Below are 72,089 nucleotides of genomic sequence, written 5' to 3'. Positions count from 1 at the left end.
AAGGGAAGGGAAGGGAAGGGAAGGGAAGGGAAGGGAAGGGAAGGGAAGGAAAAAGTAAGTATTCAATGTAAATGACATTTAGAGATACTTGCTTAAAAATACTGCCAGAACAGAGGAAAGGGAGGTTGAGAGACTTGATGAAAGAGGTAAATGGATTAAGAAGTACATATTGGTGGTTACAAAATAATCATGAGGAATTAAAATACAACATAGGGTACATAGGCAATAATCTATACCAGTGGTTGGCAAACTCATTAGTCAACAGAGCCAAATATCAACAGTACAACGATTGAAATTTCTTTTGAGAGCCAAATTTTTTAAACTTAAACTATATAGGTGGGTACATTGTTATTAACTTAATTAGGGTACTCCTAAGCTTGCCTTTGCTAAAAACGTCCTCAATCTGATTGAGGTACATTCGCTGAGGTCGACCCCTTCCAACTCTCCCATCCACACTCATCTTGTATATTTATTTCAGATAGATGAGTGTGGATGGGAGAGTTGGAAGGGGTGAACCTCAGCGAACGTACCTCAAAACAATGTACCTCCCCCACGTTGCATATCCAGTGGCCCGCCTGCACTGTGTCTCCCGTTGCCCGACCGACACCCCCCACTTCTTCTAACACCAATTCTTCAAAATAGATTCACCCAGGCCGAAAACCAACTTCTGCGCATGGACCATAAAGTTTCAATCGCACTGTACGTGAGCCCCCGCATGTGGTATTTTGTGGAAGAGCCACACTCAAGGGGCCAAAGAGCCGCATGTGGCTCACGATCTGCAGTTTGCCGACCACTGATCTATTCTAATAAAAGGTAATATGCTAATTAGACTGGGTAGACCAGATGTCTTCCGGACATCCTTCCAGACAAGCCACGGTGGCGGGGCTGAGGCAGTTAGGGGCAATAAGGCAGGCAGGCAGAGGCGATTAGGGGTGATCAGGCAGGCAGGCAGAGGTGGTTAAGGGCAATCAGGCAGGCAGGCTGAGGCAGTTAGGGGTGATCAGGCAAACAGGCAGGCAGAGTGGTTAGGGGCGATCAGCTCAGCAGGGAAGAGCACTTAGGGCAGGGGTGGGCAAACTTTTTGACTCAAGGGCCACAATGGGTTCTTAAACTGGACCGGAGGGCCGGAACAAAAGCATGGATGGAGTGTTTGTGTGAACTAATATAAATTCAAAGTAAACACCATTACATAAAAGGGTACGGTCTTTTTTTTTTTAGTTTTATTCATTTCAAACGGGCCGGATCTGGCCTGCGGGCCGTAGTTTGCACACGGCTGACTTAGGGACAATCAAGCCAGCAGACAGGTGAGCAGTTAGGAGCCAATAGACCTGGGTTGTGAGAGAGATGTCCAACTGACAGTTTAGGCCCGATCCTAAACCGCAGTCAGACATCCCCCAAGGGGTCCCGGATTGGAGAGGGTGCAGACCAGGCTAAGGGACCACCCCGCCCCATGTACAAATTTCATGCTCCAGGCCTCTAGTATTACAATAACTATGTATGGTGCCAGGTGGGTAATTGAAATATCAAGAAAACACTTTGTAAAGGGTATGATTGTCTAACCACTATGCTGTACACTTGAAACCAATGCAAAATAATATTGAAAGTAGCTATAATCTTATATAATAAAAGCCTAATATGTAAATTGATCAAATGGCAGAATGACCGATAGCTATGACACACACTGACCACCATGGCAGACACTCAACACAGGAGCTGTCCCCTAGCGGTCAGTGCACTCCCACAGGAGGAGCACCACTCAGCCAGAAGCCAGGCTCATGGCTGGCGAGTGCAGCAGCAGTGGCAGGAGCCTCTCCTGCCTCAGAGGCAGTGCTAAGGAGCAGCGAGCCCAACAGTAAGGAGCAGCGTGCAGACAGGTGATAAGGAGCAAGGGCTCCCAGGCTGTGAGAGGGATTTAAAACTGCCAGCTTAGGCCTGCTCTCTGTGGAGCAGGGCTAAGACAGTAGGCGGACATCCTCCAAGGGGTCTCGGACTGTGAGAAGGCTCAGGCCGGGCTGAGGGACCCCTCTGAGTGCACAAATTTTGTGCACTGGGCCTCTAGTAAAAAAATATTACCAGAAAATTTATAGTAGCTCCACATAGTCATCAGTAGGAGAGAAACATAAAATTCCACTTCTCTGCTTATGACTACTTCAAATTTGGAGTAATACATTTAGTTTAATACTAACACATAACATTGTGGATACAAGTTAATTTATGAATATAAAATTATTTTTACTTTCCAAATATCAAGAAGTTTGGCTTTCAAATCAGACTAAAGTTTTAAATTGAGAACTTGGATGAAATTCACTTTTATATTATCAACAAATTTCCCTGGGACCCTGTATTTCACACTGTGTGCACACATAATGATTCAAACATTTCATATCCTACTTCCAGAGGTAGTAATATCATGCACCCAACAGTGTGCATTTGATTTAAACTGCAATTGAGCATATTTTAGAAACAATCTATTTTAAAATCATATGCACAATTTCAGTGTTGAAAACTTTTATTCTTATGAAAATATATACTTCAGAGTAACAGCTTCAAATATAAAAGGAAATTCAAGAAACTAGATGAAAGTGTTGGTAAGTAGATGATGTGCCACTTCTTTGAAATTATTTATATTACTAAAAGTGATATAAGACAAGGCAGGAGATAATGTTCTGTAGCATTTAAATTCAAACAAAATCCATTTGCAGTGGCCATACAATTCAAGTAATATTTTTACTTTTAATCTTGAAAGGTTTTAATTATGTCATGTCTAAAATGTATTTCTAATATGAAAATGTATTTCTAATATGATTTTTTGAAAGATTATGAAAAATTGGTTTTATTCTGTCTCTGTGCTTTGAGGTAGTAATGAACATTAAAAAATCCACATATCCATTTATTTATATACCAACATATAGTTAGAACACACGTTATAGAGTCAGACTCAGTAAAATGATGATTCAGTCAACAATGGACCACATGCATATAAAGTAGTGACTCTGTATGATTATTATGAAGCTGAATTCCCATTAAAAATTGAACTACATGTGGTTCAGAAAGAATTCGTTTTTCTCTGTTGAGAACAGTATATGTGGGGAGTAGCAATAGATTCCCTCTCACTGACAGCAGCTCAATTTTGAGTGCACCAATTATATCCCAGTGAGTGAGCCCCTGGCCTGTTTCAGCACAAAGGAGCCTGTATGTCCAGCGCTTCATATTGAGAGGGCACTACAGCCTTCCCAGATCTAGTGTGATGGTCTTCAGAGGACATTGCTTTAACTTTTTTGTTGAGGACCTAAGATCTGGTACCAGGGCCCACGTAACAGGATCTACTTTAACAAATACTAAATGCTTTGCCACTTTAGTAAAAGCTTTCTGTGCCAGTGTGAAGCTAACCTGTCCTTGTACTTTGAAATATTTTTAGCTTGTAATGAAGCACAGATCAGTTTTATTTCTTCTATTAATTCAATGATAGATAGGGTCTATGGAACCAAAAACAAATTTTCAAGGTCAAAATTTTGAGTACTCAATTCTACACCCCCTCCATATTAAACGTCATAAATATATGAGAGGCCCGTTGCAGGAGGATTCCTGCAAGAATAGGGCTTAGCTCCCATCTCAGCGGCTCCTACCCCACCCTTCTCAGCGGCTCCTACATCCCCCCCAACCCCCGTCTCTGCAGATCCTACCCTGCCCATCTCTGTGGATCCTACCCTGCCCTTCTCTGCGGATCTTACCCTGCCCATCTCTGGGGCTTCTACCCCACCCATCTCTGCTACCTCAGCTCTGTTGCTTGGCTTCCTTCTACTGTGTCTTCAGTCTTCGCTCCCAGACGGTATATGCAAATTAGCTGCCATCTTTGTTGGCGGCTAATTTGCATATCATGTTGATTAGCCAATGGGAGGCATAGTGAAGGTACGGGCAATTACCATGTATGTCTATTATTAGATAGGATATATATACTAGAGGCCAGGTGCATGAAATTCGTGCACTGGGGAGTGGGGTTCCCTCAGCCCAGCCTACCCCTCTCACAGTCCGGGATCCCCTCAGTGGATGTCCTACTGACTGCCACAGTCTGGCAGCAGAGGCTCGGAGCAGGTGTCATGTGTGTGTGTGTGTGTGTGTGTGTGTGTGTGTGTGTATGCTGGGGCCTGCCCCCAGCCACACCACGTAGGCTCAGAGCAGTTGTCATGTGGGTGTGTGTCCCCACTGGGGGCCTGCCCCTAGCTGCATTGGAGGCTCAGAGCAGGCACTGTGTGTGTGTGTGTGTGTGTGTGTGTGTGTGTCAGCTGGGGGCCTTCCCCCAGCCACATTGTGGAGGCTTGGAGCAGGCGCCCCTCTGTGTTGATCTCTCAGACTCCTGGCCTCCTCTGCATGTTGTACTCTCCTTTGAGCTGTGGCCAGGGTGGGATGCTGCCTGCTGGCTGCCCTTTCCTTCTCACAGATTGCCGGCTCGCCGCAGAGACCTGGGGGCAGGCCCTCCTGGGTGCTGCCTGCAGCCGCACTTTCCTGCTCTGGAATCACCACAGTGACCCAGGAGCAGGCCCACCTGGGGGCTGTTTGCAGGCTGCACTTTCTGCTCTGGGACTTCCATGGCAACCCAGGAGCAGGCCCACCTGGGGGCTGACTGCCTTTGCACTTTCCTGCTCTGGGATAGCCATGGCGACCCAGGAGCAGGCCCACCTGGAGGCTGCCTGCCCTCTGCACATAGGGGTCCTGGCTGGGGGCGGGGCTTAGGTGGCACATGGGGGGCCTGGGTGGGGGCGGGGCTGCACACATGATGGCAGCTCATGCTGTCCTGCCCTGCCTGCACTATGCAAATTAGCCGCCATCTTTGTTGGCAGTTAATTTGCATATCACGCTGATTAGCCAATGGGAGGCGTAGCGAAGGTATGGTCAATTATCATCTTTTTCTATTATTAGATAGGATATATATATATATAGTGAAGATCCTTAATCTGATCACTGTTCCAATTTTCCAACATGCAGTAGCCCAAACCACATTGCCATGACAATCCCCTAAATTCCTTATCTCTGTATCTTGATTTTTAATTCCTACTGATCCTCTGGCCACCTTTCACTCCCTCCTTATAGTCACTATCATGATGATCTACACCTGACCCAGAGAGCTCCTCTTCGATATTTCTAATCAATTCAACCCACATCTCATGTTCATGGAGCAGCATTAACAGCTTTGATATTGTATTTCTGACCCTGCCAGTTGGAAGCAGGTTGTGGGTTTGTGGGAAAGTTACAAAATCTACTGCAGCGTACAGTAATGCTCTAGCCTTCACATTCGTTCACTGTGCATCACTGACTTACTCAAAGCAACTTCCAGTCCTGCAAGCCCCTTTCATGGTAAGTGTCCTATACAGGAGCACCATTTTTATAATTTATATCATATTTTTACTGTACATTTCCAACATTTAGATATGTTTAGATACACAAATACTTATGTCCATTGTGTTACAATTGTCTTCAGTATTCAGTACAATATGCTGTACAGGTTTGTCACACAGGAACGGGAGGCTATCTTGTACAGCCTAGGTGTGAAGTAGGCTATGCAACCTATGGGTGGGTAAGTGCACTTGATGTTCCCATAATATTGCAGTTGCCTAACAACCATTCATCAGAACAGATCCCTGTCTTTAAGCAACACATGACTAAATATTCATTTGGTTATTATTAGGCTAAATAGCTCAATTGACCATATGCATTTCCAATAAATATAGCAGAGTAAGGGAGGATATAATTCTAAACAAATGTTATACAAGGGGAAAATGTAGCTTAAAAGAAAACGCATGAAATGCTGTGGGATTTCATAGAAAGAAAAAAAAAATTGTGTTTGAGGAGCCAAGGAAAACTTCATGAAGAAATTTCTATTTGAACCAGGAAATAGAGAAATTCTTTGAATCGTGGAAAAATGGGAAGTTAAATTTATTCAAGTCTTAAGGAAAACAATTGGAAAATATATGGCAGCTCAGCTGATGTGACACAGTGGCTGAAAATCAATCATGAACCAGGAACTCAGTTCTATTCCATGTCAGGGCACATCCCCAGATTGTGGGCTGGATCCCCAGTAGAGGCCATGCAGGAGGCAGCTGAACAATGATTCTCATCATTGGTGTTTCTATCTCTCTCTCCCTCTCTTCCTCTCTGAAATAAATAAAAATATATTTTTGTAAAAAGAAATATACAGCAACAAAAAATATTTGGACTAGAAAAAATTATAGATTCCATATTTTTAATACTAGAACATATATCCTTTCTTCCAGGAATTATTTTGAACTCAGAACAAACATATTTTGCACTTTATATTCTACAATCATGTATTTTTAATTAAATAACATTTTAAAATTGATTTTATAGTGGTAAAAGAAACAAAGTTTGGTAATTGAGAATATGAGTTCCTAGCATGGGTTTTGCACACTACTTCAATATGCTTTCACAAATTATCAAAGCATGTGTGACCACAAAGAGATAGTATACATTTTAAATTATTAAAAAATATGGCAATATTTCTTTGTGGGCCAAATATTTTCTAGTTGGGATATGTAACTATAAAGAGGAAGAGAGAGAGAGAGAGAGAGAGAGAGAGAGAGAGAGAGAGAGAGAGAGAGAGGGAGGGAGAGAGAGAGAGAGAGAGAAATAGAGAGATAGATTAAAGAAAATATTTTAACAATGATTTCACATACTTTCACATGAAAGAGCAATAACTATATTTTTATTAGATGTTAAGGTTTCATAAAATGAACACTAGATTTTTGTATTCAATTTTTATATTCTGAATTGAAAATTTATAGGTAAATATATCAAATGAATTATTTTTTGTCATATGGTTATGCATGTTCATGTTCCTGTGTATGCATAATTCTTTATCATTTGAGTCAATTCTTGAAAGTAAAATGAATTGATTATTATATTTGATACATGTTAATTACTGTACATTTCTTAAGAGGTAACTCCATAAGAGCTCAAATTTACAACAAAGTGTAGAATTCAGTTTTAAATACTGCAGTCATGTAAAAAATCTTCGATTAAATTTAAAAAAGCAGAGTTGTTGTTTTGTTCTATTAGCATCATGAAAAATGTTTTCTAAGTATAGGTATTTACTAAACAGTAATTCTAAAAATAATTGCAATAAACTTGATCCCAGGAAGAATTCATTAGATTTAATTTAACACTATTTTTGTTTTTGAAACAAGTTTTTTCATGATGGTTTATAATAAGTTAGCAAAATAGAAATAATAAACTAATGCAAAATCACGTTCAAAATTAAAGGTTGAAATAATAGTTTAAATGGTAAACAATCTTTTATAATCACCTTGAAAGCACGTTTGTAAATTTTAAAACATGCATTCAATCTGAAAATATATAAATTTGTCTTCTTGGGAAGGTGTATATATTGCTCTAAAATAACATTTTAAAAGAGCATGAGTTCTATTAGAGGCTATGAACAACAAAATGACTGGGATTTTATATTAAATGTTCAATAAGAATTACAGATACTACTTTATTTTTTCCTAAATCAATTTTTTAAAATGAGACGGATTTTTAGCTAAATTTTTTACTTTAAATTTTTTTGCTATATTTATTAGGGTGACATTTGTTAATAACATTATGTAGATTTCAAGTGTACAATTCTATGATACATCATCTACATATAGCATTGTGTGCCCATACCCACAGTCAAATCTTCTGTTACCATATATTTGGCCTCCTTTACTCTTTACTACCCCCAACTCACTCCCATCTGGTAATCACCATAGAGTTGTCTGTTTTCTATAAGTGTTTGTTTTCCTTTGTTCATTTGTTGCTTTCAGTTTCATATCCCACTTATGAGTGAAATCATATGGTTCTTGATTTTTTCTGTCGGACTTATTTTGTTTAGCATGCTATTCTCAAGATCCATTCATGTTACAAATGGCAGTGTTTCTTTTTTCATGGCTGAGTAGTATTGCATTGTATATATGCACCACATTTTCTTTATCCATGATGTATGCACGCTGTGTCCATTGCATCATTAAATCAAATTATTTTTAATTTCGTCAAGTCTGTAGTCTTGATCTATTAGAGCATTTTTGATTGTCCAGAGGGTCCAAATAACAAACATATCTCACATCCTTTCTTTGGAGTCAAGAGATTTTACCTATTTCTTTCTTATCCTCTGTTTTAAAAATTTCTTTCTACCTTATCCTCTAGTCTTTCCATCTTAATGTCTTTCTTATTTTGATCTAATTGGGTTTAGATTGAAAACCACTGCTTAAGATGTATTATTGACTTAGCACCCACCTAGGAAAATATTCTAGAGACCTATACTATACAAGAGCTTAAAAGATGTCACATCGAAGGAACCAAGATGGCGGCATAGGTAAACACCTGAACTTGCTGCCGCACACAAGCACATTAAAACTACAACTAAAAGACAAAACGAATATCATGCAGAACCATGGGAAGGTTGACTGAGTGAAAATTCTACAACTAGAAGGAAGGATAAAAGAGCATTGAGTCCGGTAGGAGGCGCACACAAAAGGGACTGGCAGCTGGGTATGCTGTTGTCTTTTTCAATCAGGAGGGAGATACAAGCTCGAGATGGCTCTGAATCTCAGTTCTTGGCAAGAATCTGGGGACCCAGACTCATATGGAGAGAAACTGGACTGTCTGGACTGTCTGGCATCAGGCTGGAACACGAGGGTGGTTTTCTCTCAGAGGTGCTTGCAGCGGTCATTGTTCCTGCATGGGCTGCCGGACACAGAGACCCGGGGACCTATTTGGGGGAGGGCTGAAGGGCAGCCATTGCTGTTTGCTCCACCCTGGTGATTCCCTGAGACCTCGCCCCACCCAATTTACAACCCCACCCAAGCTGTGTGCAGAGGTTTTTGCATACCAATTGCCTAGCCTTTCTCCACCTAAAAACCTGTTAAACTGCAGGTCAGAGAACCACAGAGCTTCCAAAAGAAGGCCTATTGCTCATCAGCAGCCTGCATTGCTTCATAGGTGCACCTCATCTGGGCACCTCCAAACTCCAAACAAAGAAGAGGAATCTTCAGAGCTCCTTGTAGCTCCTGCTGGGTGGACTCAGGCAGTGGCTAACTTTGCACCACCTTGGAGATCCAAGAGCCAGTGTACCTAGTTGTCAGAGTGAGACCATGCAGACTATAACTCCTCACATCCATAAGAGGCACACTCAGGGGGAAAACTCAGTGAGTGCCAAAACCCCATTAAAGCAAGTCCTGCCCCATAAGGGTGTCTCCAGCACAGAAGTTCTCCCATTGTAGACATACTGTCCTCACAGCCAATTGGCCTGGAGGTCAATTCCTCCCAGTGATACCAACAACAAACAAGGCTTAACTACAACAAGACTGTGCACAAAGCCCACAAAGGGGTGCACCAAGAGTGTCAACTTCAGGTAATTAGGGAGGCTGAGCCACTGGGCCCTATAGGACAACTAGCACACAAAGCCACTCTATGAACTCAGTGAAGCAGCCAAAATGTGAAGACAAAGAAACAGATCACAAATGAAAGAAGTGGAGGGAAGCAAACTACTGGATATAGAGTTCAAAAGCACGGTTATAAGGTTACCCAAGAATCTTCTAGAAACCTCTGAGTAATATAGTGAGACCCTCAAGGATATGAAAAAGGACCAATTAGAAATTAAACATACACTGACTAAAATAAATAATAATATTTAGAGATCCAACAGCAGACTAGAGGATCCCAAGAATCAAGTCAAAGATTTGAAAAACGAAGAAGCAAAAAAAAAAAAATAATAATAATACAAAAATATGAAGCTAGTGCAAGGAGCCTCTGGGACAACATCTAGCATGCCAACATCCAAATTATAGGGGTGCCAGAAGAATAGAGAGAGCAAGATATTGAAAACCTATTTGAAGAAATAATAACAGAAAACTTCCCCTACCTGGTGAAAGAAATAGACTTACAGTCCAGGAAGCACAGAGAACCCCAAACAAAAGGAATCCAAAGAGGACCACACCAAGACACATCATAATTAAAATGCCAAGAGCAAAAGACAAAAAGAGAATATTAAAAGCAGCAAGAGAAAAACAGTTAGTTACCTACAAGGGAGTACCCAGCTGATTTCTTAACAGAAACTATGCAGGCCAGAAGAGAGTGGCAAGAAATATTCAAAGTGATGAATACCAAGAACCTACAACCAAGATTACTCTACCCAGCAAAGCTATCATTCAGAATTGAAGGTCAGATAAAGAGCTTCACAGATAAGAAAAAGCTAAAGGAGTTCGTCACTGCCAAACCAGTATTATATGAAATGCTGAAGGTTAGTCTTTAAGAAGAGGGGGGAGAAGAAAAAGGTAAAGATAAAAATTATGAACAACAAAGTGACAACAAATACGTATCTATCAACAAGTGAATCTAAAAATCAAGTGAATAAAAAATCTGATGAACAGAATAAACTGGTGAATAGAATAGAATCAGGGGCATAGAAAGGGAGTAGATTGACAATTCTTAGGGGGAAGGGGGTGTAGGGGGTGCGGGAAGAGACTGGACAAAATACTTATACCTATGGATGAGGACAGTGGGGTGGAGAGTAAGGGCAGAGGGTGGGGTGAGAATGGGTGGAGGAGAGCTATGGGGGAAAATGAGGAACAACTGTAATAATCTGAACAAGAAAGATTTATTTTAAAAAAATGAGATAGAGAGAGATGTCACATCAAGCTCATTGGAGGTTTTAAACATAATTTGCCACTCTCAAAAGAACACCAATAGATGTCCCACTCACATGAACACCTCTACTGCCATCATTCTTTTATTGGGAAATACATCACACTTTTATAAAGATCATCATGAATTTTATATCGTTTGTTATGCATATATGAATTAGATAACTTTAAGAGGTTTCAGATTGAGGGAAGAAAAAAGAATTCCAGATAAATGAAGTAAAGAAGTCATATTACAAAAAAAGTAACATGCCACCAGAAATCACCTTGATAAGCTTTAGGTACAATCAGTCTTCTTGTCTGCAATTCTTCTTAGGTTCAACATTGATTTCCATAGCCTTTCCTACTAGACAATGAATTTTAAATGTGTGCCAATAACAGTTGGCACAGAGTTTTATGAAGTGGATGAATGCTTTCACATTTTTGACTTAAACTTTCATTGTCTCTTTCTCAAAGTTATATTTTTCTTCCTTGGTTAGAAAATCAAAGAATTTATTTTTCAGGTTTTATCTTTGTACTTCTCTTCTCTTGAGGATATGGTGGTAGAGAGTTTGGTCACCTTGTAAGTACTGAGGAAATCACAATTAAATGATCTTTTAAGGCATGTTTCAGGATGTGCCCATGTTCCTCGAAGAATGCAGGTCTTAGGTAAGGATTTGAATTTAAGACTGTTAATGTTCTATAACATAGAATATTAAAAACTATGAGAGATCATAAAGTTAATTCTATACTGATAACCTTGTTTTCTGAAAAAAAAAGCTTCAAAGTGACAGAATCTAGCCCAAAGTCACAATGTCTGTTAGCAAGTGAAGATAGACAGAAACTTAGGCCTCCTGATCTAATATAATCTTCTGCAGTTAACTGGATATGGAATTTTTCATACATCAAAGTAGTGATGATATAACAATGAATCATCCACCTTGACTAATGGCCTTAATGTAAGACTTGCTTACCATAACAAAAGTAAATGCAGCAAGCAGGTTTCTTGAATTTAAAATGCTATAATGTCTTTCTATGGTCTGCAATGTAATGCAACCCTGGTCTTTCTAATCTGCTTATGTTGTAGTTACCAGATCTATGATAACTGGTAGGAGGATATTAACTTATATTTTAGATAAATATTTTAATTTATATGTTATGGGAAATTTAATATCTAAGAAAAAAAAACCTACCAATACCCAAATCCCAATATATAAAAACCCAAGATCCGTAACGACTGACTGAAGGCTCGACCGAACACCGGAAGTCAGTCCTGCAGTCAGGGCTGGGTTGAACATTTTTCAGTACTCTCAATGAACATGGGTAGTGGTGTGCAATTAATAGAGTGCATTTGGTAAGACTTAATGGTGTAACTTTCTTTTTATGGAAAGTTTCTTTGAAAAAAAGAAATAGAATTAAAAAACCAATTATGAAAAATGTCAATAAATGTAGGAAACAGAAAATCATACCATGTAAGTTACATATGATGTGTTTTTATAAATAATTTGGTATTAAAAGGGAGTGAAGCTGTTAATTTGACATGTTATAATCACAGATCAAGGATCTAAACAACCCAGTTGAGGGAACCACTTCACCAGTTTGACTCTGCTGTTTCATCAGTAATAAGGATAAAATAAAACCACCCTTAACTATTTCCCACAGCTACTCTGGGGGCAGGTTAAAATGGTGATTATAAAGTGTCTTGAAAATACAATTTCAAATAAAAAACTAGATGCCATGATAATTAGTTCTAAATGTTAATGAGCTCTCATAAATGTCTAAAATTAATATTGTTTTTATTTTAAAAAGCCAAGTATTTCTTTTCCTTTTCAGTTCTCCTTTACATTTTATTCTTTCAATATTTTCTACTGAACATATGGGGATAATTTTCTTTTATTACATATATGAAACACACACACATAAACAACACAGACACATTTTTCTATGTCATATTGGTGACATTTTCTCTGTAACTACACACTTCCCCAATATAATTATTCATCCTTGATTTTTTTTTTTTCCTTGCGAGTGCCAGACGGGACCACAGTGCATGGAAGAAAAGAATTTTCAGAGAAGCTTGCCCTGATGACAACAACTGGCACCCCACCTAGGTCTGGTGCCCCTGCTCACCTGCTCTACCAATCCTGCCACAGCAGATGCCAGCCATGTTCCACGTGCACCCTCGGTTGTCAGCACACGTCATAGCAACCAGTTGTTTGGTTGTCCGCCATTCGGTCTATTTGCATATTAGTCTTTTATTATATAGGATAATACTGTCATATTTGTAAATTGCTAAGAGATGTCTTAAAAGTTTTCATCCAAAGAAAAACAATTATATATAGTGATGTATGGTCATTTTGCAATATATGCAACTATGAAATAATTATGTTATACAACTGATACAATTATGATATTATGTATCAATTACAACTGAATAAAAAAGATTGTAGGAAAAGTGTGACTTGCTTATGTCAAAAAACACCATGTTGCCCTGGCCAGTGTGATTTGGTGGTTAGAGCAGGGGTCCTCAAACTTTTTAAACAGGGGGCCAGTTCACTGTCCCTCAGACCGTTGGAGGGCCAGACTATAGTTTAAAAAACTATGAACAAATTCCTATGCACACTGCACACATCTTATTTTGAATTAAAAAAACAAAATGGGAACAAATACAATATTTATATTTGCATGTAGCCCGTGGGCCGTAGTTTGAGGACCCCTGGGTTAGAGCATAAGCTCTCCCACCAAAGAGTCTTGTGTTTGTTTCCTGGTCAAGGGCACATGCCTGAGTTGCAGGTTCAATCCCTGTCCCAATAGGGGCACTTGAGGGAGGAAAACAATCAATGTCTCTCTCTCACCTCAATGTTCCTCTCTCTCTCTCTCTCTCTCTCTCTCTCTCTCTCTCTCTCTCCCTTCCACACTCTCTGAAAATCAATGGAAAAAATATTCTCAGGTAAGGATTAACAAAAAAGAACCACCAAGTAATTCTCCACACTTCACCACAACTAAATACTTTGATATGAAAAAAATGGATGTAGAATGTCCACATATATCTTTGACATTAAAAAAAATCAACACACAGCCGAAACCGGTTTGGCTCAGCGGATGGGGCGTCCGCCTGTGGACTGACAGGTCCCAGGTTCGATTCCGGTTGGGGGGCATGTGCCTTGGTTGCGGGCGCGTCTCCAGGAGGTATGCAGGAGGCAGCTGATCGATGTTTCTGACTCTCTGTCTCTCTCCCTTCCTCTCTGTAAAAAATCAATAAAATATATTAAAAAAAAATCAACACACAAATCAACTTAAAGAATGACTCAAACCAAGGGAATATGGAAATCAATGTTTGAAGCACCTGATAATAAACACTGAAACTATTAAACCTAAAATTTGTTTTTAAAAATTTACTATAAATTTAAATATGTGTAATTTATTGTTTAAGATATTGTACAGTGGGGCCTTGACTTATGAGTGTTCCGACTAACGAGTTTTTTGAGATACGAGCCATCTCTCAGCCAATTTTTTGCTTTGAGTTGCGAGCTAAAATTCGGGTTATGAGCCAGCTTCAGATACCCCACTTCTAGTTGGCGCAGTGAACGTCACATTGAATGCCACAACATCAGCCCAACATCATGTGTCTCACTCGTTCACTGTTTGATTTGACATATGAGTAATTTGAGTTATGAGCTCAGTCATGGAACAAATTAAACTCGTAAGTCAAGGCCCCACTGTACTTAGTTTTTTTACCCATTTTGAATTAATTTTTGTACATAGATACAAACCGTAGGTTACTTTCATTCTCTTGCATGCGGCTTTTCAATTTTCTCAACACCACTTATTGAAAAGGCTTTCTTTACTCCATTGTATGTTTTTTATTTACTTGTCAAAAATTATTTGCCCATACACATGTGGTTTTATTTCTGGGCTCTCAATTATATTTCATTGATCTGTAGGTCTGTTTTTCTTCCAATACCTCACTTTTTAAAAAATTAAGTTTAATAAGGTGACATCTAATCTAATAAAAGAGAAACATGCAAATTGACCATACCTTCGCTACACCCACAAGCCAATCAAGAGCAAATATGCAGATTAGCCTAACTAAGATGGTGGTGACCAAGGAGCTGGAGCGTTGCCCCTGGCAATGGAGAAAGCCAAGCTTCCTCCCTGCCCTGCCGGCTCTGAGCTCCACTCAAGTCTACAAAGTTTCAATTATAGAAGTTAAATAAATCCCAGATACCTGCTTCCAGCACAGTGGCCTCCGCTCAAGGAGGGGGTGAGCCTCGGTTGCCAGGAGCAACCCAAGCTTCCAGGACCTGGGCTCCGCTTAAGGCTACAAAGTTTCAATTATAGAAGTTAAATAAATCCCAGATACCTGCTTCCAGCCCGAGGCCATGGCCAGCCTGAAAACGGCCATCAGCCCCTCACCCAGGCTGGCCAGGCACCCAGCGGGACCCCCACCCCGATCCAGGACACTCTTCAGGGCAAACCAAATGGCCCCCACCTGTGCACCAGGACTCTATCCTATATAATAAAAGGGTAATATGCAAATTGACCCTAACAGCAGAAAGACTGGGAATGACTGGTCACTATGACACACACTGACCACCAGGGGGCAAATGCTCAATGCAGGAGCTGCCCCCTGGTGGTCAGTGTACTCCCACAGGGAGAGCTCTGGTCAGTCACAAGCCAGGCTGAAGGCTGCCAGCACAGCAGTGGTGGTGGGAGCTTCTCCCGCCTCCTCAGCAGCACTAAGGATGTCAGACTGCAGCTTAGGCCTGCTCCCCACTGGCAAGTGGACATCCCCCAAGGGATCCTGAGATGCCAGAGGGATGTCTGACTGCCAGCTGAGGCCTGATCCCCCAGGGAGTGGGCCTAAGCTGGAAGGTGGACATCCCCCGAGGGGTCCTAGACTGTGAGAGAGCACAGGCCGGGCTGAGGGACAGTGTTGAGGGACAAATTTTTTTGCACTGGGCCTCTAGTATATTAATAAGATTATATAGGTTTCAAGTGTACATTTCCCATGCTGTTTTATATATATATATATATATATATATATATATATATATATTATTGATTTTTTTACAGAGAGGAAGGGAGAGGGATAGAGAGTTAGAAACATCGACGAGAGAGAAACATCGATCAGCTGCCTCCTCCACACTCCCCACTAGGGATTTGCCCACAACCAAGGTACATGCCCTTGACCAGAATCAAACCCAGGGCCCTTAGGTCTGCAGGCCGATGCTCCATGCACTGAGCCAAACTGGTCAGGGCCCCACGCTGTTTTTTTATTTAATTTTTTATTGTTGAAAGTATTACATATGTCTCTTTTTCCCCCCATTGACCTCTCCTTGACCATTCCCACCCCCCAAACGTGCCCTCATCCCCCTACTGTCTGTGTCCATTGGTCATGCTTGTATGCATGCATACAAGTCCTTTGGTTGATCTCTTACTCCTCCCCTATCCCACCCTCCCCTGTCTTCCCTCTGAGGTTTGACAGCCTGTGTGATGTTTCTATGTTGTTTGATTATCATTGCTCTATAGTATAATTTGAAGTCAAGTAGTGTCTTAACTCGGGCTTTCTTCTTTTTTTTTTAAAACAAGATTTCTTTGGCTATTTGGGGTCTTTTGTGATTCCTTATAAGTCTGATGATTTTTTGTTCTATTACTTCACAAAATGCCATTGGAATTTTTGACAGAGGTACTATAATTTTGGATCTTGGTTTTAGGAAAGATCTTATGAATTTGACTCTAAAGGCAAGGGAAGTAAAGACAAAAGTAAATGAATGGGACTATTCCAAACTAAAAAGCTTCTGCACAGCAGAAGAAACCTCCAATAAAACAAAAAGTTAACCCACTGAATGGGGGAAGACATTTGCAAAAAACAGCTCCAACAAGGGGTTAATATCCAAAATATATTAGGAACTCATACAACTCAACACCAAGCAAAAAATCAATCTAAGTAAAAATGGTCAGAGGACCTTAATGCACTTCTCCCAAGAATACATACAAATGGCCAAAAGAAATATAAAATGATGCTCAACTTTACTAGCTATTAGGGATATGTGAACCATAATGATACCCCATAACTAGAATGGGATATCACCTCACAACTGTTACAATATCTATTATCAACAACATCTTATCTAATAAAGGGGTAATATGCAAATTAACTGTCAATCTCTCACAAAAATGGTGGCGCCCATAGCCACAAGATGGCGGCACCCAGTCCCTTCAGCCCTGCTGGAGTCTCTCAGTCCTGAGGAGGCGGCCTCTGAGAGCAGGCAGCATGAGCAGCCTGGCAGAATGCTTGCTTTGCTTCCCTGGCTGTGGAGAGCCTCTGGGCAGTAGGTGCAGAGCGGCCAGGCCCCACAGAGAACAGAGAACCACAAGGAGTGGGTCTAAGCCATCAGGGCTCCCAGATTGGCGAGGGTGCAGGTCGGGCTAAGGGATTCACCCCCCATACACAAATTTCATGCACCAGGACTCTAGTCTATATATATATAAAAAGCCAGCAACAGGAACACTGTAGCAACTAGAATGACCAGTTGCTATGATGCCCACTGTGACCAGCAAACCAGCCGGATCTGGAGGTGGGGCCAACCAACCCCCCCTACCCCTTTTCCCTGCCAGCCCTGCCACTGATCACCCCCCCCCCACCGAGCCCCAATAGGGGGTGGGGCTGGATGGGCAACCTCCTCCAGCCCATCCCCCTGTCCTGCCTCCCCACCCTGATCAGGGGTGGGGCTGGCTGGCCAACTGCCTGCAGCCCCACTCCCTGGCAGGCCCCACCCCCAATGGGCCCCCACCACCCTGATTGGCCCATGGCCCCTCCCTGAACCACCCACAGTCCCTCCCCCAGGCCTCCGGCCCCTGATCAGCCTCCCTACCCCATTCGGAGGTGGAACCAGCCAGCCCATCTCCCATAGCTCCTCCCCACAGCTGGCCTCACTCCCAGTCAGCCCCCACCAACCAATTGGCCCAAAGCCCCTTCCCCCAGCCAACTCTGCCTTTGATCACCCCCCACCTCAATCTGGGATGGGGCCTGCTGGCCAACCTCCACCATCTCCTCCTCCCTACAGGCCCAGCCCCAATCCACCCTAATTGGGGCTGGGCTAGCTTCACCCCACCCATGCACAAATTCATGCACTGGGCCTCTAGTAGGTAATAAGTGTTGGAGAGGTTGTGGAGGAAAAGGACTCCTATTTCACTGTTGGTGGGAATATGAACTGGTACAGCCATTATGGGAAACAGTATGGAAATTCCTCAAAAAATTAAGAATAAAATTACCATATGACCTAGCAACCCCTCTTCTTGGTATCTACCTGAAAAATTTAGAAACATTTATTCACAGAGATACATGCATCCCTATGTTTATTGCAGCATTATTTGTGGTGGCCAAGACATGGAAACAACCAAAGTGTCCTTTAATAGATGACTTTATAAAGAAGATGTGGTACATATATACAATGAAACACTACTCAGCCACAAGAAAAGATGATATACTGCCATTTGCAACAACATAGATGGAACTTGAGAATATCATGCTTATTGAGTGGGATATTTGCATAAGGTGAGTTTAGAAACGTAAGCAATTAGAAATAAGTCAGTCAGAAAAAACTCAGAACCATATGATTTCACTCATATGTGGAATATAAAAGTGAAACTAATAGTCTCAGGCAACAGTATGGTGGTTACCAGAAGGAAGAGGGGTGGGGGAATAATAGTAAAGGAGACCAAATATATAGTGACAAAAGATGATTTGACACACACAGTGAAATATACAGATAATGTGTCATAGAAATGTGCACTTGAAATCTATATGATCTTATTAATAAATGTCACCAATAATGTTAATAAAGAAGGAAAACTATATAAATCCTATCTAATAAAAGAGAAACAACCCCCTGATCAGCCCTGCTCTGTGCATGACAGGGGGGAGCTCTCCAACCCCCTGATTGGCCCTGCTCTGTGCATGACAGGGGATGGCGCCGCAACCTCCCCATCGACCCTGCGTTGAGTGTGACAGGGGGAGGTGCCCCCAACCCCCTAATTGGCCCTACCCTGAGTGTGACTGAGGGTGGCATCGCAACCTCCCAATCCGCCCTGTTCTGTGCATGACAGGGGGCGGCACCCCAACTCCCCAATTGGCCCTGCTCTGAGCCCGACCAGGGGCTGCACCTAGGGATTGGGCCTGCCCTCTGCCACCTGGGAGCAGGACTAAGCCAGCAGGTAGTTATCTCCCGAGGGGTCACAGACTGCGAGAGGGCACAGGCCGGGCTGAGGGACCCCTCTCCCCCCCCCCCCAAGTGCACAAATTTTTGTGCACTGGGCCTCTAGTGTATATATAAAAGAGGCTGCAACTGTAGTGAATAAATTTGAAAGAAAAGAGACATTAAGTAATATAATTATAAATAAACAACTTGGGCTTGAAAGCTATAGAGCTCTAACCAACACACACTGAACATTAGAAAAATACATTTTTAGAGAATCTGATAATTAAAAAAAATATTTTAAGTTGATTTAAAAAGTAATTAAATTAACAATGAATGTATTTGACGTATTTTTATGTTAATCAAACACTTAGGGAGAAAAAAGTATAGGCCTCTACAGATCTTAGTCCAATAGGACACAGATTTGAAATTTACACTGTAATGTAGTTAAAATTGACATTAATTGTAATAAGGATAATAATGATATATTTAATAATTACTTTCTATATGCTAGAACACGACCTCAGTGCTTTACATACTTTAAATCTCTAAACTTCACAGTAAATATATTATGAAATGATACAGAATAATGGTGTTGAGTCCACTCTCTACCTGTATTCCCATTAATTTCACCTTTCAATTATGTCCTCTTATATTAAATCCATTATAAAGTACAACTGGTTCTGCCTCCAACCTATATTTCAAATCTGTTCATTTCATTTTTCATGGCCTCAATTCTACCACAAGTCAACATCTTCTCTCGCTTGGAATACTGAATTTGCCACCTTAATGATTAATTTTCATAGACTGTGTCAGAGTTATTTTATTGAATATAAATTTGATCTTGCCTTTCCTCTGCTTAAATCCTCCAACATCTTCCCACTGAACTTTCAATAAAATTTAAACTCTATATTGAATTCTAAATCTTATAGAATGGAGTCCTTGCTTACATTTCTAAACTCACCTTATGCAAATATCCCACTCAATTCAGTCACTCTGGCCTTTTTCCTGTTCTTCACTATAATAATAACTTTTCCCATTATTTTCATTTGTTGGTTCTTACGTGAAAGCTATTCCCAAGGTATTTTAATTGACTGACACCTTCCCATTTTGCAAGTATCTGTCAAATGCAATTTCCAAAGAAAAGTTTTCCCTAAGTATTCCATCTAAACTAAGTAATGATCCATTACCATCTATCATTTACTTCTATTTTTTTCAAAACATATTAAAAAGTTGAAATGATTTTTATTTGTTTTATAAGTTTATTTATTTATTTAATTATTTCCAAAAGGACTAAGATCCTTCGTGGATCTGACATTGCCTATCTTTCTTTTAATATTTCCTGGGCCTAAAACACTGACTTGTGTATAGAAAACAATAAACATGTAAAATAATATTTTGTATTGAAATTATATAAATGGTGGAGTTGCATCTTTCACAGGGTAGGATTCTAATGTCAAACAGGAAAGTAAAATTACATATAATGAAAATGGTAACCTCAAATATTCTTTCATTATTAATAATTACAAGGCACACATTTTGTGTGTAGCTAACACTCTCTGTAGACAACCTTAGTGGCTCTAATGTTTTATTGGTCATGTTTTCCCCATGGCAGTCGAATAAATATTTGAGAAATATTTTTATGATCTTTTTCATGATTTTCTTCAACTAGCTTTGACAATTAAGGTTTACTTATAAGCGATTTTCCAGTGTTGTTTCCCCCCCTCTCCTTTCTCCTTCTCCATTCTCCTTCTCCTTTCTCCTTCTCCTTCTCCTTCTCCTTCTCCTTCTCCTTCTCCTTCTCCTTCTCCTTCTCCTTCTCCTTCTCCTTCTCCTTCTCCTTCTCCTTCTCCTTCTCCTTCTCCTTCTCCTTCTCCTTCTCCTTCTCCTCCTCCTCCTCCTCCTCCTCCTCCTCCTCCTCCTCCTCCTCCTCCTCCTCCTCCTCCTCCTCTTCTTCTTCTTCTTCTTCTTCTTCTTCTTCTTCTTCTTCTTCTTCTTCTTCTTCTTCTTCTTCTTCTTTTCTACCTTTTTTTAATTATGAGGGAGGGAAAGTGATTATTTTTAAGTGACTCTAAGTATTTCACAAATTATCACCTTATTCATGGTATATAAATTTAAAGAAACATTAATAATTTCTCACCCTCCTAAATCATACCTTTTCATTTACTGATGATGCAACAATACAAAACATATACATAAAATAAGATTAAAAAATCGATAATAAGGTATTTAACATTTCTGAATAACTTGAGTCACAAAGGAATGATTTTGATGGAGCACCTAAATGAGTGATGGTCTCACAGATATGGAGGTAGAGCAAGTAATGGGTGAGAAAACAAAAGGATTTCACTTTTAGAGAGGTTAGATGTGAGATTATTTAAAGAACCCAAGTAGAATATTGCAAGTATTATATGCAAGTATAAAGTTTAGGAGAGAAATTGGAAAGCGATTAAAATGTTGTAGTCACCGCTTTAGACGGAGTATATAAAATGTGAACGTGGTGAGATAACTAAAGGGTTGAGAACAGAGAAAAATGAGAATTGACACTGCACTTTGCAAAAATCATAATAGAATATTTTGTGGGTGGCAAAACAGGAAAAGCTGGTAAAGAGAATGAGCAATAGGAGGAGGAACACCAGGAGAGTGTGAAATGTCCATGAAGTTTCTAGTTAAATGCTATACTTCTGGAGCTTTCTTTGATGTACATAATGCAAATGAACAACTTTTTATTTCTCTCTCTCTCTCCATATGTATCTGTTCTGTGAGTGCATGTGCTAAATAACAATGTAAATGTTAATGTGTCACAGCCAAATGTTTTATAACCACTTTACAGTGCTTATTTCCTAAAGTTCAATATTTCTCTTTTAGCATGAAAATTTTTATAACAGTTTCTAATGAACTAAATGTATTATTTTTTATTACTTTATGCTCAGTTTTTCTCTTATTTGATACTGGAGTAAGTGAACTTTAGTGCATAATTTGATACAATATATCTCTTTTATTTACTTTTAAAAAATAGGCATAAACTTAATGAAAGGGCTATTTTTATTGTTTCCTCTCCAATTGTTTATGCCCCAAGTCAATGTCCTTCAAAGTACATGTTTGCTTTTCATTTTGTGTACCACGGAGTAAATGTCAAGTGCCATGTATTCTTGCCACGTCTGTGTCTAAGTTGATTATCCTATATAATAAAAGCCTAATATGCAAACTGTCCCCTCAACCAGGAGTTCAACTAGGGGATGGAGCCAGTGGGCCAACTGCCTGCAGACCCTCCCCCTGGCTGGCCCCACCCTGGCCAGCAGTGGCAGTAGGCAGCCAGGGGAAAGGAGGCCCCGGCCCGCAGCCAGCAGTTAGGGCAGGGGTGGGCAAACTTTTTGACTCGAGGGCCACAATGGGTTCTTAAACTGGACCGGAGGGCAGGAACAAAAGCATGGATAGAGTGTTTGTGTGAACTAATATAAATTCAAAGTAACCATCATTACATAAAAGGGTACGATCTTTTTTTTTTTTTTAGTTTTATTCATTTCATTTGGGCCGGATCCGGCCCATGGGCCGTAGTTTGCCCACGGCTGCGTTAGGGACCTCCTCATGCACAAATTTCATCCATTGGGCCTCTAGTATTTTTAGAAAAGACAATTTAGGTATAAAATTAGTTTTAATATTTTCTTATATATAATACATGTTTTTGTGTGTCTGAGAGCAAGATATTTTATTCATATTTTATGTACTTACACATCACAGACTATTCTCCAAGATTAATCATTTGGGCATAGTTTATAATAGAAAAATGCTCAAGATCTTCTAAGAATAATACACAAGCCTTCACACATTATGCCACTGATCCACATGCCAGCTAGTACTCTCTAATAAGCAGTATTTTCCAAAAGGAAATCATAAAATTATTTTTAGGTAAAGTCAACCACAGAAAATGTATGACTCAAGGGAAAAATTATTTAGTGATAGTTCCTTTTCAATAGTTTAGAGATCTTGCTCCCAAAAAAACCTATGACTTACATACATAATCTTTTACTAGTTGTACATGAGTAATCGAAGAGTATATTAGTAATAATTAAAATTAAATTATTTTTATGTAGAAATGTTATGCATAATTTTATTTTTCATGGTGATTTTAATAACTATGTTATCCCCTTTATACATTTAATATTATAATATTTATATAGATGTATGGTTAGTACTCAATTGAAATATGAAGCTAAACTGTCACTAAAATCAGCAATAATCAGTTCTTATTTATTTTATGGTCATAAATGCTTTTATCTATTTCCCTACATATATACATTCATATTATTTCATATTAGGGTTCCAGTGCACAAATTTGTGCACCTTGAAAGGAACTGTGGGTCCACAAGGCTGCAGTGGGCATAGGGGCGGGTCTTGGTCCATCCTCTGCGCCCCGGCCTGGTCTCTCCTGCAATGGCCCCTGGTCCTCTGTCTGCTGGCAGCCCCACTCCCACCACCACTGCTCCCATGTGCTGACTGCGCCGGCCCCGCTTGCACCAACTGATGGTGTGGAGTGATTGGGACCGGCGCTGGCAGCAGGTGCAAGCAGGGCTGGTGCCGACATTGGGTTCTGTTGTTTAATGGTCACCAACTGGTGGTCCGCAGACCACTGCTGGTCCATGAGGTCCAAAAGGTTGGCAACCCCTGGAATATGTAGGGAGAACTATTAAAATTTGATTTTAGCTCAGCAAGCATGGCTCAGTGGTTGAGCATCAATCTATGAACCAGGAGGTCAAGGTTCGATTCCTGGTTCAGGCACATGCCCAAGGTTGTGGGCTTGATCTCCAGTAGGGGATGTACAGGAGGCAGCCAACCAATGATTCTCTCTCATCATTGATGTTTCTGTCTCTTTCTCCCTCTCCCTTCCTCTCTAAAATTAATAAAAATATATATATTTTTAAAAAACATCTTAAAATTCTTCTTCATGGATCTGTTTGTTCTGATATCTAAAACTTGATTTTAATGGGAATTTATGTTTATTGTATATCAGTTAAATCTAAAAAGTTTATAAAACATTAAAATAGTGAACTTGCTTCTTTTTTCTACACTAAACTGTCCGTAATTTTTGTCTTTCTTTCTAAGGGTTTGCATTGCAATGATTCTATAAATCTTTCTTAACTCTTGCAAGCATGGTTGATCTTTAGAATGCCATTGAAAATGAACTGGTGGTACAGGTAATTTCTATGTGGCAAACCTATTTGCACACTGCCATCAGCATGCAATGACAAGATATAAAAATTGTCAGAGCAATTCATGTGAAGAACGTCACACCAAATAACATCATCGAGGACCTGTATCACCAATCACAACACATGTTTCTGATCTCTGTAATGCTGTGCATGTAATAAATTATTCACCTGATTGTATAGTACTTTGTTCAAACCATGTTGTGTGTTACTATAATCAACAAACATACAAACACACTACACACAGAGAGTTTCCAGTGCATTAAATTCCAGTGAGAGGAAATCTGAGACCCGGGCAGAACTAGAGACTGCCAGATAGAAGCAAACCTTTATTAACCTGTGGCACCACTGTAGTACTTCTAGCCAGCAATTCCACAGACACTTAAATCTAAATTACTTAATGGTCCTTGTCAGCAGCCTGCAGTTCTAGGGATGCTGTGAAGTATTTCTTTCTTCCAGTCACAGAGAGCCTTGACTAGAGTGAAGAATATTGAGGAAGTAGGGCATGTGCTATAAATGAAATATATTGGATCTCTAATGTACATCTCCTAGAAACCATTATTATTCCCAAGTTTCTCAGGCTGAAAGTAGTAGCTGCCAAAAAGAAATAGTGGTAGTGGCAGTTAGAGCAACCAAGGCTTAAAAAGTAAATGTCTTCCGGGCATGGATAACTGATAGCATGAGATCAAATGAAAACTTCCACTTTTGAATGCAAACCTATTTTAAAACAAATCTAAATTTTAAAAAATGCAATGACTTTATTCCATGGCACCATCTGGTTACACGTGTCTATTCACAAGAAAGTATTATTATGTTGTGTGATCTTTTTTTAAAATTTTTTTATTGATTAAGTTATTACATATGTGTCCTTATCCCTTCATTACCCCCTATCTCCCCCACTCATGCCCTCACCCCCCTGTTGTCCATGTCCATTGTTTAGCCCTAATTGCTTGAATATAAGTACTTTGGTTGATCTCTTCCCCTTATCCCCACCCTCCCCTACCTTCTCTCCGAGGCCCAATGGTCCAATCAATGCCCCTCTCCCTCTCTGGATCTGTCTTTGTTCATCAGTTTATGTTGTTCGTTATATTCCACAAATGAGTGAGATCAAAAGGAACCCTTGTGCACTGCTGGGGGGAATGCAGGCTGGTGCAGCCACTGTGGAGAACAGTATGGAGTTTCCTCAAAAAACTAAAAATGGAACTCCCATTTGACCCAGTGATCCCACTTCTAGGAATATATCCCAAGAAATTAGAAACACCAATTAAAAAGGATATATGCACCCCTATATTCATAGCAGCACAATTCACCATAGCTAAGATTTGGAAACAGCCTAAGCGCCCATCAGTAGATGAGTGGATTAAAAAACTGTGGCACAGTTACACAATGGAATACCAAGCTGCAGTAAAAAAGGAGTTCTTACCATTTGCAACAGCATGGATGGAACTTGAGAGCATTATCCTAAGTGAAATAAACCATTCAGAGAAGGATAAATACCACAGGATCTCACTCATTTGTTGTGTAATCTTGACCCCAGTTTCCACTTCTCTCAAAATGAGGGTGACAATGAAAAACCTATAGGATTGCTGTGAGCAAAAGTTTTATAGCCATGAGAACAGTATCTGGCACATAGTAGGCATGATATAAGTGTATGGGAAATAAACTAGAGAGAGAGTTTAGAAAACTAATCACAGAAAATTTAACTCAAATGACTGCTTAACTCACAGCATCCGTCAGATTCCAGCCTTGCCTTTTACAAGCTCAACATTCTTGGACCAATTGCTTAACCTTACTAAATTTCACCTGTAGAAAAGGAAATACCACTTGTTTCATAGTGATAACTCAGAAAATTAAAGGATCAGGTGCCTGTAATGCAGTAGATTGAATAAAATAAATGTTCAGCACGGAAGAGGTAATATTGTCCAGTTTCTCTTGTCACTAGTTAGTACTGGGCTTATGTTTCGGTTATTTTCAGCATGTGACCTATGCTGAACCTGATTCAAGTTTTCATCAACACTTTGATCGCAAAAGCCTTTCAAGACAGTGCTTATAGAGTGCAGGCCTATTACAAATGAAAATGTTAACAACAAAAAACCTCAGGATGCCATAGTCAGAGGCATGTCCAAAGGTAGCACTTAGTTACCTGGAAGCAATGACTTTTGTAAAGGGTAGAAGACTTGCTCAGGTTGAATTTAACTTATAAGTTATTACTTTTTTCTATCAAAAGCAGATGCCAAAGAAGGTGTACAGAATGAATAAGATGCAGTTCTAGATAGCACAGAGATACATTAATGAGGTTTCTACCTTTGAGCAGTCGCTGAGAGAATGAAGTTAGTATTCAAGCACAAACATGAAAATGACCATTTCACTTAGATTACTTTACAATGAAAAAAGGTCAGTGGATGGCAGAAAATATGAATTAAAATTGAGATATTCTATAGAGGACCAGGTGACATCAGTCTTAACAATAACTAACTGAAGGGTATCAGTTTCTTTATGCAGAGAGCTGCATGCTAACATAATGATCATGCTATATAGTATGTGGAATTGGTTGAGAGAGAATATTTATACTGTACTTATACATATGATTGTGTGCCTTGAACTACAGAAAACTAATATAGAGGGAAGCAAAGATGAAGTAATACATAAATAAAAAAAAATGTCTTTGAAGGTTTATTGAAGTGAAGAAAAAAACCAACAAATTGAAGGTATTATTCCAAAGACATCATGGAAAAAAGACAAATGGAAGAAAAAGTATGGCAACAACTACTGGAAAATTCATTAATTTTCTTATTGCCCCTTTGGTAAAGTACAAGAAGAAGTTTGTAAATAAGGAAAATAAATAGAAGTGAGACCATTGATCTAAAAAACAACAACCATCATATCAACCTTCATCGATTTTATAATCCTGCAGAAGCCCTACTTAAAAAGGGCTCTCTCTCTCTCTCTCTCTCTCTCTCTCTCTCTCTCTCTCTCTCTCTCTCTCTCCCTCTGTCCCTCTCAGGATCTCCCTTCCTCTCTCTCTTTCTAAAAGTCAATTTTTTAAAAAGTAGTCTAAAAATACAAGTAGAAGACATTACTTAAAATTATAAATAGATTAACATGGGTAGAGTGTAAGGATGTATACATTAAAAGGAATCAAAACATGCCAATGTGTAATTTGCAATTGATATTGAAACCTGTAGGAACCACCAATGGAATGCAAGCAAAGGCTGAAAGGGTTTCTGTAGAAAACCACTTGCATGGCACAGTAGATGTGATTGGTACTCATGCCAGAGAGTTTCTTTCTGAACAGATGAACTTATTTCTTCCCCGAACTTTTGCTATTACTATGAGTGTGAGCTACTCATGGATCACAGTTGCTGTTCCTTCAGCCATGATGACCTGCCATACCCAGTATGTTATGTTCCCTCCTTCCTAGTGGGCTCCATGGGCAAAATGACTAACTAATGTGAAAGTGCACAAGGCTGGCCCAAGGGAGCACTAATCCTGTCCAGTGGTTCATGCTCAAGCACACCCCAGGAGATCAGGTTGAAGGTAAACATGAACAAAGACTATATTTTGGTTTAGCATTCTCTCTTGCTCTATCCTGCATCCATTATTTCCCTTCTCTGGAGAACATTCCCTCAGTGAATTGTTTCAACAACATTTCCAAGTAAGAATTGGCTTTGAAAAATTCCAACCTAAATGAGTCATTGGTGTAAAGGATGGGCTTGAATGGGAAACAGAAGATTGAGGAGAAGCATTAATTCCAAAATCAGAGTAATAAAGAATTCTTATTAGAACTAGAAAAGAAGAAATAATGAGGACCAGAAATAAAGGAAAGCACTTAGACCAGAGAAGATGGCATAATTTCCAGGGATATGGAAGGCCAAATTGACAAGACTAAGAGGTATGTGATAAAGCAGAAAGTAGTACCAAAGATGACATCAGGATGTAGTTATTGGCATTAATAATTACTGGGGTAAAAGCATTTAAAATTTATGTAAACATTCAAACACACAGAGAAAATAAAACTGCATATTTAAAAATTTTTCATTCACTTTCAAAGACACCAAATATAATAGGATAGCTGTCTGAATTGGGGACAAGAAATGAAATCAAAGATGGAGAAAAATATAAAATCAAATGAGAAGGAACTGTACTAATGAACAATAACAGTGGGCTATGACTTGAAGAGTGTGATACTCACCTTCCTTTATTCATAACATTAAGTAGGAAAACCTGTAAGAGAAGAAAATAGAGTAAGTGGAGGTAATTTGATGGAGGAAGAGGTTATTTATTAAGCATTAGATATGTCTAATAGAAAGTTGAAAATGATGCACTTGAGAAGAAATTTGACTCCAATATATCCATCTGCAATGAGAAAAGAGTTACCACATATGGTGAGAAATCATTCTATACTACTTGCTAAAACACCGATACACACATAAACATCAATTTTTCCTTGTCATTCTTGGCCACTTGACCTTGTGATTGTATCTGATTGTATATTGAGAAGATGAAAACTCTATTAGTTTGCACAGTTTGCTTTATTCCCTAATATGTGTTTCTGAGCTTGCACTTTGGTACCACTCAGCTTTTCTTTTCATCTGATCCACTTCTAAACTAAGGACTATTGGCCTCAGGCCCTTTGATCATTTCAGCCAATTAACTACAGGTTTGCTGTGTATCTTCTCATTCACCAAGAAACTATTTGTTTTAACTACCAAATCTTATCATTTCCTTGACCAACATATCCCAAGTTAAGCTTCTTTGTGTGGGAGGTGTGGAGTGGGAGAGAAACCTGCCATTCTCCATGCAATTCCCTACCTTTAAGTCACTGGAGTTTTACAACTTGGTTATTTCTGGTTAGTTTGCTAGTTTTAAATCCCTTAATGTAAAGAAGATGAGACCAGGTTTCTGATGAGTTATCAGTATATACAATAGTAAAAAATAAACATTATATTCAGGTGGAAAATAAAGGCAGGTTATTACCATTATATTTTGGTTGCAGTAGCCTCCTGTTTGGTTGTTCCATGTTACGTAAATGTATCTTAGCTACACCTTCTCCTCATAGCGGATGATCCAATTTAAATAGTTGCAGTTGAGGCCACATGGCTTATGGACTGTAAAGAAACAAAGAATTGAATAAAGATATCAACCATGAGATCCAGAAAAAAAAGACTGCACAATTAATCACAAAGTAGCCAAGGCTAACTTCAGAGATCCCGGGAACCCAGAACATGATACCGTGCTGTTTCCTATAATCTAGACCAGATGGCATACAGGACAAACAGTTAAGGACAGAAACTGAAACTAGTATCTGAGACAGAACAGGGAAAGAGGGTGGGATTAAAACGTTGGCTCATAAATCCATCCTTCTGCTTTTTAGAAAAGATGTCATTAATCCATGCCCATTCTCCATTTACACACACACACACACACACACACACACACACACACACATACATACAGCCTTCCAGGAAGGAACTCTATATTAATACAATTTATTATGACTATTACACCTTTAAAAAGGAGAGGGGCTTACTGGTTTGGCTCAGTGGATAGAGCGTTGGCCTGTGCACTCAAGGGTCCCAGGTTCGATTCCGGTCACGGGCACCAAAAATAAATAAACAAAAAGGAGAGGGGCCTAGTGCTAGGGCAGTGGTTTCCAAAGGTTTACATTTATCTCCCTTATTGATTTTTTCCTATTACTGATATTAATAAATGTATTTATATTACACAAGATGAGTGTATACTCACATGCAAATAAATATATAAACTATATATATATATATACATATATATATATATATATACACTCATATATTACTTACCTTATTTCTACTTCATTTTCCCTTCACTTATTTTTTCTTTCTTTTTATCATTTCTTTCTTCATCCTTACCTTTCCTCCTTCCTTTTTCCTCTTTATTTCTCTTTCTCCCTCCCCCCACCCTCTTTCTTATTCTTTCTTTCTTCTCATTTTCTTTCTTCCAATTGAACTATCTATATTACATTCATGACAAATAAAGATGGATCACGCAACAAAACAACAAGAAGACCCACTACATGGGACAACATATTTGCCAATGATATCACCGATAAGGGTTTAATTTCCAACATTTACAGGGATCTCATGAAACTTAACAAAAGGAAGATAAACAATCCAATAAAAAAATGGGCAACGGACCTAGATAGACACTTTTCAAAAGAGGACATACAGAAGGCCGAAAGACATATGAAAACCTGCTCAAAGTCACTAATTATACGAGAGATGCAAATCAAAACGACAATGCATTATCATCTCACACCTGTCAGAATGGCTATCATCAACAAATCAACAAACAACAAGTGTTGGAGAGGATGTGGAGAAAAAGGAACCCTTCTGCACTGCTGGTGGGAATGCAGACTGGTGCAGCCACTGTGGAGAACAGTATGGAGCTACCTCAGAAGACTAAAAACGGAACTCCCATTTGACCCAGTGATCCCACTACTAGGAATATATCCCAAGAAACCAGATACGCCAATCAGAAAGGATATATGCACCCCTATGTTCATAGCAGCACAATTCACCATAGCTAAGATTTGGAAACAGCCTAAGTGCCCATCAGCAGATGAGTGGATTAGAAAACTGTGGTACAGTTACACAATGGAATACTATGCTGCGGTAAAAAAAAAAAAGGAACTCTTGTGTTTTGCAACAGCATGGATGGAACTGGAGAGCATTATGCTAAGTGAAATAAGCCAGTCAGAGAAAGATAAATACCACATGATCTCACTCATTTGTGGATTATAGAGAACAACATAGACTGATGAAAAGGGACAGACCCAAAGACTGAGAAACAGCGATCAGGCTATCAATCCCCAGAAGGAAAGTAGGGGAGGGCGGGGGTAAGGGGAAGAGATCAACCGAAGGACTTGTATACATGCATATAAGCCAGACCAATGGACATGGACAACAGGGGGATGGGAGCATGAGTGTGTGTGTGGGGGGGAGGTTGGGGTTTAATGGGGGGGATGAGGACACATTTGTAATACCTTAACTAATAATAATAATTAAAAAAAAACCAGATGGATCACGAACATAATGTCAAAAAACATTCTTGGGACATAATTAGATATGCATTGACATTTTTACCCAATAACCAGGTAATCAAGAAAACCATGGATTACCTAAAGGATAAAAATGGATTTGGGATAATGACCTAGTACATTTTAATTTCAACCTTAATTAATGTTCTTTCGCATTCTTCCACTACTCAGGCTAAATTATAAATTTTACTAGTGGCCAGGTGCATGAAATCCATGCACGGGGCGGTGTCCCTCAGCCCAGCCTGCACCCTCTCCAATCTGGGACCCCTCGGGGGATGTCCAACTGCCGGTTTAGACATCCCTCTCACAATCTGGGACCACTGGCTCCTAACAGCTCAACTGCCTACCTGCCTGATTACCCCTAACCATTTCTGCCTGCCAGCCTGATCACCCCCTAACCACTCTCCTGCCAGCATGATTGATGCCTAATTACTCTCCTGCTGGCCCAATCACCCACAACTGCCCTCCTCTGCCGGCCTGATTGACCACAACTGCCCTCCCCTGCCGTGACCGGCCTATTCCACTGGGACCCGCCTCCTCCGCGTGGCAGCGGAGATGTCTGGACTGGCCTCCTCTGTGCCATGCAGAGCCAGGGGACCCCTAGGCCTCACCATATGGAGTGGTCGCCAGGCCCTGCCTCTGCTGTGTGCACAGCCATCTTGTGACAAGTCGCACATGAGGGCCACCTAGGTTTTTATTAGTATAGATTACCCCAGGCTAATCCCAAGCTAATAAACATGGAACTGTGAAGTCTTTAACAAGATAATACTCTTGAAAGTATCTTTAAACAAAGACCATGCCTTTGAACTTACTTACTTGTTTCTTTAGAAAATCTAGAAACATACTTAGGGAAATAAGTTACAAATCCTTTCATATCAAGAAGATAATGTGTCTGAGATGCAGGATTAGCTATGGACTAATGAACTTCCTTGAGTGGTAAAGAAGGAAGATATGCCTGTGATTTGGAAAAGGGGAAAACCATAAGAAATCTCTCCTCTAAATGTCTTGGTTTTCAGAGAGAAGATCTCTCTGCACTCAGAAAAACAACCAGTTAAATATTTATGAGTGAATATCCTAAACCAAGAGGATGGATGAAGAAACCTTAATGTTCCTATTAGAGCTGAAGAAAGGTCCTGCCTCCAAGGAGCAGCCAGCAGATCTATCAAGCTCAGGGAGGTCAATTAACAGCGGTCTCAGAAACCAACCATGAATGCCAAAAACTGTGCTGAGAAGTCCACTCATTTCTCAACGGCACTCAACCCAGGATCAGAATGAGGCTTAGATCCCTCTGTCTCCAACATCAAAGGATTATAAAAGCCCTTTTTTCATCTCCTCAGATGCCAGTTTGAAGAAAAGCAGGAAAAATTATTCTCTATGAACTAAAGGTGATACAACACAAAATTTAAATGACTGGAGCTAACAACATTTTATATTTGTCAGGAATAAATTTTACCCTGTACCTAAACAGGAGGCTCATGAATTTCCAGTCATTAATAATCAAGATAAAAGAACAATAATTTCTCTATGCATATGAGTTGTAGTTGATCAATTTTGATACCTTACACATAGCCACAGGATTAACTTCTCTAAATTATATATAATACTTAAGTCCATATACTGAAATAAAGTTAATATTCCAGAAAAAGCATTGCAACCCATTGTCATTTTAAATTTTCTTTTGTTATTAAAACTTAATACCACAGATGTATAAATTCTTTATTAAGCATGTTTTCCTCCCAAATGAAAAGGATTACCTTCAGGACTGCTTGCATGGCTAATCCACTTAAGCTGGGTTTGGGGGCTAATCTTTTGCTTATTTTCTTGCATGTTCTATAAAGAATGCTACTTCATAGAATTATGCCATTGGATAGAATTCTAATAAATCACAGAGTAATTTCCTTTGCCTCAGCTAATACTGAAAATATATTCTAAAACACAGTTATTTATACAAATTATTAAAATATACTGATTATATGTATCAAAGTGCATAATCAACTAAATATTCTAATGACTACACTTATAATCTAAACATAACAATATTTAAAAGGCGAATACTACCTCAATTGTCCCTTTACATCTTCTAATAGTTTTACCAATTTATTAAAGTAATAAGTCGTCTAATTGGTGCTAGGGTTCTAGTACTTTCTTTAAAAAAAATGGTGTTTTTCTAAAAAAATATGAACTGAATACCATGTTTTATTCTTCACATTGAGTCACATAGGATAAATTCATGACTTGTAATGTTCTTCTAAGATAAAAAGATTACAAGTGCATACATGTAAGCATATCCCTGAAAATCCATGCACAGAATGTCAGAAATTCACATCTAAATGAGTTGTGAGATCGGGTTTGCATAATTATTAAATTACTAGAGGCCCATTGCATGAATTCAAGCACAGGTGGGGTCAGGGTGGCCTGCCCTGATCGGGCTGTTGGGGCCAGGGCCAGCTGGAGGAAGGGGCCTTGTGCAGTTGATGGACCTGCACCACCCCTGATTGGAGTGTGGGGTGCCAATCAGGGATGGGGCTGCCAGGGGGCTTGGGGGGCCAATCCCACTCCCTGCTCGAACTTTGTCAAACTCCCGGTCGAGGGGACAATATGCATATTACCCTTTTATTATATAGGATGATTATGAAGCTATAGTTACTAAGATAATATGTTACTCACATGGGTAAAGGAAAACAGAGCACCATAAAATGGAGCTACTTGATTTATGGGTACTTGTTATATAGCAGAGGTGGCACTAGAGAGTAATGGAATGTCTTCTAACAAAGATACAAAAAGCAAATGATTTGAAGATGTACTTCAAAGATAGGAACATTAATAGAAAATAATATTTCAAATATGTTTCATTTAACCCTAACTGGTTTGGCTCAGTGGATAGAGCATCAGCCTGTAGACTGAAGGGTCCCAGGTTCGATTCTGGTTAAGGGCATATACCTTGGTTGCGGGCACATCCCCAGTGGGGAGTGTGCAGGAAGCAGCTGAATTGATGTTTCTCTCTCATCAATGTTTCTAACTCTCTATCCCTCTCCCTTCCTCTCTGTAAAAAATCAATACAATATATTTAAAAAAAATATATGTTTCATTTCATCAGTCAACTAGAAAACATAAATTAAAACTGTAATTTTATACCGCTCATGAACTCACATCTGTTCTCGAATTCTTAAAGAATGAAAACACCAGTGATGTTCAAAGATGTGAAATAACAATGCATTTACACAATTTTGGTGATGTAGTAAATTTTTAAAATTACTCTTATATTTTCTAGTAACATTGACAACAGACATATTCTAATACCTATAAATTCCACTACCTCATAATTCACTAAGCCTTTTGCAAATATGCAGCTAATCATAATAAATATTGCTCATAGGAATATTATTTTTAATTGTAAAAAATTATAAATAGCTCAAATATTCATGACCATTTGATGCATGGATTTATTTATGTGTATTTTTGCAATATAATGCTATAAAATAATAAAAATGAATGAATTATAGATATATTTAAAAATATATATTTCACTAAAAACATGTCACGGATGAATATATTTAGTCTTAATACATATGTTTATAAAGTGTAAAACAATACATTTAAATATATTATTTAAGCATTCAAATATCTGTGGTAAAACTATAAAGAAAAGTAAGTGAATGACAAACTTTTTAACAGTGACTACATCATTTTTGAAATATAATTTTAACATATTTTTTATTTTAATGTAAAATTTATGAGTTTATTTAGTGTATGCAATTGTACAATCATTAACACAAACTGGTTTTAGAACTCTTATATCACTCCATAAAGAATTTTTGTGATCTCCAGAGTGAAACCATGCTCAGAACCACAGTCCAAGGAAACAAATATTTTATTATATATCTACTAGAGGCCCAGTGCATGAAATTCGTGCATGGAGGGGGAGTTCTTTAGCCCAGCCACACCCTCTCCAATTCGGGACCCCTTGGACATCCCTATCACAATCAGAGACAACTGGCTCCTAACCACTCACCTGCCTGACTGCCTGATCGCCCCTAACCCCTCTGCCTTGGCCCAACCTCTATGGCTTTGTCCAGAAGGAAATTGGATGTCTGGAAGATGGCCTGTCAACCCAGTCTAATTAGCATATTATCCTTTTATTAGTATGGATAGATTATATAGGATAGGATTGACTAAATTGGGGGGGGGGGCTTTTTTAGCAGGAGGAGATGCTCTTGGCAGACAAAAACACATAATCCCTATATCTGGATTGATAGCCAGCCATATGCCCTATACTGCCAAACTGGTCATTAAAAAATTGAATCACTTTCTTACACCTTACACCAAACAGCTGTTGCCCTTAAAATCCCTCCTCAGCCCCCACTTTAGGTTCTGCCTTCATAATTCACCCAGATTTGGTTCTGATTAGTCGGTTTCTATGCCAGTCAGTGTCAAAAGCCCAGCCTCCTAGGCAGCCATTGGCTCCTCGCAATTCACCCAGATTTGGTTCTGATCGGTCAGTGTCTATGACAGTCAGCATCTCCGGGCCTATCTATGGGCCTGATCATAGAGGCGGGGCTGATCAGCAGCTGCTCCAGGCTGCTGGTGAGTGGGCTGAACTGCTGACCTCTGGGAGAGAGAGAGAGGCTTGGCTGCTGGCGAGGCCCGGAGAGAGAAGCAGAGTCTGATCACCCTGCTTCTCTCTCCCGGCCTCACCAGCAGCCACTGCTGCTGCTGATCAACCCGCCTCTCTGTCTCTCTCAGAGAGGTCAGCGGTTCAGCCTGCTCACCTGCTGCATGTGCAGCCTGCCATTCGGTTGAGCCTTTGGGATGTTACAACACTGGCTCTTTATATATATAGATAGTATTGTCTTTCCTTGAAATTACATATAAATTACATATAAATTGTGTCATACAATATGTTTGATTTTTTTGCCTAGTTTCTGTCACTTAGAATGATGTTTTTGAGATCCATCCATGCTATTGTGCTTATCAGTGGTCCATTTCTTGTCATGCTGTGTTGTATTCCATTTTAATAGAGGTTGCATTGGCTCTACAGATCAATTTTGAGATAATTACAACTTAACAATATTAAGACTTCAAATTCATGAGTATAATTTATCTCTCTATTTGTTTAGGTCTTTTTTTTTCTCTCAGCAATGTTTGTTGGACTTTATTGTAGAGATCTTGATGCCATTTGTTAAATTTTCTTATATATTTTTGTGATACTATTGTTCAAGTGAATTAATTTTTTATTTTAATTTGATGTTTACTATTATATTTACATACAATAGGTTTTAACATATTTATTTTGTATCATGTGACTTTGCTAGACTCACTTTTTAGTTCTAATATCATTTTTTATAGTTTCTTTAAAATATTTTCTGTACAAGATTGCATTATTTGGGAATAAGACAGATTTTACTTCCAATTTTTATTCTTTTAATTTATTTTTATTGCATTATATGCTAGCTAGATAGTTTAGCATAATGTTGAACAGGAATGGTGAAAGAAAAAACCCTAAATTTCTTTTCCATCTTAGGGGGAAAGTATTCAGTCTTTCACAATTAAGTATGATGTTAGCTTTAGCATTTTTGTAGGTGCCCTGTCTGAGATTAAGTTTTTTGAGAGTTTTTATCTTGAATGGAAATTATATTTTGTCAAATGCTCTAAACTTATTGGTATGATTACATGCTTTATTACTTTATACTCTAAAAATGGCACATTATATTTATGCTTACTTTTGATGCTCTATGCTTTATTATGATTCAATAATTTCTGTGATTGTTTCTATAAAAAGTTTATTATCACTTCCAGAACATGATTGGAATTGATTATCTTTTTATGGAAATCTACTCTTCCCAAATGCATTAAATAATCAAGGAATCAGTGAAGACTACATTTACCAACCCTGATTGTTTTATTTTTATAACAAATTGTACATTTATATGTGTGAGTATAAAATATGTTTATACATAATATTAAATTGTATCTATTGCTTTTCTACAGTAAATATCACAATTTTTTCTTCCAATCCTAACAATAACATGCAAGGGGGAAAATGTGGTTTAATATATAGTATGAATTTCAGTAATATTTTTATCTATTTGCTGGCACTTTTAATGGGCACAGCAATGTTACTAAATCCCAGAATCTCCTCTTTAATTATAAACTTGTCATAAGGACTTTTTCCTATGTATGTAAACACAAAAACAAAATTTAACAAGATAACAATTGAGGAGGGGGGGGAACAGTTGTATTCTGTATTACAATAAGCATTCCATTAAGGAATATAAGTATTTAAATAAGTATATAAATAAAACATTTGCACTAAAAATAAATTAAAAAATAAAAATGGCACATTATATTAATTGAATTTTTGATATTAACTTTATCTTGTATTCTTGTATTATACTTGGTTAGAGTACATTATTTTTATATATTGTTGACTTTATTTGTGAATCTTTTTGATGAATGTTGGTTTGTAGTTTCCTTTTCTTGTGCACTGAATTTCTGGCTTTGGTGTCAGAGTAATATTGACCTTTGATTGGGCATTAATTTTTTATTTAATTTTTTAAATTAACCATAATAAAAAAAATGAGCCATGGTAAGAAAAGGTACTTTCAAACAAACAGGTTAACTAAATAAGCTTTGATTAATTAAAAAAAAAATGGGATGACTACTCAGAATGGAATATTATTAAAGCAATTAAATGAAAAGAAAACGGACTGGAAAATAACAATATGGACCAATAAATGGAGATACATGGAATTAAAACACTCTAAAGTTTTGCTTCCTAGTTGCCAGCATTTTCTCAGCAGGCCCTTGCAGTGCAGAGTAATGCTCTAGCGTCTGTATGAACAGCCTCTACAGTGTCCTGCCTGCCCAACAGTATTCAGTGGCCATCAGCTTCTGCAGTCACCCTAATTTGGGTGGCTTATTAGTTTCCTAGAGTTGCCATAACAAAATATCACAAATTAGTGAAAGGAATTTCACAGTTCTGGAGGCTAGAAGTCAGCAGCCCATATTCCCTCTGAAATCTACAGGGTCAACTCTTTCCTTGACTTTTCTAGCTTCTCATGTTATCTGGCAATTTATTGCATTCTTTCGCCTTTAATGCATCACTCCAATCTCTGTCTTTGTTGTCACATGGCCATCTTCTTCATGTATGTCTCTGTTCTTCATATGCCATTCTTCTTTTTCTGTCTCTCCCCTGTTCTTATAAGGCCCCCAATCTTATTAAATTAAAGGCCCACCCTTCTCAGTATGGCCTCATTAACTAGTTATATCTGCAATTTATATCTACTATTTCCAGGTAAGTTCATATTCACAGGATTTGGGTGTTAGGTCATCAATATATCCTTTTGGAAAACACAATTTAGTTCATAACAGGTGGTGCTTTCAGTGAAACACTCCCCAAAATGACTTTCTCTGATACCCTCAAGGGCAGAATTCTGACAAATTTCAGAAGATCAATTTGTAGCAAATTTCATCAGTGTGGCACCACACTGACTTATCTGCCTTTTGCTGAGAATCAGGTCCTCTCCAACGGAGTCTAAGTATGGATACAAAGTAGATTCTCTTCTTTTGACTCTTTCTCTTATCCTTAAGTATAGTAGCTAATATATATTAAAATATATTTTATGTGCTATGATTATAGGACATCTGACATGAAAAATTACATTTGCTATTCCTATATTCTTTGAAGTTCTATTTACTTTCTACTAGCCAATCTCTTGTAATTCTAATTTCCTGTTAACCATTGTTTACATTAAGCTCTCCCTGTTCAAATTACAGTTTTCTCTTTTCCTATTGTAAACAAACTTATATAAAACTAAAGTAACATAAATGAAAATATAACTTCTAAATAATAAAAGTGGAAATGGGAATGCAGAAATATCTTGAGCACGTTAAACAAAGGCAGCAGAATGCAAGAAAGGAAACAAATATGCAGTTTTATATACTGAGGTGTTTAAGATGGCAGAAATAAAATCAAGAAAGTCAGTAATGGCAATAGATGTAAATATTAAAATCACCTAAAAAAAAGACAAAAATTATATTAGAATAAAAAATAGACTAATCAAACCAACACAAACCAGGTATTTACTTTCTATAGGATACATCTCAATTAAAAATAATTTCAAAATATAGGATAAGAAAATATAACTCAGGAAAAAGTATCTAAACAAAAGATAGTGTAGTAAATTTAATCATTTTATTACCAAGATAAAATAATAATTACATTATATGTATGAAACAATATAACATCAAGCATATACATTCCAATCCTATAATGAAAAGAAGAAATTGACAAGTCCATAAATACAGTAGCACTCCTCTCCTCTCACCAACTGACACATCAAGTAAAACAGAAGTTGTTAAACATGTATTTTATTAAAATATAATATATACCTGGAAAGCTTTAATTTTCATAAGTGAGCATCTCAATAAATTCTTACAAATTGAACACATTTTTATAAACACTATCTGAACCAAGTTGTTGAATACTATGAACACATCTGAAGAGGATTTCTTGTATGACTAACTGCCCCACAAAGATGACCACTACCTTGATCTTTATGAGCATAGATAATTTTATATAAGAGTATATGTAAGTGAAGGGATTAAGCCAAAAGAACAAACAAAACAACAACAAAAAATAACTCATAGACAGCAGCATGTGATTACCAGAAGGGTTAAGGGGTGTGGGGAAGTAGAAGACGCTATAGGGTGAATAAATTGTGATGAAAGGACACTTGACTTTGCGTGGAGAACATACAATACAACATACAGATAGTATCTATAATAATAAAAGCATAATATGCTAATTATACCAGACATCCTTCTGGATGTCCTTCCTTCCAGACAAAGCCATGGCAGACAGGGACCAAGGCCCTTGCATGAATTTCGTGCATCAGGCTGCTAGTATTATAGAATTGTACACCTGAAACCTATATGATTTTATTAATCAATGTTTCCCTAATAAATTCAATAAGAAATAGACTATATGTAGGCTCACTTCCTCACTATCCTGTCTGGCTGCCCACTTCCCATTACTCCTTGACTGTGACCTCAACCTCAGGCAGTTGCCTTCCCAGGTGTTCACTGTGGTGTAAAGGCAGAAGCTCTCCAGATGTCTTCTAGCAATGACTATATTTTTATCCCAGTGTCACAAAAAATACCAATGGCATCCCTGAGGGACCAACAACAACCTGAAGATGTTTACTAAAGCAGCTGTTAAGTTTTCATAACATCTGCTATGGAGTGAAAGTGAAAAGTGACTTTCTAGTTGGTCAAAAAATAACTGATAAAGAAATACTAATGAATATCAGTGGGATTATGAGACCTGACTTCAATGCCACTCTGGGACCCATAGGTGAAGGCAAATCTTTGTTGTTGGATATCTTAGCTGTAAGAAAAGATCCACAGGGATTACCTGGAGATGTTGAGACAAATGAAGCACCATACCTTGACTTGCCATTTTCAAATGTAATTCAGGTTATGTGGTACAAGAGATGTTGTGATGGGAACTCTAACAGTGAGAGAAAATTTATAGTTCTCAGCAGTTCTTCAGCTTCTAACAACAATGATGAATCATGATGAAAATGAATGTATAAACATAGTCATTCCACACTTTGGTCTGGCCAAAGTGTCAGATCCCATGGTTGGAACTCAGGTTATCCATGGTGTGTGTGGAGGAGAAAGAGAAAGGGTTAGTATTTGAATGGACCTTATTACCAGTCCATCCATCTTGAGCCTGAAGGAACCCCCAACTGGCTTAGACTCAAGCTCATGAAATGCTATCCTTTTGCCTGAGGAGAGGGTACCTAAACAAGGACAAACCATCATCTTTTCCACTTATCCACCTTGCTTTTCTCTCTTCAAGTTGTTTGACAGACTCACTTCATTGGCCACAGGAAAACTAATGTTTCATTGGCCTGCTCAGGAGGCATTGGGGTACTTTGCATCAGCTGGTTGTCATTGTAAGCCCTATGATAACCCTTCTTCCTGGATATCATTCATGGAGACTCTTCTGCTGTGGTATTAAGCAGAGAGGACGAAGATGGTAAAACCAAGAAGAGCCTTCCAAGAAAGGTACACCACTCATAAAAAAATTAGCTGAGTTTTATTTCAACTCTTCCTTCTTCAGAGAAAGAGAGATTGAGTTAGATTAATTCTCAAGGGTTCAAAAAAGATGAGTGTAGTCGTCAAGGAGATCACCTATGCCACTTTCTTCTGTCATCAACTCATGGATTTTCAAGAGTTTGTTAAAAAACATACTGTGTAAGCCCCAGGCCTCTGTAGCTCAGATAATTGTAATAATTTTCCTAGGACTGGTTATAGGTACCGTTTTCTGTCATATAAAAGTGAACTTATGGAATCCAGAATAGAGCTAGGGTACTCTTCTTCCTGACTTGCCAGTGTTTCAGCAATATATCATCTGTGGAGATCCTCATGGTTGAGAAGAAGCTCTTTACACAAGAATATATTAGTAGATACTACAGAGTTTCATCTTATTTCTTTGGAAACTGTTATCTGATTTACTACCCATGAGTATTATATTTACTTGTATAACATATTTCTTGTTAGGATTGAAACCAATGAAGGCCTTCTTTATCATATATATATATATATATATATATATATATATATATATATGTATTTCTAATAGTTTTTTATTGTTGAAAGTATTACATATGTCCCTTTTATTCCCCCACTGACACCCTCTAGCCTGCCCCTGCCCTGCTTCCCATCCCAGACCTTCAGCAGCATATTGTCGGTGCCCATGGGTTATGCATATATGTATACAAAGTCCTTGGTTGATTACCTCCCACCCATCCACCTTCCCTCTAAAATTCCATACTATGTTCCATGCTTCCATGTCTCTGGATCCACTCTGTTCATGGATTTATTTTCTTAATTAAATTCCACATATGAGTGTGATTATGTGATACTTTTCTTCCTCTGACTGACCTATTTTACTTCAGGTCCCTCCATGCTCTCTCAGATGGTAAGAAGTTCTTCTTTTTTACTTCTGCATAGTATTCCATGGTATAAATGTACCACAGTTTTTTTTTATCTACTGATGGGCATTTGGGCTGTTTTCAGATCTTAACTATGGTAGATTGTGCTGCTGTGAACATAGGGGTGCATACATTCTTTCTGATTGGTGCTTTGTGTTTCTTAATATATATTCCTAGAAATGGGATCACTGAGTCAAATGGCAGTTCCATATTTAATCTTTTGAGGAAACTCCATACTGTTTTTCATAATGGTTGCACCAGTCTGCATTCCCACCAGCAGTATACTAGGGTTCCCTTTTATCCACATCCTTGCCAGGACTTGTCATTTGTTGATTTGTTGATAGTAGCCATTCTGACAGGTTTTAGATGGTACCTCATTGTCATTTTGATTTGCATTTCTCCGATGATTAATGACTTTGAGCATTTTTTTCATCTGTCCCTTAACCATCTTTATGTCCTCTTTGGATAAGTGTCTATTTAGGTCCTTTGCCCATTTTTTAATTGGATTATTTGTCTTTCTTTTGTTAAGTTGTATGAGTTCTTTATATATTTTGGATTTTAACCCTTTATCAGATGTATCATTGCCAAATATGTTCTCCCATAGAGTGGGCTATCTTTTTGTTTTGTTGTTGGCTTATTTTGCAGTGCAGAAGCTTTTTTATTTTTGTGTAGTCCCATTGGTTTATTTTCTCCTTAGTTTCCTTTGCCTTAGGAGGTGTATATGTTTATTGATTTCAGAGAGGAAGGGAGAGGGAGAGAGAGGTAGAAACATCAATGATGAGAGAGAATCATTGATAGGCTTTCTCCTGCAAGCCCCACACCTGAGCATATGGCCTGACTGGGAATTGAACTATGACCTCCTGGTCCATAGGTCGACACTCAACCATTGAGTCATGCCAGTCAACCAATCATGTTTACCTTTTTGATGGTGGCTTATACAGGCAGTTCTATGGCACTGGCTATAGAAGCTGGTCAAATGTAGTATTCATAGCAATACTTTGTGTGGTGACCATCTTTTTTGTGTTTATGATAATTTTTTCAGGGCCATTGGTCAATCTCACAACCATTGTTCCTTGGCTGTCATGGCTTTGTACTTCAGCATTCCTGAATATATCTATGTGGCCTTGCAGCATCATACATTTTGGGGACAAAAATTTTGCTCAGGACTCAATATAACAGCAAACAATACCTGTAACTTTGAATATGTACTGGTGAAAACATTTTGATAACCCAGGCCATCGATCTTTCACCTTGAAACTCGTGGAAGAATCATATAACTTTGGCATGCATGACTGTTATCTGCCTTACAATTGCCTACCTAAAGTTGTTAATTTCTTTTTAAAAAATCTTAAATTTCTCTCTGATTTACTTGATTTATCAACATATCAAAAATGAAACACTGTGATTTAAGTAAGACTAAAATGAACATATGTAAAACAAGCAAAACATTTATGCTCACATAAATCATTTATGTATAAATGAATTATGCAGTACATAGTGTTTTATTCTTTTGTGTCTGGCTTCTTTGGCTCAATATTACACTTTGAAACCCACCTATATTTTTGCAAGTACTTGTAGCTCATTTAGTTTTATTACTTTACAATATTACATTGCATAAATGTCATAGTGATTTATCCATTTTAGTCTTAAAAAAATGTGTGTGGTTCCGAGCTGTGTTCTTAAAACTATCATATACATATATGATATATATGTGTTTCTTTAGGAAAACACATGTGGGCATGCTGTTGAATCTATACCTGGTAATTATGTTGCTGGGCCATAAGGTAAGAAGATGCTCAACTTTAGGAGACAATGCCAGAGAGTTCTGAGAGCTCAAATTGACCCAATTCTTTGTCAACATTGGTATTTTTTGGTCTTAATTTAGTAATTAATTTACAGTGGTTTCAAATTGTGCTTTTATTTGCATTCTTGTGATCACTAATGAAGAAGAGCATATATGTATTCTAAATTTGAATGTCCTATTTTTTGAAGTGTCTGTTCAAGTATTTTGCTATTTTTTATTAATATATACAATTTTTTCTTCTTAAATGTATGGGTTCTATATATTCCTCACATACGACATTTTTCTTACTGTTATGCATGAATAGAAGTTGTTAACTTTAATATAATTCACCATATTTTTATTTATATTTAATAATTTTGCTTCCTATTTAAGACAACTGACAAGCCAAAATCACTGATATATTTGTCTTATAAAAGGCTTGTTTATTATTTTACCTTTTCAAACTTAGATCCACAGTTCATATGGAATTTATTTATTTATTTTGTGAATTGGTGGCCAATATACATATTCATATTATTATCAAATTGGTACAGTCCTTTTATTGAAAACAAAATCCATAACTCCTTTTAATGCTAGTATTGTAATTGTCATAAGTCAGCCTTCCTTAAATTTATATAGTCTCTCAATTCCACTAATCAGATTGTATATCCTTTCACCAATGCCACTCCAATGTATATTTATTCCTATAGCTTTATAGTTCATCTAGATGCCTGGTACAGTTGATATTGGCCCTTCATTTGACCCCCACATTAAATAGGCTTGATCAAATATATTCATTCCTACATCCAAACATTGTTATGCACTTTAAATACACAGGAAAAATTATTTTTAAGAGCATCAAGTACAGGTTTAAAGAAAATTTACCAGGAATTCCAATAGACTGTATCGTGTGCCATACAGAACATTTATCTGAATGCAGTTCAATAAAGTTTTAAAGTAGTAACAAAAAGAAAACAAAATTTTATTTTGCAGACTTTTAACCACAAGATTAAATATTTATGATGTAGAACATATTTTAAGAATAGTAAAATGCATGAGGTTGAATAATAAAGGGAATAAATAGCAAAAGGTGTAATTATGCATTAAATCAGTAGTGGTACTTAGAGATATATATACATATCACATGAGTAAAATGTGGAAAAAAAGAGACAGGCAGAGAGAGATGGATTTAACTTAAATGAGAATTAAAATAACTAAGTTCAAGTAATATTAAGGACAAATAAAGTCCAAAGTAGCTATAACATTATAGAAAATCAAGAATCATTAGTGAAGATAAGAACAATCAGAAACAGATTGTTTGGTTCATGGAATCTTCAAAGACTCCAATGCAGTGTTTGCTATTAGCCTCACTTTACAGAATAAAAATCTGACCCTCACAGAGTGTATTAAAAACACTTCATTTAAGTAGCAAATGTAGGATCTGGAGTAAAAACCCAGCTTTACAACAAAAATTCTTATCACTAAGTAGAAATTCTAATAAAAACGAAAAAAGCAAATGAAGTGTACAGTAATACATAGCATAAGCAAATAAATACAAAGTATCAAGCACTGTTTATCTGAAAGATGCAAAGATGATATCATTTTTGAAGTAAATTATATTGTTATCCCAAGCCACAAAAAAAATCAGAAGTCAAAGCAGCTATTTTAATGAAGGAAATTTAAGGTCAAACATAAATGAAGTGTTCAGGAATACATGTGCTAAGGTGAAGTCTAGCCTAATCACTTACCTGCTGTCGCCAATAACTAGATTTCTCTCTTGATCTCTGCTCTGCCTTTTACTTTCCAAAATGTTTGGTCCCTTGGTCTTTTGTTGAAAGGAAAATACCTGTAGCTGATCCAGACCTCAAAGTTTTCGGTTAGAGGGTGAGAGTTGGAGGTGAACCATGTGATAAACTGATAGACTAGAGTTTAGATTGCTGGAGTAAACTTAAGAGCCAAGGGATAAATATTATCAAATATTTAATATCACTGAGCAGTTATTTGGGCTGAATTATCTTTCACCTTTGCTCAAAAGATGAGTCTATCCTTTCATGGCATTATTAGGATTATGTATGCTTGGAAGCACCCAACAAAATCAATTACATATAATATACTTTCTTAATTGAAAAAAAAAAGTTACTAATTTGCTCTAGATAACTGGACAAACTCTGGACATAGAGAAGCTGATTGGATAATCTTTAAGATAAATTATTATTTAAAAATTTGGTGGTTTAATATTTTACTGAAGTATTATTTATTTTTATAACTACTAACAAAGTGGTTTTCTTCAGGACAACAGTAACTAGTAGTGGATTTTAGATTTGTTTCACATTTTGTATGTATGTTTATATATATGTAAAATAGTAAAACCAGCAAATAACTTTAAATTTACATAAAGTAAGGAGCTTTAAAACCATAATAGATTAGCAACAATTAAAATGTAACATTGAAAAATGATGCTATATGTTAGCAATCATAACTTAAACACCAAATTCAATATAATTCATTGTATTAACAGCTTGAATATTTGGCAGTGTAGCAAGGTTTTCATCACACACGAAGTATAGGAAAAACCCTTAGAAACATGCTTATATACAAAGTTTATCACGAGTAAATAAAAACACATTAAGTCTGTATTTGAGTGTGGTTTTTAAAATATAACTGATAATTTTGTTTATATTTTAGAATCATATTTCAATTTTATTTTAAATTACTGAAAAGAATCCCTGGACCCAATTCCAAAGTGTGTATAGAGGCTTCCTCACATCAATAAACATTCTCAAACGTGAAAATTTACCTCAATTCTGAAACTACCCAGAGGTAAAGTCAGATTCCCTAGGAAAAGGGCTCAGTCCCACATGATCACCCTGTACATTCATCATAATTGACCAGTCACTGGCCATTGAAAATTGATTCCAGGGAGAACCAAGATGGCGGCATAGGTTAACGCCGGAGTTTGCTGCTTTGAACAACTACTTCAAAAGTGAAACCAAAAAACGGAAGGGACATCACCCAGAACCACAGGAACGCTGGCTGAGTGGAAGTCCTACAACTAGGAGGAAAGAGAAACGCATACGGACACTCAGAGGAGGCGCAGTGCTGAAGTCAGATTCTGAGGTGCGGAGTGCGCGGAGTGGGCTGGCGGTGGAGGGCGCGGTTGGCGTTTTCAATCGGGAGGGAGTCGCAGACTCTGAGCTCCAGTTCCGGGCGAGTCTTTAGGGACCCAGACTCAAACGGGAGAAGCGGGACTGTCTGGCTTCGGTCAGAGCGAGTGCAGCTTTCTCTCTGAGCTTTGCAGCGGGTGCTGGGACTCAGAGAGGCAGAGCCCCTGGGGACAGGACTGAGAGCCACCATAACTGCTCTCTCCGGCCCACCCTGTTGATCCTGTGCGACCCGCCCCGCCCAAGCCCTGCACTGAGGCATTTGCCGGATAGCCTCAGGCAAACGCCAGATTAGCACCTCCCTAGAGGACAGAAGTTCTCTCACTCCTGACACAGCTGATTCTCATAGCCACTTGGCCTGGAGGTCAAACCCTCCCTGGAATTAGCTACAACAATCAAGATTTAACTATAAGACTGCGAACAAAGACCACTAGGCGGTGCACCAAGGAAGCATAACAAAATGCGGAGACAAAGAAACAGGACAAAATTGTCAATGGAAGATATAGAGTTCAGAACCACACTTTTAAGGTCTCTCAAGAACTGTTTAGAAGCCGCCGATAAACTTAATGAGATCTACAAGAAAACTAATGAGACCCTCGATGTTATATTGGGGAACCAACTAGAAATTAAGCATACACGGACTGAAATAACGAATATTATACAGACTCCCGACAGCAGACCAGAGGAGCGCAAGAATCAAGTCAATGATTTGAAATGCGAGGAAGCAAAAAACACCCAACCGGAAAAGCAAAATGAAAAAAGAATCCAAAAATGCGAGGATAGTGTAAGGAGCCTCTGGGACAGCTTCAAGCGTACCAACATCAGAATTATGGGGGTGCCAGAAGATGAGAGAGAGCAAGATATTGAAAACCTATTTGAAGAAATAATGACAGAAAACTTCCCCCACCTGGTGAAAGAAATGGACTTACAGGTCCAAGAAGCGCGGAGAACCCCAAACAAAAGGAATCCAAAGAGGACCACACCAAGACACATCATCATTAAAATGCCAAGAGCAAAAGATAAAGAGAGAATCTTAAAAACAGCAAGAGAAAGAAACTCAGTTACCTACAAGGGAATACCCATACGACTGTCAGCTGATTTCTCAACAGAAACTTTGCAAGCCAGAAGGGAGTGGCAAGAAATATTCAAAGTGATGAATACCAAGAACCTACAACCAGGATTACTTTATCCAGCAAAGCTATCATTCAGAATTGAAGGTCAGATAAAGAGCTTCACAGATAAGGAAAAGCTAAAGGAGTTCATCACCACCAAACCAGTATTATATGAAATGCTGAAAGGTATCCTTTAAGAAGAGGAAGAGGAAGAAAAAGGTAAAGATACAAATTATGAACAACAAATACGAATCTATCAACAAATGAATCTAAGAATCAAGTGAATAAATAATCTGATGAACAGAATGAACTGGTGATTATAATAGAATCAAGGACATAGAAAGGGAATGGACTGACTATTCCTGGGGGGGAAAGGGGTGTGGGAGATGCGGGAAGAGACTGGACAAAAATCGTGCACCTATGGATGAGGACAGTGGGTGGGGAGTGAGGGCGGAGGGTGGGGCGGGAACTGGGAGGAGGGGAGTTATGGGGGGAAAAAAAAGAAGAACAAATGTAATAATCTGAACAATAAAGATTAAAAAAAAAAAAAAGAGAAAAAAAAAAAAAAGAAAATTGATTCCACCACAAGCCCCTTCCTCCCTCCCCCCAAAATTAGTGGGTGGGACTGGATTTGTTCTCCTGGCAACTGGCCCCTACCCTTGTATGTGATCCAAAAGTCATTTCATTAACATAACAAAATATATTTTTATCACTCTCAATGTTTAAAAACATCCAAGCTTCTAATTGGACATCTGCAATATTATCATTATTATCTAACCAGCTGACATCACCATTATTTAACAAGTTTAATTTTGTTAAAAAACAAAAAACTAGTAAAAGTGAGTGTTATCAATGAAGATTCTTCTCTTTTGGAAGAATTCATCCTCCCACAAAAATGGTAGCTGGAGAAACATCAGAGCAGTGCACAGAGAGGTAGGCATGCTTTTGGGTGGATACATGTAAAACATCTCCATGGTTGGCCTTCTCTGAACATGAAATCTTATGATAGGGATGACGATATTTAACCAAATATGTAAACATTAATAATTAATTTCAGATAGAGTACTATGACATAATAAACATCTAAAACATTGTGTAAAGGTCCTTTCGCCAAGAAAGCAAGCTTGTAAATATTTTCCTGAAAAGTTAGGCTGAAATTGAATGTCTATCATTTGTATATTTATAGCAGCCAATATATAATTATCAGGCAGCTACTAACAAACAAAATAAACCAGTTCTTTGTGGATTACAGGGACTAGAATAGAAATTAAAACAAGTGCCAAGATCCTATAGATGTTGAGTGGTATGCATATCTGTATTTAAGTATAAATCACTGATATATAAACATTAAGTAATACTGAAGAACAATCTCTCTCTCTCTCTCTCTCTCTCTCTCTCTCTCTCTCTCATCACACGCACACACACACACACACACACATGCACATTGTGTACAGACACACACACATACAACATGTTTCTTTGGAAATCTAAGTATTGCAAAGAACTTAATCTAATCAGTCACATAAAAGCAAATTCTACATCTATTTTCCCAAATGGAATGGACAGTTTTGTTCATTCAGCTTATAAGAATCTATCTTTAATGTAAATGAAAAAAAAAACAGTTACATTAGAAGACAATTCTGAACTATTTGTTCAGAATATGATATATAGAAATTCATAGTATTTAGATAGTTTCAATAAATAAAATTAAAATTAATGTTAAAGAGAATGACTTACAGCATCAAAATTCTTAAAGAGATTCTCCTCATCATATCTATTTTTATTTTAACTCACACTTTCTCTTCTATAGGCCATTGGTGTATATTTGTTAGAGAATTGCTTAAATATTTTCTTTAAAATATTATAGTGGGAAATTCAAAATAAAATTTAATCAAATGTACCTTAGTTTATGACATAGCAAAATATCATTAAAAATTCTAGTCACTAAGAAAGCTATAAAAATAGAACTATCCACAGTCCTTGTTTTATGTAAAGTTGCAAATTTATTTTATTGTGTGAAAAAAAACACATTAAATTCCTCTTCATTACTTGAAACCATTTGAGTATACGCTTTTTTATAATTATACAGATGACTGAATTTGTGATGATAATTCAAGCATACAATAATAGCAACAGTAAATAAATTCAGTAGGCAAAAGAATAAAATTATCAAGGGCAAATGTTAGAATTCAATCAACTTTATAATATGATTATGAGAAAACAATGATAGTGGGGTAAAGAAATACTTCATAAGGTTATATTCAGAAGGCTATAAACAAAAAATGATTACCTTTTAGGTACATACCACCATAAAGCAACTAGAATACACATTATAGTATACTTCAGAAAAGGTTAAAATGTGTTAAGACAAAAATATTTTTTTTTCTTGTGTGCTAAAAAGAAAGAAGAGAAAGAAACTGGCTGATAAACATGGAGCCATACGGAAGAAAATGTTATCTCTCTCCTGTCATAATTTTCTGAAACTTCTTCTATGAGCGCCATAGAACATATCCTTGAAAACACTACACATTATCATTATCCTTATGTTTCACTTTTAAAAATGTGAGTTCTTCTCATAAAATTCATTTTTTATTAACTAGGGCTTGAAAGCCATGACATATGTGCTTTTCTCCTCTACCCTAGGAATGTGCACATTTCTAATTAGATTGATCATAACATTGTTTAATAATGTGCATGATAATGATAATCCCAAAACACTCAATACAGAAATTTAGCCAATCAGTCCGTATGAGTTGATTGACAAGGTCACATAAGCACTTAACCTAAACTGCTTGATGTTACTATTAAATCAGTCTGTCTCTCCAAGTACTGCATATTGTAAGCTCTAGTGCTAAGCTCATATCCCATCTTTGTAGCTCAAGACTTTCTTTATGTTGTTTTGTGTTTTTTATATATATATACATACTTTTTTTAAATCAAATATTCATTATTGCTGGCCACCAAAAGTTTCTCTTCAGAGAACTGGTAGAATTGTACATTCCCATGCTTTTGAAATAAAACTTAGACAAGATTTGTCTGGTGCAGTGGTTTTCAAACTTTATTATGCATCTGAATCTACTGGAGGGCTTGCTAAAACATAGATTGCTAGGCCTCAATTCGGTATATAGCTAACCAAATAAATCCATGATCCCTATTACTTAGGAACTTGTTAGAAATGTTTAGAGTATTTCTAACTGCGAGTTTAACTACTCAGAGTATTTAAACCCAGAACTTAATTCTGAAGATAGGTCCAGAAATTTTGCATTTCCAAATTTCTAGGTGATGGTGATATTTCTGGTCTAGGGAACACACATTTAAAATCACAGTTCAGCCCTGGCTGGTGTGGCAAAGTGGACAGAGCATCAGCCTGTAGACTGAAGGGTTCCGGGTTCAATTCCATTCAAGGACACATGCCAGGGTTTTCTGGCTCGATCCCCAGTAGGGTGTGTGCAGGAGACAGCTGATCAATGATTCTCTCTCATCATTGATGTTTCTAACTCTCTCTCCCTCTCCTTTCCTCTCTGAAATCAATAAAATATATTTAAATAATAATAATAAAGTCAAATAAAATCAAATCACAGTTCAATGAAATGTGAGTGCAAAAGACTGAAATTTTAAGAACTAGTGAATGATTTTCAAATATCTCTCTCTCTCTCTCTCTCTCTCTCTCTCTCTCTCTCTCTCTCTCTCTCTCTCTCTCCCCCTCTTCCCATCCACCATGGAAACCTGCAACATCCACATACTTCTCTGGTAGCCTGGATTCGAGATTTGGGAGACATGAAGGCAAACACAGGCCATGGAATACATATAGTACACATGTAACATGAGGGAAAAATAAACCTTATTGCTTCAAGTAACTAAGATTTTTCAGGTGGTTAGTTTCCATAGCATGCATAACCTACCCAATTTCACAGAAAAATGTACTGTACAATTTTTCAACATCAACATGTTTCTTTAATAAATATCTGATTATAAAGTGAAGAAAATAATTTTTATATCTTTCCTTGATTGTCTCAAAATTAAATTTGGACTCATGTCTTTATGTTACCTAGATTAAACCACTTTCCATCCCGGTTTTCAAGTATATAAGAAATAGTTGAGTAAGTAATTATGCAAATTAAAATAAAGTATATGCCCTAGCTAGTTTGGCTCAGTGAATAGAGCATTGGCCTGTGGACTGAAGAGTCCTGGGTTCAATTCCATTCAAGGGCACAAGCTCTGGTTGCAGGCTCCATCCCCAGTAGGGGGCATGCAGAAAGCAGCTGATCAATGATTCTCTCTCATAATTGATGTTCCTATCTCTCTCTCCCTCTCAATAAAAATGTATTTAAGATAAAGTATACATTTTTATAGACCAAGTTTTATAAAATCAGACTTTTACCAAAGTCTGATTTTATAAAACTTGGTCTATAAAAATGTATACTTTATCTTAAATACATTTTTATAGACCAAGTTTTATAAAATCAGACTTTGGTAAAAGTCTGATTTTGGATAACTAATGAAGTTCGTTGACTAGTCATTTGCACTGGTTAAGATAATTGCTTAAGAGAAAAAAAATAATGAAAAGCAGAACTATAATAAATCAAGTACAAGATTTGTAGAATCTAGTAGGATGTAAGTAAATAACATAATTAGTTTACAAATAAGTAAACTTCAATTGATGAAATTTAACGTTAAATTAGAGAACGTTATTCAATATTTTCTTAAAGTCATCAAATTTAAGGAAGGATTTGTCATAAATAAAATATAGACTCTGGAAAATGATTATTTATTTTTTAAGCTACATATATTTTCACTTTAGAAATACAAATTGAAGAATCTATCATATCTCATATTCTGTGTATTGGCATTCAGATAATAGTATTGGAAACATTTTTACTTCTATACAGAAACAACCTTTAAAACAACTTCATTTGACATACATTGAAAAATCAAATTACAAATATGAATCAGATTAGTGTGTCTTAAATATCCTCCAATTTCTTAGAAGTTTATATCAGCACTGTAAGATCATTCAATTCTAAAAGGTTAAAGTACAAAGACCTACAAATTGGGAAGATAAGACAATTTTTCATTGTTAGATCAATCTGAATAAAGTACAAAATCAAGAATACTTTTTTCCTGTCAGCAATGTATTCAATTTCTTTATGTTTATTAAATCACTCTGTATATAAATTTTTTTTTAGCAATTAAAACTTAAAAAATTTATGTTAAAGTATTTGCATACCTTAAGTGGTATACTTTGGCCTACTAGATAATAGTGTGCTCTATGAGGTAGAACACTCACCACATATCTAATAATTTTATTAGATTAAAAACTCTTGTAGAATGAAATATATTCCTTGAAATAAGGTAGGATCTTTAAATAACTAAGAAGGATTCAAGTAACCTTGAAAATCTTTATATCTCAGAGGGATTCTTGTTCACACTATTTCATTTTGGAAAAAGGGGAAGTATCCAACCTGACCAGTCTTTAAACACTTGGGAGTTTTTCTTTACATTTTGGTGGTTGACGAAACACTCTTGAGATTTCATATCTCATTTTCTATTGTGGACTTTCTGTAAATCAATTATTTGGTATAAAGTACTATTCTAAAATAAAAAATTACTTTCAAAATGATAAGTATGGTTCATGTTCCATTCATAGTTTTCATGCAGGCCTGAGTAAGTGTAATTCATGTGTGTGTACATATATGTTTATGCATATATTATACATATGAATATACATATATGACACACCCTACCTAATAAAAGAGAAACATGGTAATTAGCGTACGACCGCTACCCTTCCCATTGGCTAATCAGAGCGATATGCAAATTAACTGCCAGCCAAGATGGCCGCCGGCAGCCAGGCAGCTGATGTGAACAGGGAGGCTTTCTTGCTTCAGTGACGGAGGAAGCCAAGTTCCCCGCCTGCCTTGGTGGCCTCTCAGCTACACTCTAAGCAATGTTGTAGCAAATATAGAAGCTAAACAAAACCGCGGGCTTCAGCCAGCAGGACCGCAACATTGTTTCAAACACAGAAGGTAAACAAAGGCCAGAAACCTGCTTTCAGCAACAGAGGTCTCATAGGTGGAGCCGAGCGTCAGAGCTAAAGCTGGCCCAGAATAAAAAAAAAAGGAAAAAAGGACAGGTTGGGAGCTTCAGGCACCCGCCAGCCTGGAAACGGCACTCAGCCCCTCACCCAGGGTGGCCAGGCACCCCAGTGGGGAACCCCAACCTAAAGGGTGTGTGACCAGATGCAAACAGCCATCATCCCCTCACCTATGCTGGCCAGGCACCCAAGCAGGACCCCCACCATGAATGGGGTGTGACCATTGCAAACAGCCATCATCCCTTCACCCAGACTGGCCAGGCACCCCAGTGGGGACCCCCACCCTGATCCAGGACACCGTTCAGGGCAAACCTGCCGGCTCGCACCTGTGCATCAGGCTTCTATCCTATATAGTAAAAGGGGAATATGCCTCCCAGCAATGGGAAGAGCAGAGCCGCGAGGCCTCCCAGCACCAGGATCAGTGTGACAGGGGGCAGCGACCAAACCCTCTGATCGCCCTGCAGCTCTGTGTGTGACAGGGTGCTGCGCCCAAACCCCCTGATCGCCCTGCGGCTCTGTGTGTGACAGTGGGCAGGGCCACAACCTCCCTATCTGCACTGCTCTGTTCGTGACGGGCGGAGCTCCTCAACCCCCTGATCGGCCCTGCTCTGTGTGTGACAGTGGGGAGGTCCCCAACCCCCTGATCGCCCTGTGGCTCTGTGTGTGACAGGGTGCGGCGCCCCCCCTGCCCATCGGCCCTGCCCTGAGTGTGACAGTGGCGGCACCCCAACTCCCTGATCCCCCCTGCTCTGTGTGTGACAGGGGGGAGCTCCCCAACCCCCTGATGGGCCCTGCATTGTGCGTGAAAGGGGGGAGCTCCTCAACCCACTGATCGGCACTACTCTGTGTGTGATAGGGTATGGAGCCCCAACTCCCCTGATAGGCCCTGCTCTGTGCGTGATAGGAGGCAGTGCCCCAACCCCCTGATCAGCCCTTCTCTGTGCGTGAGAGGGGTGGCGCCGCAACCTCCCTATCGACCCTGCCTTGAGTGTGACAGGGGGCAGTGCCCCAACCCCCCAATCGGCCCTACCCTGAGCATGACTGAGGGTGGCATCACAACCTCCCAATCACCCTGCTCTGTGCATGACAGGGGGCGGCGCCCCAACTCCCCAATCAGCCCTGCTCTGAACCCTACCAGGGGCTGCACCTAGGGATTGGGCCTGCCCTCTGCCACCTGGGAGCAGGCCTAAGCCAGCAGGTCATTATCTCCTGAGGGATCCCAGACTGCAAGAGGGCACAGGCCGGGCTGAGGGACCCTCTGTCCCCCCTGAGTGCACAAATTTTTGTGCACCGGGAATCTAGTCCTATCTAATAAAAGAGAAACATGGTAATTAGCTATAACTCCGCTACCCTTCCCATTGGCTAATCAGAGAGATATGCAAATTAACTGCCAGCCAAGATGGCGGCCGGCAGCCAGGCTGCTTGAAGCGAACATGAGGCTTGCTTACTTCAGTGATGGAGGACTCCAACGTTCCCCGCCTGCCGCTGCCGGCCACTGAGATTGCAGTTTGAAACATTGTTACAAATATAGAAGCTAAACAAAACCCCAGAAACCTCCTTTCAGCCAGCCGGGATCTCAGAGCTGGATTTGAAACAGTGTTTCGATTATAGAACCCAAACAAACCAGATACCTGCATTCACCAGCAGAGGCCTTAGAACTGGAGCCAAGCCTCAGAGCTAAAGCTGGCCCAGAATAAAAAGAAAAAAAGGCAAAAAAGGAGTGGTTGGGAGCTTCAGTCACTCGCCAGCCTGAAAACTGCTCTCAGCCCCTCACCCAGACTTGCCAGGCACCCCAGTGGGGACCCCCACCCTGATCCAGGACACCCTTCAGGGCAAACCAGATAGACCCCACCCGTGCACCAGGCCTCTATCCTATATAGTAAAAGGGTACTATGCCTCCCAGCACCGGGATCAGCAGAGCCGTGAGGCCTCCCGGCACTGGGATCAGCGTGACAGGGGGCAGCGCCCAAACCCCCTGATTGCCCTGCGGCTCTGTGTGTGACAGGGGGCGGGGCCACAACCTCCCTATCCACCCTGCTCTATTCGTGACAGGGGAAGGTGTCCCAACCCCCTGATCAGCCCTGCTCCGTGCCTGATAGGGGGGAGCTCCCCAACCCCCTGATTGCCCTGCGGCTTTGTGTGTGACAGGGTGCGGTGCCCCAACCCCCCCCCACCACGGGCCCTGCTCTGTGTGTGACGGGGTAGAGCCATAACCTCCCCATCGGCCCTGCCCTGAGTTTGAGAGTGGCGGCGCCCCAACCCCCTGATTAGGCCTGCTCTGTGCGTGACAAGGTATAGAGCCCCAAACCCTGATGGGCCCTGATTTGTGAGTGACAGGGGGCAGTGCCCCATCCCCCTGATTGGCCCTGCTCTGTGCATGACAGGGGGTGACGCTGCAACCTCCCCATCGACCCTGCCTTGAGTGTGACAGGGGACGGTGCCCCAACCCCCCAATCGGCCCTACCCTGAGCATGACTGAGGGTGGCATCACAACCTCCCAATCACCCTGCTCTGTGCATGACAGGGGGCGGCGCCCCAACTCCCCAATCGGCCCTGCTCTGAGCCCGACCAGGGGCTGCACCTAGGGATTGGGCCTGCCCTCTGCCACCCGGGAGCAGGCCTAAGCCAGCAGGTCATTATCTCCCGAGGGGTCCCAGACTGCGAGAGGTCACAGGCCGGGCTGAGGGACCCCGCTCCCCTCTGAGTGCACAAATTTTTGTGCACTGGGCCTCTAGTATATATATAAATTGAGATAAGGTGAATTTGGAAAACTGTTTCAATGATGTTTCATACCATGTCATATTTTATAAAGTGTTATAAAGATGGTCTGAATAACAAGAGTTTATTTTGTATCATGTTGAATTATTCCAGATATTGTACATTCTATATTGCCATGATTGTATTGGAAGAAACATTATTTTATTCTTTTTTTTAAAAAAAATATTGATTTCTGATAAGGGAGAAGGAGAGAGAGAAACATCAATATGAAAGAGAATCATTGATTGGCTGCTTTCTGCATGCCCCCTACTGGGGATTGAGCCTTCAACCCAGGCATGTGCCCTTGACTGGAATTGAGACCAGGACCCTTCAGTCCACAGGCTGATGCTCTATCCACTGAGCCAAACTGGCTAGGGCTTATATTCTTTTAATCCTAGGTTTGATGAGTTAATAAACCACATATGTGAAAGGAAATAGAAGAAAAATGAAAGGGAAATACCTCAATGAAAGAAAAAATGAACATTGAACAAAAATAGTCTAAATTCATTTATCTTAATAAATGAATCATTGTTTTATTCTTTCTCTGAGATTTGTCACAATTCATTGCTGCTAATTCTGCCAAAGTAGTCCATAGTCAAGAGTAGTTTGGAGTCCTAGCCAGTTTGGCTCAGTGAATAGAGCATAGGCCTGTGAATCAAAGGGTCCTGGGTTTGATTCCCATCAACTGCGTGTACCTTGGTTGCAGGCTTGTCCTTTCTATAACATCAATGTATCTCTCTGTCTTTCCCTCTCTCTTCCACTCTCCCTAAAAAATCAATGGAAAAATATCCTCAGGTGAGGATTAAAAAAATAAAACAAAAAACATAGATCTTTGGAAATACTAAGCAATTAAGATTTCTCTCTCTCTCTCTCTCTCTCTCTCTCTCTCATTACTAAATGCATATAGTTAATGATAATAAACCATTTTAATTGTCTAAGATGAACAAACTTTAGTTCCATCAATCAATATTCCATGCTCAGTTATTTATAGAAAATATTTTTCACCTGAATGTTATTCCCTCCAATGTACAATTATTTATAAAATATTCTTATTATAATTTTCAAGGTTTGGTGTTTCATAAATTTTGTATAGATTTTAAAGAAATCATTTCTTTATGAATCAAGTTAAAATGTGTATATAGTTATTTGTTTTGACATCTAATAGTTATTTTAATTGAGTTTTATTTTGAAACAAATTGCAATTGATACATTCCTGTGTACACAGTTTTTGCAAATCTTCCATTACTAATAAGATTCCAGCAATCTGGATTTTGTTGATAGTGGTGCTATTATTAAAATTCCTGATTTTAACCAAGCTGCAACTTGTTTAATATACAATATTAATATCATGTGGGTAAATCATCTCAATATATCTGTAAGCAGAATACCATAGTTTTGATCTCCTGCTCAAAACTCCCAGCAGTGTTGTAGGAAAATTGAGCAACATTTTTTTAATAAAACTTGATAAACTAGAGTTTTCTATAATTCCTCTTAATTACTTATAATGATAAGTTATAGCTGCTACAGATAACAGGTTGCAAATCTTTTTACTGATTTGATTATTTCAATAGTAATAAGCACTATGATTTTAGAATATTAGGTGTTTTTAGTATTTAAGTTCCCCAGCAATTTTAAGCATTGTACTCCTATCGAGTGGAAGGAATATAAATCAAATAATTTCTGCTCATTACAAATACCTTTATATCCATGACCCAATACATTATTTTGAATTTTGCATTGAAAGAGTTTATTATAGCAAGGCTCTAATGATCAGAGATTGATTCGTCAGTCTATTGTAATTGGATAAAATGATTAGCCACTGGGAATAGTTTTACCTTGAAGCAGCAAATACTATACTACAGTGATATTCAACTTGGGATTAGATAAGTCAATCAGTTTAATAAATTGAATTAAGTATAAAATTTCCTAATGATAATAATTTATTTATTCTGGGCTTGTCGATAAAGTTTATAAGTATTCTTCAAAAGTTTTAGTACATTGTATACTACTAGAGGCCCAGTGCACAAAATTTGTGCACTGGTGTGTGTGTATGTGTGTGTGTGTGTGTGTGTGTGTGTGTGTGTGTGTGTCCTCAGACTGGCCTGCATCCTCTCGCAGTCTGGGAGCCCTTGGGGATGTCCGACTGCCGGCTTAGGCCTGCTCCCCACCATCACCACTGCGCTCGCCAGCCATGAGCTCAGCTCAGGGCTCTGGCTAAGCAGCACTCCCCTGTGGGAGTGCACTGACCACCAGGGGGCAGCTTCTGCACTGAGTGTCTGCCCCCTGGTGGTCAGTGCATGTCATAGTGACCGATTGTTCCACCGTTTGGTCAACTTGCATATTAGCCATTTATTTATTTATTTATTTTTCTTTATTGATTAAGGTATTACATATGCTCTCATTAGCCTTTTATTATATAGGATATCTCTAAAAGCCATTTCATGCATTACTATCTTGGTTTGGTTTATAAATTATATTTCTTTGTAGGGGAATATTAATATTTAAATTTGTAGTTTTTATGTGTGTATCCTTTCATCTTTAAATTATTTTAAGTGAGTTGCAAATCTATTACCTGTTTTGACAAGATACAAATATTTACTGAACTGACAGAGCATGTTATTTACAAATTTAAAAAATGTATAAATGTGAACATTTTTCTTTGAGAACTGCAAAATTAGGACGTGATAAATTCCAAACAAACGTGATGTTGGCTTCCTCGTAATTATAGTTTCTGAATGATAAATTCAATTTCATGCACTGTACAACTATTAACCATGTTCTCAATATCAGATTGGGCATCTGAAGGAATAGCTCATTTGGTATCAGTTTCCTTCTTTCTTTCTTTTCTTTCTTTCTTTCTTTCTTTCTTTCTTTCTTTCTTTCTTTCTTTCTTCTTTCTTTCTTCCTTCCTTCCTTCCTTCCTTCCTTCCTCCCTCCCTCCCTCCCTCCCTCCCTCCCTCCCTTCCTTCCTCCCTTCCTTCCTTTCTTTCTTTCTTCATATTTCTGGTTTTCTTCTTTTATAAGAAAAAAAACTCATCTTTAATTTTGAAAGTATTACAGATGTCTCTTTTCGGGTTTTTTTTGTTTTGTTTTTTGTGTGTGTTTGTTTTTCTTATTGACCCCTTCCACCCCGCACCTGATCCTCTCGGGCCTTCACCATGAGCTATGCATATATGTGTATAACTTCCCCAGTTTGGTAGCAATTTCTACTTTACTCTTACTCTATTGTCTTAGGTCACTTATTTTTAGTTCATATTGTACATATTTTATTTGCATTTTCTAACAAAGTAGCATTATTTCATATACCATTCAGTTCACATCTGCCAATTATATTTAATTGAATAAACAATTGAAAGTAAATGGTATCAACAATACTCAACAATGAACATCCTGAATCAATTAATAAAAGTTTAGTTTAAATTTAGTTTCCTGATAACCCAAGAAAGTAATTATTCATAAATTTTCAGAGAAGGAAGTACACCCAAATTTATTTATAATTTTAGGTGGTTGTTTGATTACATTGAAAAGTGCTTTATCTTTTTTTGATTAGTAATACATCTATAATTAAAGTATAAATGCTAAGTATACTAATATATGAAAAAACATGAATAAGTCAATTTAATCATGTACTTCTCATGATTTATTTTGTCCTTCAGTTCTTCTGAAAAACATGATTTTTTAATAAAGTTTAACACTTGAAATATACATACTTTAATGAAACTATGTGAATTTTACTACAAAATTGATACAAATAGTCTGTTATATGTAAGTGTATAATTTTTAAAAACATGTACTTTTATTTAAAACATATTTGATCATCATGGTAGAATGCTTAATATAAATTTAGTAACTATAATATGAAACTCTGTTTTTTCTTTACTTCATAGCAGAATGGATAAAACAATTGAGTTTCTAACACTGTCGGTTACTTTATAATAGTGATACTACATAAACATTCATATTTGATCTACACATTAGCATTATTAGTATGATAAAATATTGTAGGTTTTTTTTGTAATTTATTGATTTTTAGAAAGAGAGAAACATCGATCTGTTGCCTCCTGCAGGGGCCCCACCAGGGACATAAACCGCAATCTCAGTATGTGCCATGACTGGTAATTGAACCCACTACCTTTTCGTGTAAAGGACAATGCTTCAACCAACTGAGGGCAAAATATTGTAATTTTTTTGCACATTCTTATTTTTCATGTCTATACAGCAAATAAATATTAACGTAAACATCCCTGCCTAAAATTAAAAGGTTGTGTGTGATTATTTTTAGTCTTGATAAATTAAACAACAAATTACAAGTCTTCCAATAATTCCAGTATAATTAATTCTTTCAATAAATCTATGAACTATCTTTAGGCACTTTCAATAGTTGAAATTATTGTGTAAAATATACCCTTAAATTATTTATTTCCTTCTAATATGCCTATTTACTATTGTGTATGCCATGTATTATTATGCACTTACTATGAGATAAGCAGCATGCTAAATACATCCTAGAGATGAATTCCTATAATGCTGACAATAACTCCATTAGATATCCTCACTCTCATCTGGCACCTGAGAATCTGAAAGTCAAGAGTTGTGTGATGTAATGAGTCACACAGCTATTAAGTGTCAGAATCAAGATTCAAACCCTAGTGTTTTAAAGCTAAAGCTCATTTTTCATCATTATAGAATACTGCCAATATTCTTCAGAGAGTTGTCAACATTACTGTGTCTACTTCTTCCCTTCCCATTCTCTTCTCAGTTATTTAAATTTGATGTCTATTTTCACTAGCCCATGCTTAATGGTCCCTGTATTGCTACACAAGACATCTGCTTTGACAAATGACCTCCCTAGTGCCATACACATTAAATCTTATCTATTAATTTATTGATGTAGTTGGCAACTCTCAAGAATATCTGAATATCTTGTTTTATTAAGATTTAGTTCTTTTTCTATTTTTCCAATCTGTTAATATATTAATTAATAATAGCAAAATATGAAAAAAATGTAAGATGTCCAGTAGGAATTAAAGGAAATGCTTTCAGCCTTTGTAATGTAATTAATGTTATATTGTACAAAATGGTTCTTTATGTAATTGATACAACAGTGGACTGGAGTCTTGTAGTCCTAGAGTCTAATATGGATACATTAAGAATTAATGTTTTAATTCAGGAAAAAATTACATTTCATCTTTAACATCAGTTTACCTCCAGAATAATGGCATATAAAAAAGCTTCCACTTCATACTATGTGTAGAATGTCATTTGATTACCCCTATATTTTTATTACTTAAAATATGGCAATGAAAATGTAGTATAGTGAAAATAAATAACATTTATCTTTTAAAAACTTTCAGTTTGTTCCTTCTTGCATTTTGTATGTTAACAGATATTTAGCCTTTCTTTAAAGCCCCTATCTATAAAATGGAAATGTCTTTAGGCTTATGCACTTAATAAAATTATTTGAAAAAATATATACTCTCATATTTTTTCACTTTACTTCTAATGTTTTTACATAAATTTAAATGTAAATTGGGTCATTTTAATGTAGTCTCTCTCTCTCTCTCTCTCTCTCTCTCTCTCTCTCTCTCTCTCTATCTCTCTCTCCCTGTCAGAGGACATGATTTTATTCATTTTTTTAAAGAAAGAGGAAGGGAGGCAGAGAGAAACATTAAGTGGTTGCCTCCTAAGCACCCCAACCATAGATAGAACCTGCATTCTAGGTAGGTGTCCTGACCAGGAATTCAACCTGCAACCTTTTGGTGTATGAATCCATGCTCCAACCAACTGAGTCACTCGGCCAGGGCTTCATGTAGTTTTTAAAAATATGTACTCAATATAAACAATGTGTCAAAAATGGGGGGGGGGAGGCAGAATCTTTTTTTTTTACCAAGTACCTCAAGTCTTGTAAATGTTGAGGTTATCCTGCCCCATTAATATAGAGAAATGGATGGAGGTTGGTCAGGCCCAAGAAGTTCTCAGGTTGATGGAATAAACTGGCCCATCTATATCACTTTACTTATTGGAGACCACAGTGTTTTCCTCCAGCAAGAAATTTCTTAGACAAGGACGTCCATCAAGGGTTCATCCCCAAGGCCTGCTATTTGTCTACTAGAGTGTGCATAAGAGATATGACCTTAGAAGTGATTGGGAGGATAATGAGGTAATTATGTGAAAACCCTATTGTAAGCTGCAAAAGGCATCAAAATGAAGAGCTGTCAACTCTTTATCCCCAAAATACCATCAAGGTATTTAGAGCTTTAAAAGAAGCTCATTTTCAGTAAGTTTCTATGTGAATCTGTCCATCTACACTAAAAGTAGTTTAAACATAAGTTAAAAAAACACACAAACTATTACCCTTTTAACATAACACTTTGGAACCTACCAATAAATATTTTGAAAATATATCAAAAAGTTCATCTTTAACTGTTAATATCAGCCAGGGACAACAAATGGCATGGAGGATAGCATTTGAGAACCTATAACTTGCAGTCAGCTAAACCTAGGGAGGAGGTAAATCTAAGGAGCCACACAGATGTGGTTTGATAGTTCACACTCACAATTATGAGAAACTTACTCAACGGGAGGATGTGTAACGGAGGAGAGAGGATACAAGGGTATTATGCTATCAGAAGTAACATTAAAATAGGAAGTGACTTAACATTTTCTCAGCATTAAATTAATGTTACATTAACAATCTCATAAATTAATCTTGTCATTATATTAAGTATCTATACACTTAAGCCTATTTTATTGAGTCCACATGCATGTCTATATGAATTATATAAATACTAGAGGCGAGGTGCACGAATTCATGCACCAGTGGGGTCCCTGGGCCTGGCTTGCTCTCCGACATCCCCTGAGAAGTCTCGGATTGCGAGAGGGCAGGCCAGGCTGAGGGACCTCATCAGTGCACTATCGGAGCCAGGAAGGGATGCAGGAGGTTGGCCAGCTGAGGAAGGATCGCAGGAGGGCTCCAGGGAATGTACAGTCCATCTTGCTCAGTCCCGACTGAGTTGTCAGTCCCAACTAGTTTCCTAGTTGGACCCCAGCAGCAAGCTAACCTACCAGTCAGAGCGTCCGCCCCCTGGTGGTCAGTGCACATCATAGTGAGCAGTCTTAGCATATCATTAGAATATTATGCTTTGATTGGTTGACTGAACCACAGGATGACCAGACACTTAGTATATTAGGCTTTTATTATATAGGATATGTATGCTTATAAAATGTGCATATACACACATATGTGCATATCTTTTGCACCTATTTTATAAAATATCCTTTGTGTTAATAATAATATTAAATTAATTATGTTTTTAACTTAATACTACTATTTATGGAATGTTTATACACACTTTTTCTATATATCCTTTTCCATTTAATGCTATATACTGTTCTTGAACTTTCTTAAAGACATCAACATTTTAGAAATTTGAATGGAAGCAAAACTAATATTACATTCCACTGCATCAAATTTGTGTTCTTTTTAAATGTCTGTAATGTAATTAATTCTCAGAATAACATTTTCTTCTCTTTCTCTCCTGAAATTCTCTTAATCTCTTCTCATCACCTTTTTAATATATTTTTATTTGTATTAGTCTGGGTTGTCCAGAGAAAAAAGAACCAAGAGGATATATATATATTAAAGGAATTGGCTCATGTTATTAGGGAGGCTGAAAAGTCCCAAGATCTGAAGTCTACAAACTGGAGAACCAGGAAAGCAGGTGATGTACTTCGGTCTGAATGCAAAGGCCTGAGAATCTGGGCACTGAGGGTATAATTCAGTCTGAGCTGAGTTTTATGGCAGGGAAGAAGACTGATGTTCCATCTCAAGCAAAGAGAGCAAATTCCCCTTCTCTGTGTTCAGGCTCTCAGTGGATTGAATGATGTCCTGGATCTTCTTTACTACTAAATTGAAGGATTCAAATGCTCATATGTTCTGGAAACACCTCAGACATACCCTGAAAAGTTTTACCAGCTATATGGGCATCCCTTAGCCTAGTCAAAATGATGCATACAAATAACCATCATCCATTACTGTTATCTTGCAACTCTGCTTTGAATATGTTTTCATTGCCTTTTTTTCACTTTTATATTTTTAACATTAATAAATATCTACTTTTTTAGATTTATTGAACTTCCTAGAGCAAAGTGTTCCCCATAACTATTTTTATCATTCACTTTTAGATTTGATTTCCTATTTTTCTTAATCTTTTCAAATACAAAAAGCACCAAAAATTTTTTCAGTAATTTTTGTCTTATTTGTCCCCCTTCAATGTTCACTACAAGTCCATGTAACCATTGCCAAAATACTCTTTATTATCTGTTCTCCCTCATTGCCCCTTCACATTTCTTCTTGTGAAAGTATTAAAAGTTTGTTAAATTATACTTACCTAGGACACAAATAATATTTTTAATAACAAATATTTCTTGGACCTTTGAGATATCATGAAATCATCCAGATGTTTAATTAAACTGCAACTAGAGGCCCAGTGCATGGAATTTGTGCACTGGAGGAGTGTCCCTCAGCCCAGCCTGCACCCTCTCCAAGCTGGAACCCCTCGGGGGATGTCCGATTGCCAGACATTCCTCTCACAATCTGGGACTGCTGGCTCCTAACCACTCACCTGCCTGCCTGATTGCCCCTAACTGCTTCTGCCTGCCAGACTAATTGCCCCCTGACTGCTCCCCTGCTGGACTGTTCATCCCAAAATTCCATCCCCTGCTGGCCTGATCGCCCACAACTGCCCTCCCCTGCCGACCTGGTTGCCCCTAACTGCCCTCCCCTGCAGGCCTGGTTCCCCCCAACTGCCCTCCCCTGCTGGCCCAATCACCCCCAACTGCCCTCCCCTGCTGGCCTGATTGCCCACAACTGCCCTCCCCTGCCAGCCATCTTGTGTGAAGGTGTGATGGTCAATTTGCATATTACCTCTTTATTATATAGGATATATACAGTGGATTTTAAGTATTGTAATATTATCAGTTTGGGGTAAATTTTAGATTTTTATATATGATACTATTGTGATGTTTTATCATATCCCTATAAATTAACTAAACAATGATGTTGTTATTCCTTAGTTGACTCACTATTCAATTAATTTATTGGAATTTAAAACCTTTTATTCATTAATTTGTCTCATCTATGTTTTGTATTTACTCAGGAAAATTGACTTCTAAGAGTTGTGTTGTGAGATATAGAGAAAGAAGAAGGCTATAAGTTATCTGCTCTAATCTCAATCAACACTATTTACTTTTTGGGTAGCCACACAAGACTAATATCATACAAATATTTATGCTTCCTTTTATTTATAGCAATTGTTATTATATACTACATCACTTGTTTATATTAATAAATTCTATCTGTATAGTAGTAGGAATACTTCCTTATATTATATCAAACTATTGCCAAAATTTAATGTGGATGATATGGAAGAATAAAAGGCATAGACTGGCAATTGTTTAGATTATGCATGTACTGTTAAAAATTGTGTATTTTTTTCTAGTTAAAATAATGGTTTACCCAATAATACTTTTCACTTGTTATCATCATAAGACACTTGTGTTTTATTCACTTAAAAAATATGCCAAAATAAGTTCTTTATTCTTCATGCTATACAAGAGCAAGAGATCATTCTATACAATAGAACAAAAGATACACACACACACACACACACACACACACACACACACACACACATACACTAGGGGCCCGGTACACAAAGATTCATGCACTGGGGCGATGGGGGGGTGGAGGGGGGGGTCCCTCAGACCAACCTACATTTGCTCCAATCTGGGAGCCCTCGGGGGAGCCCTCTCCAATCTGGGAGTTTCTGTCTGTCTTTGCAATCATATGAGCTAATTGTCTGAGACCCCCAACCCAGTTTGGTTTGTTGCCCACAGAATAATAGAGGCATTTTTTTCTTTGCTCCATTAGTGGAGATTTCCTGGAAGTTTTAGAATATCTTCCCTTTAATTTTTCCTAGACACTCTGATTTTACTTATGTCTCTCACCTTTGCTTTCCCTCCATCCCCAACCACAACAGTAACTTGCTCCAGGCTCACTTTGCTCTAGTGTCTAGGACAGCCGTGGGCAAACTACGGCCCTCGGGCGGAATCCGGCCCATTCGGCTGTTCTATCCGGCCCGTGGAGCCAAAAGAGCAGAGGGTTCTCTTGCTCTCCCCTCCGCTCCTTCACCAGCAGCAGTGTTAACATGTACTAGATCACACAAACACTCCATCCATGCTTTTGTTCTGGCCCTCCGGTCCAGTTTAAGAACCCATTGTGGCCCTGGAGTCAAAAAGTTTGCCCACCCCTGGTCTAGGAGAACTATGATTCCCAGCATTCCTGGTGCTCCCTGTGCTCTGGGCTTCCACTTCTGGTCCTGGGGCTGCCACCAAAACTACTATTCCCAGAATTCCTGGTGCTCCCCATGCTCTGGGTTTTCCCGACCAAGGGAGCCACGTCCCCCCAAGCCTCTGGCTTTCCTGCTCTGTTCTCTGTCCAGTGACCGAGGGAACCATGTACCCTGAAGGGAGTGACCGAGGGAGTGACCCAGGGAGGCACATCCCCCCAAGCTCCTGGCTCTCCCACTCTGCTCTGTGTATTCAAATTACCCGCCATCTTAGTTGGGATAATTTGCATACTCACTCCTCATTGGCTGGTGGGCATGGTTTTTGGGCCTGGCTTGAGTGTAGCGGAGGGATGTTTAATTTGCATATTTTTCTTTTATATTATAAGATATATATATATATGTGTGTGTATGTTAGAAATATCAGACAAACACAATTTCATACATGTACATATATATATCATATATACACACATAAGTACACCATTTTTTAACAGTACATACTTAATCTAAACAACTGCCAGTTATGCCTTTTATTCTTCCACATAACATTTTGTCAATGTTTCTGATATAATATAAGCACCTTTGTGGGTTGCAAAATATAAATGACGTCGTTAAGTATTATTTTAAATAGTTCTAATTTAACAAGTGCATAATCAGACAACCATCTTTCATAAGTTAATGTTTATTTTGTTATTAACACTGTATATAAATACAGAGAAAAATTGTTATTAAGTATTTATTTTCTATACATTTTTATTATCAAAATTTATGTACCCAAGGCTATTTTCTATTTTTCATATTACAAACAATTTTTACATATTTCTTGTTCAATGAAGTATAATGTCTTCAAATATTTTTAAAAACACAATTTCATATACTATTTACTTTGGAAATGTTCTTATTTTATGATAACTTTTATAGCATCTAATTCTGCTGCTCTTAAATTTTAATGATTTTCTGTTATGCTAAATTTGTGATGCATGATGAGATAAACAGAAAAAAACCTGTATGTTAATTTTGTAAAATTAATTTAAAATACTTTAGAAGCGCTATAACAACCTTGTTAATTATATAAAAAAGTAAGTTTATAGTTTATGCACCATCAAAAAGAAAGTGTTTCTTAACACAGTAACAAATCAATTAATTAGGTCTCAGATAAATAGGGCATGATATAATGCTCTATTAGGTTGTAAAAAAAAGAAATAACCAGGCGAGGACAAATTAGCACTAAGTAGATATGGGTAGATCTTTATACACTGTTTAAAAATATGAGATTACCTGAGATTTTAAAAAATGATTGTAGTTAGAAATATCAGACAAACACAAATTAAAGAACATTCTAAAAGTAATACTACTCTGTAATCTTCAAAAATGTGCAGGATATTAAAGTCAAGAATGAAGAGTTGTACTGGACTATGAAATTGGGTTGGATTGTCCAGTGTAAAAGCTATTATTGGGACAATTTTTGAAATCTGCATGAAGTATCCAGATTGAGGATATATGGGACATTTTTTACTGACTTTATTTTTTCTCTAATTTTGAAATGTATTCAAAATAAACAGTACAAGAGAAAGAAAAAGAAATAACTGAAGTGTGTGTCTTGTTAAAATTATAGCTAATGTATACCTCATGGTAAATTATATCCTTTTATTCACATAAAATCTGAAGGTACAGAATTAAAGGCCATAAAACTTTAAATATAATGTGAACAAACACTTAATACAAATAACGGACATATGGCCTATAAAAAGTAAAAACAAACAATTTTATTCATGCTTAACATAATGTTTGTTAACATTTCTTGCATTGACAGATATAAAATTTCTCAATACTTGATAATGTAAGGGCTTAGATGCTAAGGGGTGGAGAATGTTCGATTTGAGGGCCATATAAAGCCTGTAAAATCATTTGGTCTGGCCCTGACAAGGCATTAAGGGTGAACTAATTAAATGTTTGACCAAATATAGCAGGCTAATTTTTAAGTTGATAATTTTGCATGTCTCGTGAATCATGTTATAAGTTTCCCAATGGTTCTTGGCAGCAAAAAGATTCCCCATACCTGAGAAACACATATCCATATTTATAAAAAGCCAGAGGCCATGATGACCAAAACGACCAAATGACCAGTCACCATGAGATGGCATTGACTGGTAAGTGGGCTGAACTGCTTACCTCTCAATCCCTCCCCCTGGCTCCCGCAGCAGGCAGCAGCTTGCTCCCATCTCCTGTGGGCTCCAGCGGCTCCCACCCACCTCCAGCAAACTGCCACTGCCCACTATAGCCAGTGAACCAGCCTGATCAGAGGGTGGGGCCAGCCAACCTTGTGGCCCCTCCCCCCACCAGCCTGCCTCTGATTGGACTCTCCCATCTGGATCAAGAGCAGACTGCACAAAGCCTGGACCCTTCCTGGCAGCCCCGAGTCCCTGAGGTTGAGAATTCTAATGGCCCTGCCCAGAGAGTAGAGGCGCCTGACAGGCAGGGACAGGGACCACAGGCCTCCAGGGAACACCACAGAGTTATCAATGAGAGGAGAGGGCCTGCGGAGGGGGGAGGAGATGAAGCCAGTGGACATCAGCCCAGAATCCAGCCCTTCTCCCCTGAGGCCCTCAACCTAGAACCCCAGCCTGAATCGGAAGAGCCCGAGGGAGACTTCAGAAAGCTCTACCCAAAGCTGTGCATTGAGAATGAGAGACTTTATGAGGCCCAGGCCGAGACCACACTGCTGGCTGGTGCAGCTCAAGGTGGAGCTGGAGCATGCTACACAGAGGCAGGAGAGCTTTTCAGAGAGTATGGCCCTCCTGGAGCTGGAGAGATTTGAGTGTAGGGCCGTGGAACACAAGGCTGCTGAGCTGAAAGAGGAGCTGAAGGGCCTGTCTTACATACGGGCTGACAACCAGCGCTTCAAGGATGAGAATGTGGCCCTGATCCGTGTCATCAGCAAACTGTCCAAGTGACCCCGGAGGACTTCCCCCTGTGCCCGCTTTTATACAGCTGCTTCTGCCACACGCACCCCTTCCCCTGTGTGAACCCGAGTGACAGGGCTGCCAGGGAGTCTCTGAGAAGCCATAACCTCCCCTTGGTACCTCCAGGCTGGGAGGGGAGGACAGAGCCCCCAGGAGTCAAGGAGGCCATCTGAGGCCAGGATGGAGAGAGGAGGTTGAGCCAGGCTGGGGGACCAGGTCTGCAGGCAGGACCAGGAAGGAACCGAGGACCAGGAAGTGGCAGGACCAGTAGCCAGGACCAGAGTGGCCACCCGGAGGTCCACTCTCACGTGTGTTGCCATCAGTCACCCCTCCCACTCTTGAGCAAGGATCCAAGAATGTGCCAAGCATCCCACTGGCCTGGGCTGGGTGGGCCTGTATATAGGGTCTGTGTGCAGTAGGGAGGAATGTCTTCTATTTTTTTCTGCCCACTCCCGGACTCTGAGGGAGAAGGTATTCTTGAGTGCAGCAGGGCAGTGGGTGGGGCTGCAAGCAGCAGCAGGCTGTCTCATGCATGATTTCATGCGCTGCACCCCTAGTATTCATATAATATGGATGATTGTAATATGAAATATTAAATTTAAAGAACTATTTGGGAAGAGCTAAGATTAATTGCTATTAGATTTGTGAGAATTATTTTGCCTTGTTTTTATTTTGATAATGGTATCCTTTCTAAACAAAACCATCACACACATTTTTACTTTTTATTTTTAATTTATTGATTTTATTTTATTATTTATTTATTTATCTATTTTATTGTTTAAGGTTTTACATATGTCTTCTTTTTCCTGATTGACCCCAACCCCCACCCCCACCCCGACCAATACCACCCCTGACGGCAAGCCCTCACTGCCCCAGTGTCTGTGTCCATTGGTTATACTAATTTGCATATATACAAGTCCTTGGTTGCTCTCTAACCCAACCCCCCTCCCCTGCCATTTTTTCTGGATCTGTTTTTGTTAATCAACTTATATTGATCATTATATTCCACATATGAGTGAGATCATATGAAATTTATCTTTCTCCAACTGGCTTATTTTGCTTAGCATAATGCTCTCCAGTTCCATCCATGCTGTTGCAAATTGTAAAAATTCCTTTTTTATAGCAGTGTAGTATTCCATTGTGTAGATGTACCACTGTTTTTTAATACACTCATCTACTGATGAACACTTAGGCTGTTTCCAAATCTCAGCTATTGTAAATTGTGCTGCTATGAACATAAGGATGTATATATCCTTTCTTATTGGTGTTTCTCATTTCTTGGGATATAGTCCTAGAAGTGGGATGACTGGGTCAAATGGGAGTTCCACTTTAATTTTTTGAGGAAACTCTGTACTGTTTTCCACAATGGCTGCACCAATCTGTATTCCCACCAGCAGTGCAGGAAGGTTTCTTTTTCTCTACATCCTTGCCAGCATTTGTCCTTTGTGGATTTGTTGATGATAACCATTATGACAGGTGCAAGATGATATCTCACTGTTGTTTTAATTTGCATCTCTCAGATGATTAGTGACTTTAAGCATGTTTTCATATGTCTCTTGGCCTTCTGTATGTCCTCTTTCAAAAAGTGTCTGTTTAAGTCCTTTACCCATTTTTTGATTGGATTGATTATCCTCCTTTTGTTAAGTTGTATGGGTTCCCTGTAAATTTTGGAGATTAAACCCTTATCTTAATAGCATTGGCAAATATGTTTTCC

At 38.4% G+C, this 72,089-nt stretch overlaps 1 pseudogene; it reads left to right on the top strand.

Moving 5' to 3' along the window:
- Positions 1-40,256: 40,256 nt before the first annotated feature.
- On the top strand, positions 40,257-41,686 carry LOC118675665 (annotated as a pseudogene).
- Positions 41,687-72,089: the final 30,403 nt, after the last annotated feature.

This window comes from Myotis myotis, unplaced genomic scaffold (genome assembly GCF_014108235.1).
Source record: "Myotis myotis isolate mMyoMyo1 unplaced genomic scaffold, mMyoMyo1.p scaffold_m19_p_2, whole genome shotgun sequence".
NCBI lineage: Eukaryota > Metazoa > Chordata > Mammalia > Chiroptera > Vespertilionidae > Myotis > Myotis myotis.
This window is presented reverse-complemented; position numbering and strand designations above follow the sequence as displayed.